The sequence below is a fragment of the Oncorhynchus clarkii genome, chromosome 18, assembly GCF_045791955.1.
Source record: "Oncorhynchus clarkii lewisi isolate Uvic-CL-2024 chromosome 18, UVic_Ocla_1.0, whole genome shotgun sequence".
Lineage (NCBI taxonomy): Eukaryota > Metazoa > Chordata > Actinopteri > Salmoniformes > Salmonidae > Oncorhynchus > Oncorhynchus clarkii.
In genome coordinates this window covers 48,334,417-48,395,364 of record NC_092164.1, presented here as the reverse complement: position 1 = coordinate 48,395,364, position 60,948 = coordinate 48,334,417, and the positions used below count along the sequence as shown (strand labels likewise).

General features: G+C 43.9%; 1 protein-coding gene across 2 annotated transcripts; it reads right to left on the bottom strand.

Annotated features, from left to right (window-relative positions):
* Window positions 1–947: 947 nt before the first annotated feature.
* LOC139373590 (septin-7) lies at window positions 948–38,716 on the bottom strand. Of its 2 annotated transcripts, XM_071114268.1 has the most exons (13): window positions 38,609–38,716; window positions 24,123–24,229; window positions 13,589–13,689; window positions 13,288–13,422; window positions 11,350–11,467; window positions 10,797–10,889; window positions 9,439–9,535; window positions 5,848–5,899; window positions 5,043–5,168; window positions 4,413–4,433; window positions 3,749–3,884; window positions 3,342–3,487; window positions 948–2,508 (listed from the first exon to the last, which is right to left on the bottom strand). In XM_071114268.1, the coding sequence occupies exons 1-13, from the start codon at window positions 38,616–38,618 to the stop codon at window positions 2,472–2,474; spliced, it is 1,179 nt and encodes a 392-aa protein (XP_070970369.1). In that variant the 5' UTR covers window positions 38,619–38,716; the 3' UTR covers window positions 948–2,471. The 2 variants fall into 2 exon arrangements, with proteins under 2 accessions (XP_070970369.1, XP_070970370.1); XM_071114269.1 differs by lacking the exon at window positions 4,413–4,433.
* Window positions 38,717–60,948: the final 22,232 nt, after the last annotated feature.

The window sequence follows — 60,948 nt, the reverse complement described above, 5'->3', positions numbered from 1 at the left end:
ATTCAGATGCCCGAGATTTAGTCCAAGTCACAACTGATTTTTATCTTGTAGGCCTATTAGTATGTGCTAAGTAAGCACTATATTTCCTCAACCAAGGAATTCTTGCTTGCCACTTACATCAGGTGAGAGCCTACCTACTTTTACCTTCAGTCTCTTTCACCTGAAGTGGGTAAAAGTCAAAGGTAATCTGCCATCTCCCTCAATGAACTCCCGAGTCCATTTGTCTATTCAGGAGGATTCAGGTCTGGAGTACACCATGACAAGATGATCAGGTCTAAAGAGCAGAATGTTGACGGGGCACAGAGAGTGTGTGTGATAAGACTGATCAATCAGCCTGTAAACTCCTGAGATATGCCCTATGACTGCATGGCAGGTTCCCCAACTGACAGCCCAGTCATTTTATTTGGCCACCCCAAGTTCTGAGCCATTATATTTTATTATTACAAAATATATACATATCGTTGTTGGAACCTAAGACTAAAAACACCAGGAAATCAGCTCCAAGTGATTTAAAATTGTGGAATTCTGTTCCAATTATTCCCACACATAATAGATACGTGATCGTATACAAAATGTAAGAAAGGTTTGAAATAATGTCAAATATCTCGTTGGGCTTCTTGTGGTCAATTTGTAGACTGCAAATGATTTGTAATTATGTTCCGGACCCCCGAATACCTGCTCAAGAAAAAACTAAAACAATTGGGTCTGTGGCTGAATGTAGTTGATGATCCCTGTTGTATGGGATATGGTGGAGTCAGTAGTTATTCACTGCCCCCTGCTGGTGAAATATAGCGTGCATCTTGGTGTGGGGGACATAACGCCGACGACAGCTCTTGGCTTGTAACTGGAATCAAAGGCGAGCTAAGCAGCACCATACCACACTAATTAACTTCCATCTCAACAAAAAGCTTATTTGATTCCGCTTATTTCAATAAAACCAACTGGGGTTGTATCATCACATGTTTATTATGACTACAATAAAAAAAATAAAAAATAAAAAATAAAGAGATGCATTACATGAACAGAGTTAAATGTAAGGGAAGGGAACCCCATCGTTGTTTATTACAGTCAATACAGACCTGTTTACAGTCATTGGTCATTGTAAGTAAACTACATCAGGGTTATGTTAACGATTGAGTTAACAACCAAACTTTCCTCCCCCACCGTCTTCTAAAACAGGGTTTCCCAGCCCTGGTCAAGGGGGCCTACTGTGTAGCAGCTGGAGTGAAATTCAGTATGCACAGTAAACCTCAAAGACCAGAATGGAGAAATGCCTACAAACACAAAATGAAAAATGTAACGATTACTGTAGCAGGGCCAATATAATAGAGAGAGAGGGAAAAAAGGACAAAATAACCAGCAATGAAACATTCTAATATGACTGAAGTTATACACAGCGGTCCATGGCTAGATGATTTAAATGACAAGAATTGGAAGAGGATAACATAACTAAAAAACTAAAATTGTTATAAAAATAAAAACGCCTGAGGTGTGTAGCTTGGTGTGTAGCTTCCTACTCCGCAGTTTGGTCATTTGGCGTTAAATAGAACACTACAACAAAGTCGTGCAGTCTCCAAGGTCATCTAACTAGAAAGAGGATAAGAAAGCAGTGCAGTCTGTCTCCAAGGTCATCTAACTAGAAAGAGAAAAGCAGTGCAGTCTATCTCCAAGGTCATCTAACTAGAAAGAGAAAAGCAGTGCAGTCTGTCTCCAAGGTCATCTAACTAGAAAGAGAAAAGCAGTGCAGTCTATCTCCAAGGTCATCTAACTAGAAAGAGGATAAGAAAGCAGTGCAGTCTGTCTCCAAGGTCATCTAACTAGAAAGAGGATAAGAAAGCAGTGCAGTCTGTCTCCAAGGTCATCTAACTAGAAAGAGGATAAGAAAGCAGTGCAGTCTGTCTCCAAGGTCATCTAACTAGAAAGAGGATAAGAAAGCAGTGCAGTCTGTCTCCAAGGTCATCTAACTAGAAAGAGGATAAGAAAGCAGTGCAGTCTGTCTCCAAGGTCATCTAACTAGAAAGAGGATAAGAAAGCAAGTCTTGTGGCATTCTGGGTTTCAAAAAGAAAAGGAAATCGTCTCTGAAATCATGAAATAGCTCATACCTGTGTGTTTTGTTGTGTGCGTGTGGGACTGCGTGTGGGACTGCGTGTGGGACTGCGTGTGCTTGAGAACTGCGAACCAAAAAACATGATTGTACAACAGTCTAACATGCCCATTTCAGGGAGAATAAAAAAGGTCTTTGGGGAGGAGAGCGAGAGAACAGAAAGGAGACACCTTCCAGGACTGAGCATGTTTGTGACAGTGGGTCTAATGTAGGACCCCAGGTAGAACCCACTTCCCCCAGACATACCACACTGCTCCTCCATGCATAAACACAGTAACAGGTTGTTGGTCGACAGACAAACTGACAGTCCAGGTTGGTAAATTGGCAACTAGTACATTGTCACACGGTGGTCTTGCCGAAATACTTTTAAAATATCTTCTTCTTTTTGTTCTTTTCCAGGGTTCTGTAGGGGCGAGAGAGAGAGGAGAAAAGAGATGGAGAGGGAAGAGAGACAGATTACTAAATTGATTATGAGGCAGAGCTCTTTATAATGAGCTGTGTATGCAGTATATGCTGCGCTGTGTACCCTTGAGACACATTTGTTTATGTACCCTTGCGCTGTGAAGCCTTGAGACACATTTGTTTATGTACCCTTGCGCTGTGTAGCCTTGAGACACATTTGTTTCTCCCAAAATAATAACCTTCCATCATATTCTATGATGGTACAGGATGAGGTGAGGAGGAAAGCCCTAGTCATAGACTGTTCTCTTTGCTACCGCACGACAAGCGGTACCAGAGCACCAAGTCTAGGACCAAAAGGCTCCTTAACAGCTTCTATCCTCAAGCCATAAGACTGCTGAACAATTAATCAAATGGCCACCGGACTATTTACATTGACCCCCGCTGTTTATTATCTACTATGCATAGTTGCTTTACCCCCACCTACATGTACAAATGACCTCTAACCTGTACCCCCTGTATACAGCCTCGTTATTGTTAAAATATTGTTACTTTTTACTGTAGTTTATTTGGTAAATATTTTCTTTACTCTTCTTGAACTGCATTGTTGGTTAAGGGCTTGTATGTAAGCATTTCACAGTAAGGTCTACTTGTTGCATTAGGCGCATGTGACAAATAAAGTTAGATTTGATTTGTGTAGAAAAACACATACTGCATTATATGACACTGAAAAAAACAGGTTGAATAATTGTTCACGGTTGACTCCATGCAATATAGTTCTATAGGAATGTACGTGTTGGCCGTCTTCTTCATGTGAGTTGTAGCAGCGTGCTGTACCTGGATGCGTCTAGTTTCTGTTGCTCCAGCACCCTCTGCTGTGCCTCCCAGTTGTGCTTCTCGTCCTCCAGCTGGCGTCTCTTCTCCTCCAGCTCCTTGTGCTGGGCCTCCAGGTTCTTCTTCATCTGCTCATGGCGCCGCTGGAGCTGCAGACAGGACAGTTTGCACCATTTGCATGGCTGGAGTCTAGTGTGTGTGTGTGTGTGTGTGTGTGTGTGTGAGATATATTCGTGTGTCTGAGTGAGTGTGTTAGATGCATCTATTTTTTATGAATACATTGTTAATTAAAACATACAAATGTAACCATTCAAACTGGTGTCTTTTTTAAGTGAGATTGCTCCATTAATAAATAAACAAGGGGTGAGTGAGTTTTAGTGGTGTGAAGGTGTTCTGTTAGGTTCCTGTACCTCTAGCTCAGAGTCTTTGAGCTTCTGGATCTTCTCCTTGACCTTCATCTCAAACACCTGCTCCATTTCCATCTCCATCTTCTCCATCTTGGTCACGTGCTCCCTCCTCTCCTCCTCCATCTGGGCCAGGGGACTCCTGCAGGGTTGAGGCACACACACATCATCCACCAGTCTGGAGGCCTTACACCCCAGCTCTAGCCCAGAGTAGTCAAACTCAGACTTTGGGCCAGGGTGGAAATTCCTGTCACGATCTCTCCTGCATACACTTATGCCTGGAGGAGGGGAGAGGAAGGCCTTGGATGTGGAAGACAGAGCAATTCAATATTAATTTCTGTTAGTAAAGCCAAGCCATTGCGTCGCTGAGTTAGTGAACGCCAAGCCGCCAAAAGCTCTATTGGTACAGTTGCTAAGTGAAGCTCACAAAAAAAGCAAGAGCCTAATCATAGGACAAAAATGACTTTCCAGGAAGACTATTCTACCAACTAGTATTCAATGAAGACTTCTGGGCAGTTTGCTAATGCTGTAGAATGATTTCATGTATATTGTGACCTGGTAGGGGCCTCCAGCCTATAATAAAGAACAGCATCTCTATACAAACACAGGGAATGTACGAGGCAGACGGAAAACAGAGAGGAAGTAGAAACGGAGCTGAAATGACACTTACATGCCTTCACTTGTGTCAAATCTAAAAAAAGAGAAACACACACACTTAGCATGCTGATATGATGACCATGCTGATATGATGACCATGCTGATATGATGACCATGCTGATATGATGACCATGCTGATATGATGACCATACTGATATGATGACCATGCTGATATGACCATGCTGATATGACCATGCTGATATGATGACCATGCGTTAGAGAGCTATTAGCTAGCTAATGAGAACGAATGCTGGTGGTTACTGTGGCATTTACGGTGCATTATTTTAGTGAGGTTCTCTGTGCTTGGCTGTGAATTAGCAGTAGTTAAGGCTCATTAGACTGTTAGATCCAGCCCAGATTCTGGGCTGTGTGGGTGGGTGACTGTTAGATCCAGCCCAGATTCTGGGCTGTGTGTGTGGGTGACTGTTAGATCCAGCCCAGATTCTGGGCTGTGTGTGTGGGTGACTGTTAGATCCAGCCCAGATTCTGGGCTGTGTGTGTGGGTGACTGTTAGTCCCTGTGATCAGGGGAGAGGATTGCAGTAGTGCAGGGCCTCGTCTCATTCCTTTCATCCACACTGATCCAGAAATTAAAAACATAACCACTTACAAACACCTTTGGTCGACTGTTGGTTAGTACTAACTTGGTCATTGGTCCCTTGTTCTTGTTGTTGTCCACTCCGTTGTATGTGACGGCTGCTAGCTTCCTGCTGCGGTAGTTCTCATAGTGGACGTTGTTAGTCACATCCTTCAGGTCCTGCATGTGGGTTCTGGATCAAATCAAATTAAAACTTTATTTAAACTGCATGTAGGTTCTGGAACAAGAAGACAGAACAACTCAAATAAAACTTTATTTAAACTAAAATTAACCACAGCAATAAACTTTACAGTAAAAAAAAAACTGTGACACTAAAAGACATTTAAACAGTCAGAGAGCAGTGAGGAACGATATGGCACTGAGAACTGGCACCATAATGTCTCTGCCGATGCTCATGCAGAGTGTAAAACAGGACACTCAGTGGTGCATGACCATCATGCAGAGTGTAAAACAGGACACTCAGTGGTGCATGACCATTATGCAGAGTGTAAAACAGGACACTCAGTGGTGCATGACCATTATGCAGAGTGTAAAACAGGACACTCAGTGGTGCATGACCATTATGCAGAGTGTAAAACAGGACACTCAGTGGTGCATGACCATTATGCAGAGTGTAAAACAGGACACTCAGTGGTGCATGACCATCATGCAGAGTGTAAAACAGGACACTCAGTGGTGCATGACCATCATGCAGAGTGTAAAACAGGACACTCAGTGGTGCATGACCATCATGCAGAGTGTAAAACAGGACACTCAGTGGTGCATGACCATCATGCAGAGTGTAAAACAGGACACTCATTGGTGCATGACCATCGTGCAGAGGAATGTGTTTGTGTGTGTTGGAACAGTACCTGATGAGCATGTTCCTCAGGATGGTGAAGTCACAGTGCTCTCCATTCTCCACTAGAGAGAGACAGAGACAGAGACAGAGAGAGATAGACAGAGACAGAGAGAGACAGAGACAGAGACAGAGAGAGACAGAGAGAGAGAGAGACAGAGAGAGAGAGACAGAGAGAGAGAGACAGAGAGAGTTGTCAGTTACCACAAGGGGGTGTGACAGTCACAGGAGGGAGATCGACGGCTAGTCACTGCTGAAGGGAAGACCTCACGTCCACGCTCCTCGTAACCCATCGGAGAAGGTCACAGGGGAGGGGCCTCTGGCTTTCTCATCCAATAAGTTTTGAGAAGGGGACGAGGAGATAGGAAGCGAGGAGTATGCAATTAAGATCTTCCCCTAGAGATTGCGTGGAGTAGACAGGAAGGAGAGTCTGGGTGTAATACTGTCAGCAGTCACAGTGTGGTGCCAGACACCATGTATACTCCCACATACACTAGTTCCCCTGAGGTCTCTGCCTGACTGCTGTGTGTAGGGAGTGGATCACATAGCTGAAGTGTGGCCTTCCCCTCTCCCTCTCTATATTTATACACTTACACGGTGCCGGAAACATTTTTGGTAGTCCAAAACTCACTCCCCATGGGCGGGTTTCATGCAACCGCCACAGAGGTACTGTAGTCGTAGTAACCACACAGTTCATCCAGTCGAAAGAACACAACTTTACTATCTTATACCAAAATTACAGCATCTCACATACACTACAGACCAAAGATGTTGACTTGTAATCTGGTCATAGACAGAGATACAGAGCTGTATCTGAATGGTAGAGTTTAGAGTAGAGCTGACTTTCCCATCTACTCTTGCAGCGGTACAAAACAGTGGGGAGCAGAGAGGGGACATTAACTCACTTCTGGGGTTGGAGTGTATTCTTGTGTGTACACATGACCTGAGCTCTGGGGTCATGAGGTTAAAGTTCAAAATAGCTAGCTAAACTTCATACAGGTCTACTCTACTAAGACAAGTGCTGTAGAGTCGAGAATCATTTAGAGGGAGTGGTGCTAAAGCAGCTTCCTGTCGGTCTGTCTGTCTAGCATCAAAGGGAACTGAACACATATCCTGTCGGTCTGTCTGTCTAGCATCAAAGAGAACTGAACACATATCCTGTCGGTCTGTCTGTCTAGCATCAAAGAGAACTGAACACATATCCTGTCGGTCTGTCTGTCTAGCATCAAAGAGAACTGAACACATATCCTGTCTGTCTGTCTAGCATCAAAGAGAACTGAACACATATGCTGTCTGTCTGTCTAGCATCAAAGAGAACTGAACACATATCCTGTCGGTCTGTCTGTCTAGCATCAAAGGGAACTGAACACATATCCTGTCGGTCTGTCTGTCTAGCATCAAAGAGAACTGAACACATATCCTGTCGGTCTGTCTGTCTAGCATCAAAGAGAACTGAACACATATCCTGTCGGTCTGTCTGTCTAGCATCAAAGGGAACTGAACACATATCCTGTCGGTCTGTCTGTCTAGCATCAAAGAGAACTGAACACATATCCTGTCGGTCTGTCTGTCTAGCATCAAAGAGAACTGAACACATATCCTGTCGGTCTGTCTGTCTAGCATCAAAGGGAACTGAACACATATCCTGTCGGTCTGTCTGTCTAGCATCAAAGAGAACTGAACACATATCCTGTCGGTCTGTCTGTCTAGCATCAAAGGGAACTGAACACATATCCTGTCGGTCTGTCTGTCTAGCATCAAAGGGAACTGAACACATATCCTGTCGGTCTGTCTGTCTAGCATCAAAGAGAAATGAACACATATCCTGTCGGTCTGTCTGTCTAGCATCAAAGGGAACTGAACACATATCCTGTCGGTCTGTCTGTCTAGCATCAAAGGGAACTGAACACATATCCTGTCGGTCTGTCTGTCTAGCATCAAAGAGAACTGAACACATATCCTGTCGGTCTGTCTGTCTAGCATCAAAGAGAACTGAACACATATCCTGTCGGTCTGTCTGTCTAGCATCAAAGAGAAATGAACACATATCCTGTCGGTCTGTCTGTCTAGCATCAAAGAGAACTGAACACATATCCTGTCGGTCTGTCTGTCTAGCATCAAAGGGAACTGAACACATATCCTGTCGGTCTGTCTGTCTAGCATCAAAGAGAACTGAACACATATCCTGTCGGTCTGTCTGTCTAGCATCAAAGAGAACTGAACACATATCCTGTCGGTCTGTCTGTCTAGCATCAAAGAGAACTGAACACATATCCTGTCGGTCTGTCTGTCTAGCATCAAAGAGAACTGAACACATATCCTGTCGGTCTGTCTGTCTAGCATCAAAGAGAACTGAACACATATCCTGTCGGTCTGTCTGTCTAGCATCAAAGAGAACTGAACACATATCCTGTCGGTCTGTCTGTCTAGCATCAAAGGGAACTGAACACATATCCTGTCGGTCTGTCTGTCTAGCATCAAAGGGAACTGAACACATATCCTGTCGGTCTGTCTGTCTAGCATCAAAGAGAAATGAACACATATCCTGTCGGTCTGTCTGTCTAGCATCAAAGAGAACTGAACACATATCCTGTCGGTCTGTCTGTCTAGCATCAAAGGGAACTGAACACATATCCTGTCGGTCTGTCTGTCTAGCATCAAAGGGAACTGAACACATATCCTGTCGGTCTGTCTGTCTAGCATCAAAGGGAACTGAACACATATCCTGTCGGTCTGTCTGGCATCAAAGAGAACTGAACACATATCCTGTTGAATAGAACACGTCTGTCTGTTACATACAGGACTCTCCTCAAAACACCCTCCATCTAAAAGGGCCTGTTATATGCCGAGTTGATACATAGCAATGGTCATTTCATCTCAAAGCTTTTCCTTTGTTAAGACATTAACAAATGTCATGTTTGTCGTATGCAAAATGACCTAAGTACTACTCTATTTGTTAAGAACATTCCATGGTCATTAAGTCACCAGTAGATAAAGCGGAGTATATACCGGACTGACGTAACTGGTCAGACAGGAACACACACATCACTCAGGGCCAGAGATAACATAGCAAGTGAATGTTTATAACACAACATAACTAAAGGTCAACTGCTGGGCAGGAGGCTACTGAACCTCCCCAGGTTCTAGTTGTATAATGTTAAGTATAGGAATAGTGTTGAATAATGTTACATTTTAATAATCTTTTTGAGCTGAAACTAGAAATGTAGATGTATTTGATTTAACCAGGCAAGTCTAGAAATGTCAGCATTTTAATTAAGATACAGAGAGGGCCTAAGATACAGAGAGGGCCTAAGATACAGAGAGGGCCTAAGATACAGAGAGGGCCTAAGGGAAAAAGCATAACGGTCATTCTAAGTCAAACATGACCTGCAGACGCACTTCCCCAACACACAGTTGCCCGGATAATATATTGACCCCCATAGTAGGGTGAGAGATTGTATTACTTCCACACGTAAACCTTTCACAGTTAAACAAATCCACGTGTGGGGAAACCTTAGTGCTAATATCAAATAACACCCAGAGGCTGTCGTGTGTGTATCCAGGCCAGTGTCTTGACTGTGACCTCTGACCCATGGCTTCTCACCTTCCGCCACGCCCCAGGGGTACTGCCTCCCTCTCACCCGCTTCTCGTTGACCACGATGATGGTGTTGCTACCAACAACAGCCAGGGGCAAGCGATCCTGCAGGGGAGGGAGATAAACATTACACAGCAGACACACAACTCATTGAAATAACCTGTTAGACAAGGCTATGCACACACATTCTGTTGCGGTGAAGTATGTTTACCAAGACTCCTTTTTTAAAATTGGATGGAAAATTGACTGGAGATAAAGTAGTGCATTGGGAACACAGCAACTCTAATGGCAGTGACAGTTGAGAACAGTGGTTTGTGTGTGTGTCTCCGTGTGTACCTTTAGTGAGTGTGTGTTTGATTGTTCGCTCCTGTGTGTGTGTGTGACAAGTGCATAGTGTGCTGGACCAGCAGAGCACATGTGACCTAATCAATACTTCCCACTCAGCGGCAGCGGTAGCCAACAACCCACTCCGCGGCAGCGGTAGCCAACTACCCACTCCGCGGCAGCGGTAGCCAACTACCCACTCCGCGGCAGCGGTAGCCAACTACCCACTCCGCGGCAGCGGTAGCCAACTACCCACTCAGCGGCAGCGGTAGCCAACTACCCACTCAGCGGCAGCGGTAGCCAACTACCCACTCAGCGGCAGCGGTAGCCAACTACCCACTCAGCGGCAGCGGTAGCCAACTACCCACTCAGCGGCAGCGGTAGCCAACTACCCACTCAGCGGCAGCGGTAGCCAACTACCCACTCAGCGGCAGCGGTAGCCAACTACCCACTCAGCGGCAGCGGTAGCCAACTACCCACTCAGCGGCAGCGGTAGCCAACTACCCACTCAGCGGCAGCGGTAGCCAACTACCCACTCAGCGGCAGCGGTAGCCAACTACCCACTCAGCGGCAGCGGTAGCCAAGTACCCACTCAGCGGCAGCGGTAGCCAACTACCCACTCAGCGGCAGCGGTAGCCAACTACCCACTCAGCGGCAGTGGTAGCCAACTACCCACTCAGTGGCAGTGGTAGCCAACTACCCACTCAGTGGCAGTGGTAGCCAACTACCCACTCAGTGGCAGTGGTAGCCAACTACCCACTCAGTGGTTTCTCTCTTATCAATCCTGGGGCTGGTGGGGCCAGTCCAGCCAAAACACTAGTAGTGGATTTTAGTGTTAGATTTATGTTATGCCTTCAGCAGGGATGTAAACACTACATTTCATGATCAGGATAAAGACAGTGTTGTGTTCATGTTTGTCAAGTTTTTTTCTCCTATTCAATTCCAGCTTTGGTGTGGAGAATACAAGCTGTGTGTGTGTGTGTGTGTGTGTGTGTGTGTGTGTGTGTGTGTGTGTGTGCGCGTGTGTGTGTGGGATCCAAACCTTGATCTTCTTGACCATCTTGTTCTCCTCCTCATCGTTGGTCTCTGGGAACTCGTAGATCTGGATTTTGTGCTCTGTGATTTCTCGCATGATCTATAAAGAAAGTGAGAGAGAGGGGGGAGAGAGAGATAAAGGTGAGAGAGAGGGGGAGAGAGAGAGAAATGTGTGAGAGAGGGGGGAGAGAGAGAGAGAAATGTGTGTGAGAGAGAGAAATGTGTGAGAGAGAGAGAGGTGAGAGAAATGGGGGAGAGTGGTAGAGTTAATGTGAGTCGTGCTTCCCTCTGGTTATGTATCCATCTAGGCCAACGAGCCACAAACATCAATACTCACTCAGGCTGAAGGGGCAGTCAATACACAGGATGAGGGAACTGTGCACAGCACGTACACACACTCGTTGAGTCACATGCAACAACTGTGCATCACTCATTTATTGCATGTGTTCTCTCCCACTGTAAAAGCTTGCATACACTACTAATATCACAGTCTACATCTGCATTCAGAGAAAGACATACACACAGGACATGGTGTGTACACAGTGCCCCCACACACACACCTGCTTCTTGAACTGTTGGCACTCCTCAGGAGTCATTGTGTCCGCTTTGGCGATGAGGGGGATGATGTTCACTTTTTCATGTAACCGCTTCATGAACTCTATATCAAGAGGCTTCAACCTGGAGAGAGAGAGAGGTTTGAGTTTCAACAAGTTCCTTTCATTTAACATGGTCAAGGTGAAGCTTGTTGGCGCTACACCGGAGGGATGGAGAGAGGGAAGGAGAGAGGGATGGAGAGAGGGAAGGAGAGAGGGAAGGAGAGAGGGATGGAGAGAGGGGTGGAGAGAGGGGTGGAGAGAGGGGTGGAGAGGGATGGAGAGAGAGAGGGGTGGAGAGAGAGAGGGGTGGAGAGAGAGAGGGATGGAGAGAGGGATGGAGAGAGAGGGATGGAGAGAGAGGGATGGAGAGAGAGGGATGGAGAGAGAGGGATGGAGAGAGAGGGATGGAGAGAGAGGGATGGAGAGAGGGATGGAGAGAGGGGTAGAAAAACTCAGATTCACAGCTTGGCTGACCTTGGGACTAAAAACAAAACAATTTCCTGTTCAGAATGAATCTCCCGCTCCATGGCAGCATCTGGCCCACAATACACTGTAAATCTACTGAGCAGCACAGCACTCTTCTGTTCTGCCTGAAAACAATTTCATTTAAACAGCCATCAAGTTGGTATTTCATACAGAGTTACAGATTCCAGTCTGTAAAAGTAGATCCTGGGATATCTAAACAACGTTGAATCCTGGCACACAGACAACATGTACAAGTCTATGCTCTGCCTTGGCTGTGGCTGGATTCAACTGTATGTTCAGAAAGTTAGATCAAGAGAGCAGCATGAATCATCGCACTTTGAAAAATGATTGTGTTTCAGTCTCCATTTTGAAAGATCAGTTTACGCAAACACACACACACCCACGGCCTGCCCCCACAACCACGACCTACCCCCACACTCCCACTCCACCACGGCCTGCCCCCACACACACACGGTCTGCCCCCAGACTCCCACCACGGCCTGCCCCCACACACACGGTCTGCCCCCACACTCCCACCACGGCCTGCACACACACAGCCTGCACACACACACAGCCTGCCACCACACACACAGCCTGCCTGCCTACACACACACAGCTTGCCTGCCTACACACACACACACACGGCCTGCCTACACACACACACACACACACACACACACACACACACACACACACACACACGGCCTGCCTACACACACACGCACACAGACACGCACACACACACACGGCATGCCCACACACACACACACACATGTTAACTGTCAATGGAGCCATATGGTGCTAGTCCTCTTGGATGACCACAGACTGCTACCAGCCAGCCAGGCACAATAGAGACCAGAACAAGGACTTGGTCAGAGATACAGGCACAGTTTGGGCCAAGACAGTGAGGAACACCGGCATCCAAATGGAAAGAGCACAGGCCTGTCAAATCACCCTTGGTTTATGGGGAGCACAGTGCAGCCCACAGAGATGCAACAGCAGGGCCAGCTGTGTGGAGCAGAGCAGAGGACAGACAGGAAATGCAGAGATGAGAAACAGCCTCCAACAAAGTGAACCCAGGAGAAGAGAGATACCTAAATGTTGTCCCAGTGAGCGTCCCAGCAGCCCCAGTAGAGGGGAGGGGCAGCTAGGCCTAAATGAAAACTGACAGCTGTACTCCTCACCTGGGGCAGGAGGGTGGATGACCTGCTAGCATTATGTAAACAGTCTTAGGCTACACGTTAGTTGTACTACTGATTTCTTCCCGTGACCAATACCCCGTCTAGTCTGCCCTGATAGGGAACAGTCAATAGCATCAAGAACATGTTCAATCTCAAATGAGTGGAGAAAAACAAATTTCTTCCCCCGTGGAGAAGAATAATTCACAGTTTGAGAAGCGGCAGGGACTAAATTTGAACTACTAGCTGCAGTACCTACCCGTGTCCAGAGGGGGCAATGAAGTAGAGGCAGCAGTGCACTCTGTTGTCAGGCATCTGCCGTCTGTTGACCCGGGACTCTGAGTTGAGGTAATCCTCAAACTTACTGTCGATGTGATCGATGACTGGCTGCCAGCTTTATAGGAGAGCAGAGCACAGACATTACTCAATTACTCTATATTTAATGTAGAATATACACATTCAGATAGAGATATAGGGCAGGCTAGGCTAGCCAGTCAGTTGGCAAGTCAGTCGGCCAACAAGCACATCAGTCAGTCAGCCAGCCACCTAGTCAGACGTACCAGTTACTGTTGTCGACAGCGTCCCCGAACCCTGGCGTGTCAACGATGGTGAGAAGCAGCTGAACTCCTCCTTCCTTTACCAGCACCTTAGACTGCTCCACCTGAGATTGTAGAGAACACTAAATAATTATAACAAAGACATGTAGAAATTCAGCACAGAATCACAGTGAACTATAAAAAAAATTAAAAAACACCAGTTTCTCTCCATTTACGGTTCTTTTGAATAGGGACATGTACAAACAGACGCATTGAAAAAATAATCACCATAGTGTGTGTATAACTTGCGCTAATTTATGCTAATCATGACAGTTTGCAGTCTCGTCACCTCCGAGCACTCCTCTGTTGAGGGGATGGGCTCAGATTCAGGGGCTTGGTTAGGGGGTCTAACATCGTCCTTTCCTTTCATCTTTATCTACAAAGTATCTCTTTGGAGAAGATAGCTAACCATCAAACTACAAAAGCCCAGGTGAAAAGAAACGTGGTTTTGCCAAATATAAATCACAGATAGAGATACACTTGTTGAGGGTTGACATCCAGGCAGACTGAGGATGAATCCATCAACAGGGTCTTAAACGATATTTGACCTTAGACCCAGAGAGAGCTCTAGTAATATCTGGCAGCCTACCTGGAGTGTCCAATACAGAGTGTACATAGCAGATTGCAGAGTGGCCTCTTAGCTGAGCAGAGAGCTTTAACCAGCAGGCGGTCCAGACCAAACCTTGTGATTAGCAGATGAGCTGCACTTCAATGATTTAATCAGGAGGAACATATGAAGGCCTGCAGTGTTCCGCTCAGATCACAATGGAAGGCATTGTGTGTGTGTGTTAAAGCAGCTCTGTGTACAGTAAGCAAGCTCTGCTTCAGCAGTTGTACACGGACCAACATAAAACACTACTATACCTCATTTGTACACACACACACAGGGATGTACTTGGTGATATAAACAGCCTTCACCATCCTTTTTTTTACTTAATGACATACTTCATTGCTGTAGGACCATTTTGAGAAGGCCAGCCCAGCCAGCAGCCCATAGTTTCTCAAAGAGCAGCACATTTGAGTTTAACCTCAGCAGCTAAACTGAGCCGTCACCTTCCACTTAGAAAGCACGTAGAATGCCTGTGGTTTAGGCCTGAGGCTGGGTTACGGCTGCTCTACCTCCAACCTACCCGCTGGGCCCCAGCTAAAGGCTTCTTCTCCCCCACACAGCCCCACTGTGGGCTGGCCACCCCCTGGCTGGCTAACAAAGAGCAACGGAAAAGTGACATTTCATCCGTGAACATAAACACCATTTTAAAAATTTCGATAACTTGGGATATCCCATCCATTGATATGGACATGAGTACAGTTCTGAACAACCCTCTGCATCTTGATGAGATAACAAAGGGTCTAAAGTTAATGCAAAGTGGCAAGGCCCCAGGCCCTGATGGCAAGGCCCCTGGCCCTGATGGCAAGGCTCCTGGCCCTGGTGGCAAGGCCCCTGGCACTGGTGGCAAGGCCCCTGGCCCTGGTGGCAAGGCCCCTGGCCCTGGTGGCTTCCCCGGTAGATTTTTACAAAACATTCTCAGATCAACTCGCCCCATTACTGTCAGATATGTTCACCGACTCGTTATCACAGGACTCCCCCCCGACGCTAACCCAAGCCTCTATCTCACTTATACTTAATTAGATAAAGATCTAACGGAATGCGGTGGATATCTGCCCATTTCAATTTTGAACGCTGATGGTAAGTAATTAGGTTCTAGCATGCCGGTTGGAACCCTGCCTTCAGGATGTCATATCTGATGAGCAAATGGGTTTCATCAAAGGGCGACAACTGTTTTCCAATGTACGACAGCTTTTGAACATTATCACCCCCAAATTGTTGTTTCTCTTGATGTGAAGTGGGATTATTTAAGATTTTGGGAAGATTTCGTTTTGGGTCCAATTTCATCTCATGGATACGTCTGCTCTACTCTGCTCCTACGGCTAGCGTACACACCAACTCTCAACCTTCAAAATACTTCCCCCTCTCCAGAGGGACCCGTCAAGAATGCCCTATGTCCCTGCCCCTTTTTGCTCTTGCAATAGAACCGCTTTCCTTGGCCTTAAAACTATCACCATCATTCACTGGAATCCACCGAGCTGGTGAAGAGCACAAAGTGTCAATGTATGCAGATGATCTACTAAACCCAGCAAAAAAAGAAACATCCCTTTTTCAGGACCCTGTCTTTCAAAGTTAATTCGTAAAAATCCAAATAACTTCACAGATCTTCATTGTAAAGGGTTTAAACAGTGTTTTCCATGCTTGTTCAATGAACCATAAACAATGAACATGCACCTGTTGAACGGTCATTAAGACACTAACAGCTTACAGACGTGCCTTAGGCATGAGGACTGCAGATGCGGTCAGGGCAATGGATTGCAATGCCCGTACTGTGAGACACCTAAGACAGCGCTACAGAGAGACAGGACGGACAGCTGATCTTCCTCGCAGTGGCAGACCACATGTAACAACACCTGCACAGGATCGGTACATCCGAACGTCACACCTGCGGGACAGGTACAGGATGGAAACAACAACTGCCCGAGTTACACCAGGAACGCACAATCCCCCCATCAATGCTCAGACTGTCCGCAATAGGCTGAACTGAGGACTTGTAGGCCTGTTGTAAAGCAGGTCCTCACCAGACATCACAACGTCGCCTATGGGCACAAACCCACCGTCGCTGGACCAGACAGGACTGGCAAAAAGTGATCTTCACTGACGAGTCACGATTTTGTCTCACCAGGGTGATGGTCGGATTTGTGTTTATCGTCGAAGGAATGAGCTTAGCACCGAGGCCTGTACTCTGGAGTGGGATCGATTTGGAGGTGGAGGGTCCGTCATGGTCTGGGGCGGTGTGTCACAGCATCATCGGACTGAGCTTGTTGTCATTGTAGGCCATTTCAATGCTGTGCATTACAGGGAAGACATCCCTCATGTGGTACCCTTCCTGCAGGCTCATCCTGACATGACCCTCCAGCATGACAATGCCACCAGCCATACTGCTCGTTCTGTGCGTGATTTCCTGCAAGACAGGAATATCCGTGTTCTTTCATGGCCAGCGAAGAGCTCGGATCTCAATCCCATTGAGCACGTCTGGGACCGGTTGGATCGGAGGGTGAGGGCTAGGGCCATTTCCCCCCAGAAATGTCCAGGAACTTTCAGGTGCATTGGTGGAAGAGTGGGGTAACATCTCACAGCAAGAACAGGCTAATCTGGTGCAGTCCATGAGGAGGAGATGCACTGCAGTACTTAATGCAGCTGGTGGCCACACCAGATACCGACTGTTACTTTTGATTTTGACCCCTCCTTTGTTCAGGGACACATTATTCTTCTTAAGTATGTTTTGAAAACACTGATGATATGCAGTACGATCATTTTTCTTTTGCATATGCGCCTAAATATTTGACTGTACGACTTGGAATGTGAATTTAGGAGCACCAGTGCGTCTAGAAAAACGTGAGGGTTAGTATCTCAAGTATGTTTATTTGCGTGCACCTACATCTGTCAACTTAGGTGCACACGTGCTCCTTGTAAAAAAGGTCAGTGTAGAGGCCTGATATGTTGCATGTGTGAACCACTGTGTGTATGTTCCAGCCAAAGAACAGCTAAACTACCAACTGCAGGGAAAATGATGGGATGAGGTAAAAAAAAAAAATATATATATTTTTTTTTAATGGTTTGAAAATATAAATGTCCAAGCAATAAATCTACAGAGGAGTCGGTTGACAAGAGTCACTCAATCGTTAGCGCTGGAATGCACACAGCTTTTTATAGGGCAGCGTGATGACACATCTGTCGACCCCACCCTAGCCAGACACTGACACCTGGAGCTGGTGGGCCAGAGGATTCTTTACAGTGTGTGAGACGTTGACCTCCTCATCCATTAAACCCTGCTAAAACGCAGCTGTTCATTCCAGTTCACACTGTGTGCGTGTGTATGTGCATGCGCGCTGCGGTCCCTGAGCTCCGTGACCTGTCACAGGAATCGAGACGGCACATTGAGATCCTCCCATCTCTTTTTTTGACCTCTGACTTCTAACCCCAGCTGCTGCTAGCTACTGGCGGAGATACATAAACCTCAAGCAGGTCCTCTAATCACCAGAGTAGGACTTTTTCCTTCCCTATTCTCTCTCGCTCTCTCACTCACACCCCTCTAGTCTGTCTTGTTGTAACTAAAACAGGTTACAAATATCTTCTTAGGCACCACCATAGCATCGACTGACAGTGGCATAAAAAATTAAAGTTTAATTCATGCTGTTCAACCGACTGCACCCTTTACAGTGTCATGAACGATGCTAGTGTGAGATGCTGAATGGATAAAACAACCGACATGGACCACTCCCTGTCTGGAATGAGTTAGAGATGGTACTAAACAGTGTAATGTTAGGAGAAGGATCAGTGCTGAGTAAACAGCTAGTAAAGAATCTGCAAACAGACTTTTAATCCCTCCCTCCTCTCTTCCTTCTCCCTACCCCCTCTCTCCCTTTCCCTCTTATCCCCCTGCTCTCTCGCTCCCCACCTCCCTCTCTCCTTAACAGTGAGTCATGCCTCTAAGCGACTGACCACAATGATCTCACAGACAGACATGGAAGAGGCCTGACCGCTTCCGCCACACTCCTCTCTGCTACGGTTGGTTGGCTCAGCTGTGTCATATGACATTAGGCTGGCACAGACAGACATTAGCATGTTAAGCGCTAGCCTCATCTGCCTAGTCTCCTCCTCCCGTACCCTCTACATCTGTTAATTACCCACACAGACGCCTGCCCTAGCCTGGTCCAGATTTGTTCAGCCAATTCCTATGACGGTCGGTGGCAATGAGCACTAAAGTTGGCTGAACAGCACGAACACATCTAGGACAAGGCTAGCCCAGTCCCTTCAACACAAACAATATAGCATAGCCCTCATCACCCCAAGGTCTTCAGGCCTCCAAACAGATCTGGATGGATCCCAGAGGGTGTGTTGTTCATTACCCAACCAATGCATTCCATTGGGTTTCATCACATCACTCTGGCTCGACTGGGAAACAAAAGACACCACAACTATGTGAAAGCTCAGTTTGTGGTTCCTGGAGAGAAGAAAAATGGAAAAAAGAAGGCGTTATTCATTCTTCCCCTCTAGGATAAACAAGCGTAGAGTTCCCACCAGCAACTCTTCCCTTCTGGGATCCTGACCCAGCCAAGTTTATCAGGAAACCTCTGGAATAATGTTCACTATTGAAGCCAAACGATGCAGAGAAAACACAGACACTCACACGCTCTAATCTCGTTTAAACTTTAAGTACTTAAGGATGTGTAATGCACAGGTAAACAAATTGGTGGGTGCTGGGCTTAGTGGAGATTTAGACTGTAGTGTTGAGAGGAATCACACGAGAGATGAAACAAGAGAAGCCCCTTAAAATGCCCAAGCTTCTGTGGGTGTAAGTTAGCTACATAGAATACCACACACACACACAGGCAGAGGAGGGATGAGGCAGAGGCGATGTTTCTATTGGCTGTGAATCACAGAAACAGGATCACTTTCATGCAACTTCAAAAAGGGAGGTACAATAGAATGTGGTTAATCCTCCATGGAGGATGTTTCTAGGAAGCAGGTCAAAGTAGATGGCTAACCATTGATCAAGTCATGTCGTCTTCATGAGATGGTAAACCACAAGTCTGGCACCTTCAGTACTACTTCCTGTTACTGCTATGACAACTTCCTCTTCTTCAACTGGCATGCTAGCATGTAGTGATGCTCAGAGATCAGATCCTCCCTCTTCCTCCCTCAACCTTCAGATCCAGAGCCCTTAGTAAGGACTTGGGACTTTTCAAACAAAGACAAAGAACTCTGGGAAGTCAACCCAGGAATAGAAAAGAGGTTGGCTGTGTCACTTCTTGTTTTTGTAAGAAATATTCATGTGTAAAAAATTCCCAAACGGTCTATTCAATCAGCTAACATACAGTTCAGACAGACAGTCGTACCCTAAGAGACGTCCAACAAGTCTCTTTCACAGTCCCAAAATCAAAAACGAGGTCAATGCAAGGCATAGTATTATATCGAGCCATGATTGCGTGGAACTTCCTGCCATCTCAAAATCACTCAAGCAAATCAGCAAAATTAGCTTTAACAAAACCTCTCCTTACTGACCAAATAATAATCAAATAAATAAATCTACTCCTCTCCATTCCGAGAACATCTGGTGTTTGGGTTAAAGATAAGATGTTTCCATGGAGCTGAACTCAAACAGGCTCTAAGAGAAACAGTGGAGAGAAAAGAACAGAGATATTAGATTTAGGTCTCGGTCTTTTTTGCCACATGACGCTAGCTAGAGGAGGCTTTAGCTGGAAGAAACTGATGTACCCGGTTCCTTTATTAATGGCCCCGCCCCGGTGTGCCTCTTCATTTTTTATGCAGCTCCACCAAGTCACACTTCACAGTTGGTGGTGACTATAACGTATAACGAAAGTCCAGTATTTTATGTACGGGACCCTTTTCATTTCATGAATAGCTCCGACTATGTTCAGCACCACTAAGTTAACTTCACTGCAACCCACTATATCTGGAGGTGAGTAAAATATAACGAAAAGTCAAGGCTGTCACGGTTGCTGAGGCAACATGTGTATGGGACTCCATTCCCTGGGTGAACGGCGCCAATCCTGTGTGACTATGTTCCTTTTTTAAAACGAACAACTCCACCAAGGTTACCATTATACCACAAGAGACCCACTGGGTGGTATTTCTAACATGTTAGATGAACTAAAGAGTCTGTACGTGCTGGCCTGTGTGTAAGGTTATTAAGAATGGACTGTTAAGTCTTACGTGTATGAAAGTGTAGGTCCTTGAGTTACGGTCCATAATGTTCTGTATTACGTCATGTTTCATGTGGACCCCAGGGAGAGTAACGGCTGCGTAAGCAGCAGCTAATGGGAATCCTAGTAAAATACTACCAATACTAAAACTGACTCACCAGTACACTGAGGATTCCACAGCTCTGAAGCAATAGGCTGGTCGGAGTACATTATCCTGGCACGCCTTACCCCTCACAGCCTCCACAGGCACGCCAGGACCAGCCCAATGACATCATTACAGCACTATTAACACATGATCCTCACCTACCTTAGCTTGGGTGCCTGTCGGTTTCTGCTCGCCTGCCAACGCCTTATGGAATTGCTGGCATGATAGAGACTGGCCCCCAGGCTACGCCACTCTGGCCTGTACACAACATTACAAACTGTCATCAATGACTAATCATTCTCCTATTGAGAAACGTTCCAGCCAGGTAGAACGTGTGACTAATCTGTCATCGGATAGGTGTGGCGTCATAATATTTGGAACTGTTTGTGTGTGTGTGTGTCTCAGAGACATGTAGTCCAGCTCTGATAAGAGACCCATGGTTTTATCACCCGTTCAATCATCACAGGAAACAGTCTGTTTGGAGCACCCCTCTGCGCTGTGTGTGCATGGCCAATCCTTTGGCACACACACAAACGAACACGCACTGCGGGCTGTTTTGGGCTTTCAACACCAGGAATTGGCCTGGAGGCCATACTTGACACATTAAATGAGATCCAACGACAGACAGAGCTCTTCAGCCAGTGTGTGTGTGGCCAGAGTTGGGTAACTCATTCAGCAGCTGCAAGCCAAACAGAATAAACCAACAGGACGGGACATTATTTGGAATCCTCTTATTAACATTTGTCTCTTTGAAACCTGGGCTCAGATCGGCAAACAGATAACAGGCAGCTCTCTCAGCAAAACAGGCCTTTACAAATAGATGTCTGCAGTGGTGTAGACATGTTGCAAAACGGATGTTTTAGAGACACTTGTTTCACAGATGTTTGAATATTCCACATCCAGAAACATGACAGTGTCAGTGATAAAACTGGACGTGAGAAGAAAGGTATTTCTCAACATGGTTGAGGAGGCCACCCCATCTAACAGGGCCGTTAGAGGGCAGTTACCCAGCCCACTGTAGTCTCTCCAGTGCTAACATTATCACTGATGGAGCTGAACTAGGGCATAAATACTGCGGTGTAGAGATGTTCCAAGGCATGAGGTGTTGGCAGGCTCAGTCTCTCTCTGTCATACTGCTGCCGTCCCCGGCCAGGGAGCCAGTCCATCACAACCTAATCCTCTGTGTGACAGAGTTCTCACACACCTGGCCCATGTACAGTATACACACACACACACACACACACACAAAAACGAATCTATGCTCACATGCCTCTCAAATAAATCACTCACACACACAGACAGACAGACTCATATGCTCACCCATTCTAAAAGGCACTCAGAAGCCCAACACATGATTCCTTAGCTAAATTGGTCTGGATTGAACGGGCTCGCGGGCTGAATCTGGCCCCCAGGGCGTAGTTTCCCCACCCCTGCTTTAGTCCCTCTCTTTTTCAAAAACAAATCAATGTGACACCTCAGCCTACATGTACAGCACAACTTCCTCTTGGAAATCAGTGTCAGCGAGTGGAGACGGCCAAGCGAGGCGAGTTGGAGAGCTGTTCTCCAACTCTGACTACGTGCCTGGTGAAATGTCAAGACTTTAAGGCTTGGTCAACACTAAGCCTGACTAAGGGCTCTTAAGGACTGAGGGATTCACAAAGGGAAACACTGAGGGAACCAAGGATTAGCTAAAAGGAGAAGGGATTGGAGTTATCCTTTATTTTACCAGCGAAGTCACACTGATTGAAATCTCTTTTTCAAGAGAGCCCTGGATGAGAGGTGGTAGTGAGACGTGGTGGTAGTGAGAGGAGGTGGTAGTGAGAGGAGGTGGTAGTGTCTCTCTCCTGGTTGGCGATTCATAGCGGTGAGAGCAGAGCAGATGGCTCAGTCACACAGCACGGCTCTGGTTGGTGTTACAGTTCACCCCCATAGCTACAACTAGATCAACCCTCTGCCATAGCAGCTTAAACCAGATACTACAGAAAGAGAATATAGAGAATATAGAGGTTAGACAAAGTAGTAGAGGGAATATCTACTGTCAAACCACTACCACCACACCAGTAGAAACACACTGGTATAGGTATAGGAAACTCCCTAATAGTATAGGAAACTCCCTAATAGCAGATGTTCTGTTATAATCTCTCTCAACCCCTCCACTGCTTCTCTTTATGAGAATGACACTGTGAGTGTGTGTCATAAATCACAGGTAGTGTGGTGTTCTGGTTGTGAACCCCTTGGTTGTCAAACGATTTCCCAGATTGACTGGGGCTCATCCATCAGCGTGGACTAATTTCCTCCTTGCAGACTAGAAAACAAATACGTCAACCCCTGGCTCTGCACCTTTACAGCTCTCTGTGTGTGTGTGTGTGTGTGCGCCTCTGGCTACAGTGTAACAGCAGCGGCCATCAGGCAGCGGAGCCCAGTTAGTGCACTTCCCCTGACCGGAACATTAACTTCTGGCTCAGTAGTCAGTACACCCACGGAGAGGAGAGGAGCATGACTCCAGTCAAGTACTAGTTCTCTATTCCAGCCAAAAACTCCCTGTTGCTATTTGTTTTGCACACAGTTGCTTTTCCCAGTCGATGAGTCAGTCGCCCACACCTGATCTTCTGTATGGTTTCAGCAGTGCTAGACATTCCTCCTAGCCTAAGTAGATAAACTGGTTGCAGGTGTCTTGCTATTCATAGACAGACGACAGGGCAGCGGTGGTAACAGGTTATCCTGTCAGTGCATCTACTCTTAAGAGTGGCCTGAAGCCTCACCAGCAGCATGTCAGAGAGCCGGGATGTAATAGAGGGAGGGCCAGGGCTGTGACATCAATAACCCAAAACAACACAAAAGGACTGGGTGGGAGCTGGCTGTGGCACACCTGTGATACCACAGCCTGGGGCACCAGCAGTTAACCAGCCCAATGTCAGGGTTAAATGATCCCAGAGAAACATCTATTACAGGGCCGTGTTCATTAGGGCACACAGTAGCAAAATGTTTTACAACGGAAAAAGAAGGAGCTTTCAGATAGTAGATCCTTGTTTCGGACCATTTTCTTCTATGTCATGGCTGAACATGACCCAGCTCTGCGTCAGACAGATTATGGCCAAACCTACTGGTATGAATTCCTTTAGGCTCCAGCATTAATAAATACGGCTGACTTGGCAGAGTGCCTCAACATCAGATAATATACCAGACTAGGAGGGCAGTTCTTCGGCCAACAGAGGGACTTATGGGTAGTCAGACAGGATGGAGACACATTACCTAGCTATCACCCTGCACCTAAAGCAACAGAATGGGGAAACAGCTTGTTTAATGTGGCGAGTGAACTGAAATATTTCACTCCTTTGGGAAAATAAAAAGGCGATTTCCTGTTAAAAAGGGAGGGGAAGGGGTGAGCCTACTCATGTGTTTAAGGTTACAAAAGGGACAGAAGTATGATAGTGTATTCCAAGAGAGAAAGAAGTAGGGTGATGACAATGAGCTCCAGCTATGATGCAACAAGCACATCAGATGATCCTATATTCATTGTGTTTCTATCTGTTCCCATTCAAATAAACCAATTCAATAGGGTATCGTAGTCTTTACCTGTACTGTCTTCTTGATTCTGTGGGAGGGTCCAGGGTATTCAGGTGAATACAAGTCTGTCAGGAAGAGGGAGTTGATCAGTGTAGACTTCCCCAAACCAGATTCACCTAGAGAAAGAGGTGGGGGGAGAGAAAGGGAGAGATTCATTTCAAGAGGTGTATTTCACACTGTACTGGTCTTTCTAATGGTCTTTCTACTGGTCTTCTTTGTTTTCACACTAGACAGTCGCAACATGGCATCTCCAGATGTAGTCCTAAGCCCTGCACAGTGTTTAGAATTCTTTAAAATGTTTCACATTCAAGCTTTTTCAAACAGGAAATCAATCCATCTGAGCTGCCTCAAGTGAAGTGACAAGCTTTAACATGAGATGGAGAGAAGGAGAGAGACAGGAGAGGACGAGTGGGGCTGAATATATTTCTTCCCAAGTCAGATTATTTTCCTGTCTGCATTTCAGGAATCTAAATCAGGGACTATGATAAGGAAAGCCTAAAAGGCTGGCATAGTCATCATACCTTTACAGCGACCGTCTCACCACAAACTAATTTAGGACATTTGTCTTGGATAAAATAACAGCTCAATAATCTCTCATGGAAAGATTCAGATTTTCAGAGAACAATCCCAGGTGGCTCTAGGTAACGCAACACCATCAAAAGTATACATAGCAACGGTTGGCGTAGGGACGGGGTGCCAATGAGAGAGGCTGAACAAAGGGAACAGTGTGATGGAACGGGGCGTGGCTGGAGACACATGCTGGGCTGGCACAGAGAACCGCAGCTCACTGCTGTGTGTGTGCGCATCGACCGTGCTGTTCAGCCCAGCATCGATCGACCACTCACTACTGCCAATTAACCAGCTACTAAACGCTTTGTGTGCACCACACAAAAGGAGAGCCCTCTTTCTCCCTCAAACCTTTTAGAAAGAGGTTCTCTACACACGGTAAATGTTTCCAGCCAGGGCTAGAGCCACACTGACCTCACAATGGAAATGTTTTAGCGGTCAGGCTGTTATGAGGAATGAGGTGGATATGATCATCCATGTGGGTATTTCTTCAGGATGCAAGACAGATTTAGGGCCTACTCCTCTTGCTGAGAGCTGGGTGGGGAAGGGGCGGGTTGTGGTCTTGTGAAAACAGCAAACTGAAATACGCCTGTCTTAAAAAAATGGCAGCTTGCATTAGGGAAACTATAAACTGACAGAATGGCAGGCTCAAGCGGATACAGTGAGTTGGGATTCAGCACTCAATGCATGTGAAGCTGGTCCAGATACAGTCCGAAGCAGCAGCAATGATGAGCAGAGGAAGCTTAGCTCTGGTCACAACATTACACATCTCTCTTCCTGGGAGTATGGAGTGAGGAATAGAGGGCAGGAAGGGAATACGAGGGATGGCGGGAGGAGAAAGAAGGATGGCGGGATGCCAGCGAACAAGTTGGCTAGTCAGACTACAGAGCCGGGTTTGCTTCTTTGCAGGAGAGGGAGAGATGAAGAAAGGACGGGGGAAAGGGTGAGGGAGGGATATAAGAGCTGATGTAGGTTATTCAGAGCTGGAGTTGCAGAATGTTAGCAGAGAGAGAGGCCTCTTAAATCCTTATGTCATGGAAATGATAATGGGGGATATCCCTATACTGGGCTATAGCTGGGGCCTGGGAAGGGATCTCCCTACACTGGTAGTACAGGCCTGTAGCTGGGGCCTGGGAAGGGATCTCCCTAAACTGGTAGTACAGGCCTATAGCTGGGGCCTGGGAAGGGATCTCCCTAAACTGGTAGTACAGGCCTGTAGCTGGGGCCTGGGAAGGGATCTCCCTAAGCTGGTAGTACAGGCCTGTAGCTGGGGCCTGGGAAGGGATCTCCCTAAACGGGTAGTACAGGCCTATAGCTGGGGCCTGGGAAGGGATCTCCCTAAGCTGGTAGTACAGGCCTATAGCTGGGGCCTGGGAAGGGATCTCCCTACACTGGTAGTACAGGCCTGTAGCTGGGACCTGGGAAGGGATTTCCCTACACTGGTAGTACAGGCCTGTAGCTGGGGCCTGGGAAGGGATCTCCCTAAGCTGGTAGTACAGGCCTGTAGCTGGGGCCTGGGAAGCGATCTCCCTAAACAGGTAGTACAGGCCTATAGCTGGAGCCTGGGAAGGGATCTCCCTAAACGGGTAGTACAGGCCTATAGCTGGGGCCTGGGTAAGGGATCTCCCTACACTGGGATGGCATCATCAGCACTGGTATGGATGTTACTGGGAATATGGAGCCAGACCAGACTTCCGTTAACAGTAGTAGGTGAAGGGTCAGTCTCAGGGTCATACAGCTAGAAACGGAAGCTAAGCTGGTTTATGTGACCCGTCCTAGAAAGTAGAATTCATAAGTTCCACCAGACCAGAGCATGACCATGGCCCTCTCTCAGTGCAGTCCTGCCTGGCCCATCCCTGCCAGTGGCCCTACTCGGTCAGTGACCAGCCCAGCCAGCAGCACACTTCCTTTAAAGGACATTTTCAGCAGCTGTGTAAACCATGGGGGCTTATTCAGAGGAGCTTTACACTGCTCTGCATGCAAGGAGATGAGGGGCTAGCTGGGGCTATAAGGGGGAAGCAGGAGAAAGTTTGTATTGGAGAGGGGAGACAGTTCATTTGACGGTGCTGCCTTCTACTGCAGTGACACGGGGCAGGAAATAGTGCACCGACTGGTGAAATGAAGAGTGGTTCTGTTCTGTTAGGAGGGGGACAGTAGCAACTGGCTGAGGTTATCATTCTGCTTTCACTGTGTTTAACGTGCAGGTAAAGTGTGTGTGCGTGTGTGTGTATTGAAAAATGGGTTATTTCCCCTTCAAATACGGAATACATTACAAAAATGACTATAAAAACATGTCTGGCTACCACGTGACAATCTTTAAATATCTTGTGGCGAACGCATCAATTTCCTTTAGAAAGTCAGAGAGCGAGTCAAAACCCTGAAATCCTACGTGTTTATGTGAGGGACATAGTTTCCAGAGAAGATAAAAACCGAAACGCATTAAAAAGTATGTGTTAACCGAGGCACAATGAGCTGAACTAGGGTTTGCTGCGGTAGTCCTTCTAGCCAAGATCAAGGTCAATCCTGGGGCAAACGTGGTAAATCATTGGCAAATATTTACTTTTATAGACGGACGCAAACGTCCGACTGCTGCAGCCCACTGTCACTAACTTGGCTGCCGACAATCAGTTCTGACCAAGAGAGCCTTTAGCCTTTCGAACGCTTTGCTTCCAAGTTGAAACAGTTTGAGCATATATTAAGACAAAGTTGAGACGTTTTTGTTAATTTAGGTGTTTGGCAGGGTTCCATTTTCATTTTTGGGCTGTCGAAGTTTGGTAGCCAAAGTACGTCCAGGGCCTAAAATAAAACACCCGCCACATGCCAAACGTGGGTAGATTTTGGCACCGGCGGGTAAGAATGTTAAATTCACCAGCCACGTTGGCGAGTGGTAACTCTCCTGGTGTGAGAATTTAATAAAAATGGTCAAATATGGGCACAAGTGAGAGCTATAATTTATCGTTGTTTTCAAAGTATTTCTGCCATTTTGTTTAATATCTGGTAATGCACAAATAAATTTGAATAAATCCCACCTTGCCCAGCAACACTGCCTGTCTGGAGGACAGTGCTGAAAAGTACTTTAGTAAAACTACTTAAGTAGTTTTTGGGGTATCTGTACTTTCCTTTTAATATTTTTGACTACTTTTACTTCAATACATTCCTAAAGAAAATGATGTACATTTTACTCCATAAATTTTCCCTGACCCCCAAAAGTATGTTACATTTTGAATAGCTAGCAGGACAGGAAAATGGGCAAATTCATGCACTTATCAAAAGAAAATCCCCGGTCATCCTTATCGCCTCCAATCTGGTGGACTCACTAAACACAAATGCTTCGTTTGTAACTTATGTCGGAGTGCTCGAGAGTGCCTCTGGCTATCCTTAAATAAATAAAAATAAATGTAGAAAATTGTGCCTTTCGCAATAAGGAATTAAGGAATTTGAAATAAGTACATTTTAGCAATTACATTTACTTTTGATACTTAAGTATATTTAAAACCAAATACTTTTTTACTCGAGTAGTATTTTACTGGGTGACTTTAACGTGAGTTATTTTCAATTAAAAAAGGTTTATCTTTACTTTTACTCAAGTATGACAATTGGGTACTTTTTCCACCACTGCTGAAAGATCAGTTTTTAGAAGCAATGCGCACAGTCATAAAAGTTGCCCTAATTTACTTGAAAGTCTACTAAAGTGAGATATTGTCCTCATGTTTCTTGGCTATTTACATTGTTTTGTTCAAAAGCTAGGTTGCTTTTCAATGTTTGAGTTGGTTCCCAATGCTAGAAAAGAGACATTGTTGGCCTCTACTATACATTCTCACAGGCACATGTGATGACTCAAGTGGCCCTGTTACCAAGGTAGTCTTAAAAAAGGGCAGTACATTTCTGGAAAAAAGTTAACAGTGAACCTTTTTTGTGTGATACACATGAGGCAATTTTAGGTCTTGTGGCATATTTTGGTTAAACTATCCCCAATTCAATGGAATTGCAACCCTCTGCATGCATTCTTCCATCACATGTACAGCTGATTCTCAAGATCTTGCTCACTAATGAGATGCTATTGAGCCCACACTACTACACTCTGAGCCAAGGACTACATGCTTTCTGGTAAATTTAGATTACAATACTGGGTGGGGTGAATAGTTTTTATATCACATGCATGATTTTTTGTTACCTAGTAAATAGTAGCCTACAGCAAAGTGTGTTTAAATCATTTCTAACTTGTTAACAATTTCTGCTAGTTAGTTTTTACTACCATGTGGGTTTTAGCTTGCTTGAGCCTGCTAACTGAGGAGTGTTAATTCACCTGTTACCATACATGTTTCATTTTAAGACATTTATCTTACAAAGGAGTTGTTTAATCTAACTGCTTAAATATTTATCTGTACATGGAATTGTATTTGTTTTTTTACACTTTTTATCAAATCTTTACAGGAAAATGCCACGGCACTATCTGACGTGTGGAGACATTTCACTGAAGCTAATGTAGGAAATGCTGTGTACATTTGCAAATACTGTGCCAAATCATATGTGAAGAATGCAACAAAGATGCAGAGTCATCTGGCAAAGTGCATAAAGTTCCCTCAGCGCACGCAACAAGCAACCTCTGAAAAAAGTCCCTCTACTTCTATTCGAGGTGAAAATGATGAATGAGACACCTTATCGATAGCAACAGCTCATGGTCCTCCTGGAATCAGAAGTTTTTTTTTACTCAATGGAGGAACGTAGTCATTGAAATCTCCACCCCTCAACCAGTATTCTTCAAGGGCACAGACAAGGGACAACAGACACACTGGTCTCTACATTGCAGATGAGCTGAAGGCAGTCAATGACCTTGGACCACAGAAGGTATTTGCACTGGTGACAGACAATGCTGAGAACATGAAGGCTGCTTGGTTTAAAGTGGAGGCGGCCTACCCTCACATCACACCCATTGGCTGTGCTGCTCATGCATTGAATCTGCTCCTCAAGGACATCAAGGCACTGAAAACAAGGGATACAGTCTACAAGAGAGCCAAGGAAATGGTTAGGTATGTGAAGGGTCATCAAGTTGTAGCAGCAATCTACCTCACCAAGCAAAGTGAGAAGAATAAGAGCACCACCTTGAAGCTGCCCAGCAAAACCCGTTGGGGTGGTGTTGTCATCATGTTTGACAGTCTCCTGGAGGGGAAGGAGTCTCTCAAAGAAATGGCCATATGACAGTCTGGTGATATGGACAGCCCCATCAAGAGGATCCTCCTGGATTTTTTATTTTGGGAGAGGAGTAAGCAGCCTGAAACTCCTGAAACCTAAACCTATGCACAGATTGAGGGAGACAATGCCATCCTGTCTGATGTTCAGACTCTGCTTTCAGATGTAAGAGAAGAAATCCGTACTGCCCTGCCCACTTCACTGTTGCTCCAAGCAGAGGAAACAGCAGTTCTGAAATGCATCAAAAAGTGTGAAGTGTGCAGAGTACATGTCGGACCCCAAGTATGCTGGCAAGAGCATCCTGTCTGGTGCAGAGATCAACAAGGCCTATACTTCATCACTACCGTGTCTCTCCCACCTTGGCCTGGATGAGGGCAAGGTTCATGGCAGTCTGGCGAAGTACACTTCCAAGCAAGGGCTTTGGGATGGAGATGCAATGTGGCAGTCGTGCCAACATATCTCATCAGCCACCTGGTGGAAGGGATTTTGTGGATCTGAAGCTCTTTCCCCTGTTGCCTCCATCAGCCTCCAAATCCCACCAACATCAGCCACCTCAGAGCGCAACTGGTCCTTGTTTGGGAACACACACACCAAAGCATGTAACAGGCTGAACAACACAAGGGTTGAAAAATCGGTGGCCATCAGGGCAAATTTTTGGCTTTTTGAGCCTGACAACAAGCCATCCCCAACAAGGTTGGAAAGTGACAGTGAAGACCATCCCATGTGAAGAGTTCTCAGGTCAATTCGTAACTAAATATATATATATATATATATTTCTATTGGAAGGATTTAATCATATTATTATTATTATTAAGGTACAAGGTTTATGTTTCTGTCCTCATATGATATGGCAAATATATCCAATGTAAAAATCTACATTTAAATGGTATTAATATGCATATTTTTCCATTAATTCCCATATACAGTTGCAAGAAAAAGTATGTGAACCCTTTGGAATGACCTGGATTTCTGCATAAATTGGTCAAGAAATGAAATCTGATCTTGATCTAAGTCACAACAATAGACAAACAGTATCCTTAAACTAATAACACACCAATAATGGTATTTGTCTATATTGAATACATAATTTAAAAACATTCACAGTGTAGGTTGGGAAAAGTATGTGAACCCTAGGCTTATGACTTCTCCAACAGTTAATTGGAGTCAGGAGTCTCCTACCCTGGAGTCCAATCAATGAGACGACATTGGAGACGTTGGTTGGAGCTGCCCTGCAATATTAAAAAACAACACTGATTTTGCTATTCACATGAAGCATTGCCTGATGTGAACCATGCCTCGAACGAAAGATCTTAGAAGACCTAAGATTAAGAATGGTTGACTTGCATAAAGCTGGAAAGGGTTACAAAAGTATCTCTAAAAGCCTTGATGTTCATCAGTCCACGGTAAGACAAATGGTCTATTATTGAGAAAGTTCAGCACTGTTGCTACTCTCCCTAGGAGTGGCCGTCCAGCAAAGTTGACTGCAAGAGCACAGCGCAGGAAGGCTCAATGAGGTTAAGAAGAATCCTCGCGTCAGCTAAAGACTTACAGAAATCTCTAGAACATGCTAACATCTCTGTTGATGAGTCTATGATACCTAAAACACTAAACAAGAATGATGTTCCTGGGAGGACACCACGGAAGTAGCCACTGCTGTCCAAAAAACAACAACATTGCTGCACGTCTGCAGTTCACAAAAGAGCAACTGGATGTTCCACAGCGCTACTGGAAAAATATTCTGTGGACAGATTAAACTAAAGTGGAGTTGTTTGGAACACACGAAACACTATGTGTGGAGAAAAATAGGAACAACACACCAACATCCAAACCTAATCCCAATTGTAAAGTATGGTGGAGTTAGCATCATGGTTTGGGCTGCTTTTGACAGAAAAATGAATTCCCATGTTTATCAAGACATTTTGCAGGAGAATGTTAGGCTATCTGTCCACCAATTGAGGCAACAGGACAACGAGCCAAAACACAGAAGTAAATCAACAGAATGGCTTCAAAAGAAGAAAATAGGCCTTCTGGGGTGGCCCAGTCAGAGTCCTGACCTCAACCCCATTGAGATGCTGTGATAAGACCTCGAGATTGGTTCACACCAGACATCCCAAGAATATTGTTAAACTGAAATAATTTTGTAAAAAGGAATGGTCCAAAATTCCTCCTGACCGTTGTGCAGGTCTGATCCGCAACTATAGAAAACATTTGGTTGAGGTTTTTGCTGACAAAAGAAGGGTCAACCAGTTATTAAATCCAAGGGTTCACAGTGTGTTCAATAATGACATAAAACGTATAATTGTTTGTGTGTTAGATTAAATCAGACTGATGGTTGTGACCAAGATGAAGATCAGATTATGACCAATTTATGCAGAAAGAGAGGTAATTCCAAAGGGTTCAAACTGTTTTTTTTGCCACTGTATTCCCGTTAATTTCCACTTAGTGTCCACTCTGAATATTCCCAAAAATTTACAACCCTAGGGCAACTAAACATTTGGTTTCTGGTATTTATTTTTAAATACTCAGGGTCACAGAATATTAAATTGAGCAATATACCACATTACTTCAAACTAGTAATACATGTGTTGTTTTAGAAAAATGATTAAGCATGCTCAGTTTGTATTTCTTTGTGTATTTACGGAACACAAAAATATTTGGGCTGGTAGATTCTTTATTTTTAATCTACCTGCCACAGTGGATGGTATACAAAAGTTTGCTTTACGCCCAGTCCACGAACATTCGTTGTGATTGGTCAACAGTGCTACTCCTTGGAGTGGGAACTACGGACGGGATTCTTCAATGAAATGTTTGTCGTCATTCAACATTTTCACTTGAGAAATTCTGCACAAAACATCTTAGTTACATTCAAAGTCGGAAGTTAGCTTGGAGTCATTAAAACTCATTTTTCAACCACTCCACAAATTTCTTGTTAACAAACTATAGTTTTGGCAAGTCGTTTAGGACATCTACTTTACATGACAAGTAATTTTTCCAACAATTGTTTATACTGGTTATTTCACTTTATCACAATTCCAGTGGGTCAGATGTTTACATACACCAAGGTGACTATGCCTTTAAACAGCTTGGAAAATTCCAGAAAATTATGTCATGGCTTTAGAAGTTTCTGACAGGCTAATTGACATCATGAGTCAATTGGAGGTGTACCTGTGGATGTATTTCAAGGCTTACCTTCAAACTCAATGCCTCTTTGCTTGACATCATGGGAAAATCAAAACAAAAATCAGCCAAGACCTCAGAACAAAAAATTGTAGACCTCCACAAGTCTGGTTCATCCTTGGGAGCAATTTCCAAAATGCCTGAAGGTACCACGTTCACAAACAATAGTACGCAAGTATAAACACCATGGACCCACGCAGCCATCATACCGCTCAGGAAGGAGACGCGTTCTGTCTCCTAGAGATGAACGTACTTTGGTGCGAAAAGTGCAAATCAATCCCAGAACAACAGCAAAGGACCTTGTGAAGATGCTGGATGAAACAGGTACAAAAGTATCTATAGGCTGCTCAGCAAGGAAGAAGCCACTTGCTCCAAAACCGCCATAAAAAAGCCAGACTACGGTTTGAAACTGCACATGGGGACAAAGCTTGTACTTTTTGGAGAAATGTTCTTTGGAGGAAAAGGGGGGGATGCTTGCAAGCCGAAGAACACCATCCCAACCGTGAAGCACGGGGGTGGCAGCATCATGTTGTGGGGGTGCTTTGCTGCAGTAGGGACTGGTGCACTTCACAAAATAGATGGCATCACGAGCGGGGGAAATTATGTGGATATATTGAAGCAACATCTCAAGACATCAGTCAGGAAGTTAAAACTTGGTCGCAAATGGGTCTTCCAAATGTACAATGCCCCAAGCATACTTCCAAAGTTGTGGCAAAATGGCTTAAGGACAACAAAGTCAAGGTATTGGAGTGGCCATCACAAAGCCCTGACCTCAATCCTATAGAGGATTTGTGGGCAGAACTGAAAAAGTGTGTGCGAGCAAGGAGGCCTACAAACCTGACTCAGTTACACCAGTTCTGTCAGGAGGAATGGGTCAAAATTCACCCAAATTATTGTGGGAAGCTTGTGAAAGGCTACCCGAAACGTTTGACCCAAGTTAAACAATTTAAATGCAATGCTACCAAATACTAATTGAGTGTATGTGAACTTCTGACCCACTAGAAATGTGATGAAAGAAAGAAATCAATCACTATTTCACATTCTTAAAATAAAGTGGTGATCCTAACTGACCTAAGACAGGGAATTTTTACTATGATAAAATGTCAGGAATTGTGAAAAACTGAGTTTAAATGTATTTGGCTAAGGTGTATGTAAACTTCCGACTTCAACTGTATATGTAAAATTGCACAACTAAGCCCTCTTCAAACGTCAAAGTTGATTCCAAATTTGTCTTAGATTAATAAGGACTATTTTGATGAAGTATATACTGGCTATGCTATTAATAAGGTATCTCAAGAGGGGCAAACAGTACTAAATGGTTCTCATTTTTCAAGTGAAGGTCTTTTAAAGAAGTATGTAAGGCACAGACGATTGTGTCGCCTAGCCGAGTTCGGCTATGAGAAAACTGAACCTAGTATGCAGGTGCCTTTGAAATACCTTGGCACACTTCACAATGCAAACAGGGACATTACATAAGTTGCCTGGTAATTAATCTTACGGATCGACGTCCGGTCGAAGGGACAGTTGTAATCATGCAGCACCTTGTGTCACGATCGCAGATTTTAGAGAATGTCGGTACATATAAGTGTCATATCGGCTGAAAGCTTAAATTCTTGCTAATATTACTACACTGTCCAATTTACAGTAGCTATTACTGCGGGGGAAAAGCCGTGCTACTGGTTGAGAGCTCCTAACACTTTTTTGTCCGCGATATGTTTGATAAATTCACCTCTGAAGGGGAAATGTGTACTTACATTCTGAAATCTTGCTCTGATTTATCATCCATAGGTTCCCAAAGATAACATGGTGTCATTTTGTTAGATAAAATCCGTTTCCATAACCTAAAAAGTAGAGGTCGACCGATTAATCAGAATGGCCGATTAATTAGGGCCGATTTCAAGTTTTCATAACAATCGGAAATCTGTATTTAAAAAAAAATGTATATACCTTTATTTAACTATGCAAGTCAGTTAAGAACACATTTTTATTTTCAATGACGGCCAAGGAACGGTGAGTTAAACTAGCATTAAGTTGCTAGCTAGCACTAAACAATAAATCATAAATCACTAGTTAACTACACATGGTTGATGATATTACTAGATATTATCTAGCGTGTCCTGCGTTGTATATAATCTGACTGAGCATACAAGTATCTAAGTATCTGACTGTGCAGTGGTAGGCAGAAGCAGGCGCGTAAACATTCTTTCAAACAGCACTTTAGTGCGTTTTGCCAGCAGCTCTTCGTTGTGCATCAAGCATTGCGCTGTTTATGACTTCAAGCCTATCAACTCCGGAGATGAGGCTGGCGTAACCAAAGTGAAATGGCTGGCTAGTTAGTGCGCGCAAATAGCATTTCAAACGTCACTCGCTCTGAGCCTGTGGTTGTTTCCCTTGCTCTGCATGGGTAACGCGGCTTCAAGGGTGGCTGTTGTCGTTGTGTTCCTGGTTCGAGCCCAGGGAGGAGTGAGGAGAGGGACGGAAGCTATACTGTTACACTGGCAATACTAAAGTGCCTATAAGAACATCCAATAGTCAAAGGTTAATTAAATACAAATGGTATAAAGGGAAATAGTCCTATAATTCCTACAACCTAAAACTTCTTACCTGGGAATATTGAAGACTCACCAGCTTTCATATGTTCTCATGTTCTGAGCAAGGAACTGAAACGTTAGCTTTCTTACTTCTCCAACACTTTGTTTTTGCATTATTTACACCAAATTAAACATGTTTCATTATTTACTTGAGGCTAAATTGATTTTATTGATGTATTATGTTAAGGTAAAATAAGTGTTCAATTCAGTATTGTTGTAATTCTCATTATTACAAATAATTTTTTTTTTAATTACAAATCGGCCGATTAATCGTTATCGGCTTTTTTGGTCCTCCAATAAAATCAGTATCAGCGTTGAAAAATCATAATCGGTCAACATAGCATGCACAATCAATTTGGTATTTCCACTCTTTCAATTTGCCAAGAAAGGAATCTGTTTAAATCTAACCCTAAAAGTAGTTTCAACCAGTCAAATCACGTTCGTATGTATTCTTCAGAGATCCTAGAACGTAACCAGAATTCATTATATCATTAGGGGTGTAGTATATCCTATAGGACACCAAATTTGGTCAGAGAGCGACTGACTTTGATCCACTAACTGTCAAATAAGCACCAAATCGGGGTCAAACAAAGCTAGCTAGATAACCAATGAGCTGGGCTTTACGGGAGTATCCGAAAACCCTGTATCTGTTGCAAAATGTAGCTGCTAACCTTGTGCAACAGCATGCCTTTTCCTTTTGGACAAAAATTATAAGAATATTCAGAGTTATGAAAACTGGTTGTTTTGAAAATGTTGAACTTAAAATAAGGCTACTACTGGAAAAGCTAAATCAAAGTCCAAGTTTACAGATTTGACGATATTCTTGCAGAAAAATAATATAATTTGTCGCCTTCACGATTTGCCCAAATGTACCTGTGTGACTTCACACGAAATGTCATGTAGTTCGCTCATACTTCAAGATATCCGTCTGAAACTGCACATACACTGCTGCCATCTTGTGGACACCATCGGAATTACAACCAGTGTGATGGCTAGAAGTGGGATCTTTGTTGCACTTCAAAGATGGTGGTAGAAAAGGAAAAAAACGGTTGGTTTTTACCAGATCTATTGAGTTATATTCTCCTACATTTAATTCACATTTCCACAAAATTCAAAGTGTTTCCTTTCAAATGGTACCAAGAATATGCATATCCTTGCTTCAGGGCCTGAGCTACAGGCAGTTAGATTTGGGTATGTCATTTTAGGTGAAAATTAAAGGGGGCTATCCCTAAGAAGTTTTAATTAAGAAAACACGCACACACTCACATTGACAGAGAAACACACCACAACTATCAGATACTGCATCTCCTGCAGCATGACAGAAGCTCAGCTTCACCAATTACTCTGCCATTCAAATTAAATGCTACATACAAAATTGCACTTATAACCATATTTTTCCTGAGAGTGCAGCAGGGGGAAAACTCCAGCAAGGGACCACTTGAATGCTGCTCAACTCTACTCAGACTGACAGCAATGGGTTGGGAATACCAGGCAGGCGTTCCCTCTCATTGTTTCTCTTGTTCCCCCTCTCCTGGCCCGGAGACATGTGGGCATGGGTTGACTCGACAGCCCGCCCGCCACAGGGAGCAGCAGAGGGTTAACATGCACGATCAGATACTGTGTATTTCCTTCCTGCAGTATGATATCAGGTCAGCTTCACCAATACCAAGTTTATCATTTTAAAAGGCTAATTGATCATTAGAAAATATTTTTGCAATTATGTTAGCACAGCTGAAATTGGTTGTGCTAATTAAAGAAGCAATAAAACTGGCCTTCTTAAGACTAGTTGAGTATCTGGAGCATCTGCATTTGTGGATTCGATTACAGGCTCAAAATGGCCAGAAACAAAGAACCTTCTTCTGAAACTCGTCAGTCTATTCTTGTTCTGAGAAATGAAGGCAATTCCATGCGAGAAATTGCCAAGAAACTGAATATCTGGTACAACGTTGTGTACGGCTTCCTTCACAGAACAGCGCAAACTGGTTTCCTGAGCCGCCTCTTTACTGTTGACATTGAGACTGGTGTTTTGCGGGTACTATTCAATGAAGCTGCCAGTTGAGGACTTGTGAGGCATCTGTTTCTCAAACTAGAACCTCTAATGTACTTGTCCTCTTGCTCAGTTGTGCACCGGGGCCTCCCACTCCTCTTTCTATTCTGGTTAGAGCCAGTTTGCACTGTACTCTGGCCAAGACTTATGGAACAGAGAACAGTGGAGTGGAGAATGGCAGGGATGTAATGGTGCCTGCATCCTCCGTCTCTCTCTTTCCCTCCATTCCTCTCTCCCTACAGCTGTTCAGTCTCCAACTCTGGCTGCATGAATGGAATTACAGGAAACCTCCCACCCACAATCCAAAAGGCACACCACACTCACACACCATGCGCACACAAACACACACCACGGAGGAAATAAACCCTGACTACCCTCCATTGCTGAAGCACATTTGTTTAAAATATGGTTTCTTTGAGTCCCGCTTTACGTGCAAGGCAAGTTATCCTAACTCAAGAGAAAGCATCGCTAATGCATTTTAACAGCCAACTGCCAGCACTGTAGCATGATAAATTTCCTGACTGAAATGTAATACTGCTGGACTGGAAGCATGAACGTCTATGGCAGACAGCCATATGTAGGCTATATTACATATCCACATACATTTCTTACACAGATGTGTCCACATCATTCAAACAGGGACTGCATCCCAAATGGCACCCTATTCCCCACATACTACACACTCTGGTCAAAAGTAGTGCAATACATAGGGAATAGGGTGCTATTTGGGACGCAGTGGAGCCTCTATAACGGCAATTTTCATGCATACTTCGCTGATTCATAAAGTAATATGCAAACAGCTTTTTACACAGCAGTAAATCCTCCATCTGTTTTCCCAGATAAATAACAGGTCATTTATTCTGTTATGTGGGGTCTTATTTAGAAAAAAGGACATAAAATGAGATGCAAATATCTCTACTCACCCACGACCATGAGAGTGAACTCGAAGCCTCTCTTGACGGACTTTCTGTACACTTGGTTTGGGAGATTGGCAAAGCCCACATAACCTTCCAGGAGCTTCTCTTGCTGTAGACAAAAACCAAACATGAATGCTCTTCCCAACTGTCCGGGGAGATAACAACGCTAAACTAAAGACTGGATATACTGTTGACTTCGCCACAACAGCTGTGATATCACTGGCCTATAAAAAAAACTGTTTAAAAGTTCATGAATTGACAGGAACAGGATATCAAAAAATAGCAACATGTTAGGGCTGAGCGATATGGACAAATTATCATATCATAGTATTTAAAATTATAATTATGGTGTGACTATTATGTTTTTTAATAATAAAAGTTGTAAATTTGCTTTAGTGGGTGACCCTATAGTGGCAACACATACACTACCGGTTAGAACACCTACTCATTCAAGGGTTTTTCTTTATTTGACTATTTTCTACATTGGAGAATAATAGAGTGATGACATCAAAACTATGAAATAACACATGAAATTATGTAGTAACCAAAAAAAGGTGTTTAACAAGTCAAAATATATTTTACATTTGAGACTCTTAAAAAGTAGCCACCTTTTGCCTTGACAGCTTTGCGCACTCATGGCATTCTCTCAAACAGTTTCATGAGGTAATCACCTGGAATGCATTTCAATTAACAGGTGTGCCTTGTTGAAAGTTCATTTGTGGAATTTCTTTCCTTCTTAATGCATTTCAGCCATCAGTTGTGTTGTGACATGGTAGAGGTGGTATACAGAAGATGGCCCTATTTGGTAAAAGACCAAGTCCATATTATGGCAAGAACAGCTCAAATAAGAAAAGAAAAATGACAGTCAATCATTACTTTAATACATGAAGGTCAGTCAATCCGGAACATTTCAACAACCTTGAAAGTTTCTTTAAGTACAGTCGCAAAAAAAATCATCAAGCGCTATAATGAAACTGGCTCTCATGAGGACCGCCACAGGAAAGGAAGACCCAGAGGTACCTCTGCTGCAGAAGATATGTTCCTTAGAGTTACATACCTCAGAAATTTAAGCCCAAATAAATGCTTCAGAGTTCAAGTAAAAGACACATCAACTGCTCAGAGGAGACTGCATGAATCAGGCCTTCATGGTCGAATTGCTGCAAAAACCCCACAACTACAGGACACCAATAAGAGACTTGCTTGTGCCAAGAAACACGAGCAATGGACATTAGACCGGTGGAAATCTGTCCTTTGGTCTGGAATCGAAATGGGGCATTTTTGGTTCCAACCACTGTGTCTTTCTGATATGTGGGTGAACAGATGATCTCTACATGTGTATTTCCCACCGTAAAGCATGGAGGAAGTGGTGTGATGGTGCTTTGCTGGTGACACGGTCTTTGCTGGTGACACGGTCACACTTAACCACAGCATTCTGTAGCGATACACCATCCCATCTGGTTTGGACTTAGTGGGACAATCATTTGTTTTTCAACAGGACAACGACCCAACACACCTCCAGGCTGTGTAAGGGCTGCTCAGATGACCTGGCCTCCACAATCACCTGACCTCAACAAAATTGAGATGGTTTGGGATGAGTCGGACTGCAGAGTGAAGGAAAAGCTGCCAACAAGTGCTCAGCGTATGTGGGAACTCCTTCAAGACTGTTGGAAAGGCATTCTAGGTGAAGCTGGTTGAGAGAATGCCAAGAGTGCGCAAAGCTGGCAAAGGGTGGGTATTTGAAGAATCTCAAATATATTTTGATTTGGTTATTACTACATGATTCCTTGTGTTATTTCATAGTTTTGAGGTCTTCACTATTATTCTACAATGTAGAAAATAGTACACATTTTTAAAAAAAACTTAAATGTGTAGGTGTTCTAAAACTTTTGACCAGTAGTGTACAGTCTAACTGATTTCAATGGGTCTTTCTCCATTCTGATTGTTTTATGCTGTTCCATTCAACCAAAAAATAATGTTTAGCATTTATCCATTTCCTGCACTCATTTGAGATAATTTCCACACTGCCAGGTAGGGCTGCACGTTACGGGCAAACAATCTAAGCCTTATTTTTAACCAAATGTGGCAATTGCGATTTGACTTGCAATTTTGAGCAACACACTTGGGTGAACTGTTGGAATAATGGAAATGGAATGATTATTATAATTCTATAGTTAGAATATAATAGTGGGCACTTTGAATACAGTGTTGTTTAACATGACAACGGATGAAAATGCCTGGGGGATGTTATTGTGACAGGGTAGGAAACAAAGTGTTGTGTTTCCTAGGGGACCTATAATCTTTGACTACATTGAATGTCCGCTCTTAGCTACTTCACCTAGCTAGCTAACATACTCATGCTTTGCGTATTCCTATTTGATTTAGAAGATACTGTTACACAAGCATGCGGATTTAGGTCTACACAAATCACTGGTATTACCAGGCTGTATAGCTAGTTACGTATGCTATGACTCAGTATGTTATTATAGCTAGCCAGCTAGCTAGCGATTAGCAGCTAACAAGATTTAGGCCCAACTTGCTAAGACAAACTAGCTGTTTGCAGATGTAAGAAACAAACTAATAGTGTAATTATAGAACGCTAGTGGATTTATATTAAGTAAAGTGAAAACAGCATCGTTGTGATCAACATTGTTGTATTGACCATGCAGATTGAACGTAAGTGTATCGTGGTTGACGAACAACAAATGCGCTCCTGGAGTGACAGGGGGCAGGGCTAGATCTGTGTGGAAAGCAGCATGGAGAGAGAAGGAGAGAGACAGAGAGAGATGAAAAAAGCTTTGACTATGTACAGACTCAGTGAGCATAACCCTGCTATTGAGAAAGGCCGCCGTAGGCAGACATGGCTCTCAAGAGAAGACAGGCTATGTACTCACTGCCCACAAAATGAGGTGGAAACTGAGCTGCACTTCCTAACCTCCGGCCAAATGTATGACCAGATTTGAGACACATATTTCCCTCAGATTACACAGATCCACAAAGAATTAGACAACAAACCCGATTTTGATAAACTCCCATATCTACTGGGTGAAATACCAGTGTGCCATCACAGCAGCAAGATGTGACCTGTTGCCACAAGAAAAGGTCAACCAGTGAAAAACAAACAACCCATATTTATGCTTATTTATTTTCCCTTTTGTACTTCAACCATTTGTACATCGTTACAAAACTGCAAATATATACATAATATGACATTTGTAATATCTTTATTATTTTGGAACTTCTGTGAGTGGAATGTTTACTGTTCATTCTTATTGTTTATTTCACTTTTGTATATTATCTACCTCACTTGCTTTGGCAATGTTAACATATGTTTCCCATACCAATAAAGCCCCTTGAATTGAGATGACTCAAGTAGCGGAGTAACCTATAAAAATGGATGTTACACACGGTGTATCACATTTAACAAACCGTTATAGAAGGTAAATTATAAACCCAAACCTGTCTGTGCATCAATACCGGTATATAGTCAAATACGGTATACCGCCCAGCCCTACAACATGGACCCAATCATTCATCAGATAATCGATTGAATTCATATGCCCAATCTAACATTCTCATCTCCTAACATCATCAAATAAGTAAATATTATAGCCTAAAGGTATGGTACAGTGGACTGACGCTAGGCCATCAGTCTCAATAATACTTACAGCTTAGTTGGAGAGTGCAGATCAGGATGGTTGATAGTGAGGTGGTGGTGGAAGAGGGGAGATGCAGAATGATTCACAGTCCGCGGTAAACAGGACGAGCACCACACCATAAAGGAAAGAAATGAGAAATACAGTAAATCAGCTAACACAGACAAATGAGTCCACCATTCATCATGTGTCAGAATAACACATTCATGCCTGCCTGCAGATAAAAGCCCAGAAGGACTAACTTTCAATGTGCAAGTGCCATCATGACCAATAAATATGCCTACTCATTTAGTAGTCAGAAAGGCATAGCTTCTGAGGTACAGTTTAACTTACTTGTGTAACTTCTAGCCTTTACAGTGTACTGATAGGAACAAATTAATAGCAAGACCTATAGCACTCAATCAGATAAGATGATTGGTGGTGGTATGCATACTTTGTTTGCTTTGTTAATGCTAGTTCCTGCATCTTTCACCAAAAATTCAATTCGATCCGCCACAGGTATGAAAAAGTATTTTCTCACTCAGTTTCTTAATTCTACTTGAAGGGATTTTACCTGTTTTATAGGGCTAGGTTATTTGTCGTCAAACCCATGCATAAACGTCTCAGATATCCTTTTGTGTGTGTGTGTGTGTGTATGCATATAGCTCTCGGAGGGTGAACAACACAGATGAACCAAGATTTACGAGCAGTCTAGTCTGGAACGGGGTTGTAGCCTCAGCTTCTTTTACAGCTCTCTGGCTGCCAGTAAAGTGCCATGAGAGCTCACATGAGTCTATCCCTAAATAGGATAGCAGCCATTACTGAGGAGGAGTGTGGAGTCAGCAGCCAAACAATGTTCTCAGTTCAGAGAAGAAAAATCATGTACTTGCCAACTGTAATGACAAACAAGTTAGGCTAAAGCAATAAGACAGCAAATGTATACTTATAATTCAGCGTTCAAATGGCCTAATCCTCAAACCTACAACTCACTTGAGCTTCAGTTTGAGGAGTTACAACTAACTCAAACTTCCTACAGCTTTTTAGATCTGTATAGGAGAGCTGTCATTGGTTAATCCAGGAGTTTAGAGGTGTTGATACATCATTTCAGAGACTGATGTGAAAATGAAATCCTATTGGCTACAAACCCAGTCGTGTAATCTCATTGGCTGACAGCCCCGCGGGCCTCTTCCCACAGCTTTCAGTGTTGGAGAGACTGAAGAACGGCAGATAATCCTGAGTCAGTAGCTAGAGTCAGTCCTCACACTGACAAACATCAGATTCCTATAATGTTGTCTCCCCAAAATCCTAAAGCCACCAATAGGGTGGCAAGAATTTAAGCATTCACTCAGGCTATCCCAGACCCTGAAAGTTATCCCAGACCCTGAAAGTTTGGCCAAAAATAGTGATTATTAAGCGGAGGAGAAATTTTTGGCGATAAAGCACAACTCATACAAGAGACTGTTCCTTCCAGCAGCTTCAGACAGAAAGTTTTTCAGCTCATTGGCTATTAACGAACCACTTCCACAGAGGATCTGCCCCACCTAGCCTTCACTCAAGCTCATCGTCTTTGAGGGTTTCAATGTTCAAATGCCAGGTGTGTGTGTGTGTGTGTGTGGGGGGGGGGGTAGAAGTAGTAGACAGATGTAGCATGCATCACCGCCCAAGCCACTTCCTCCTGATGTTATGTCTGTCAGTCTGCTCTGGAGCAGAAGCATCTGTCACGTACACAGTACGACTGTCAGTGGTGCCTGTCGCTGATCAACCACAGCACATAGCTGAGACAGCAGCATCATGATCATGACGCTCATCTCTTAGCTAGCTCCCACTGAGGAGAGAAACGTTTGATGTGCACTTCAGAGCCTTCCCTACTTTTCCACTAGTCCAAGGGTAAGGTCATAAAAGTCAACATCAGCTTATGAAACATATGCTACATCTACTGCAACTTCCCGACTCATAGCAGGCATAAGCAGCTTGTTGAAATTTACTTAAGTCAGTCAGGTATTTTTCAAGGCAACACCCATGACATATTTCTAATACCATTGTCAAGGTTGGAGAGAGGGCCCGGTGTGGTGGACATCTGTGCCTTGGATGTTCACCTCAACCTTTACACAGTGGCTTTAACAAATGCCACTACATACCGCCAGGAAAGCAGCTTTGCTTCCTCCTTTAGGCCCTACCACCACTCTTGGCCAATGCTTCGATACAGTAGGTGTCTGCTCTCATTGCTACATGCTCCCTTCAAGCAGAGTAGATGCGTTATTCTTCTTTGCTGGTGTTTGGTAAACTGCCGGAAGAGAAATGGTGGGATTGAGGCTAGTCTGCCTCAGAGAGCCTGAGGTTAGAAAGAGGAGTGTTCAGCTAACCCCAGAGCAAGGCCTAGCACAGTACAATGATGTCGTCTTGCAAATACTAGAGGAGGATACACGGTAGAGAATGTTGCTCTACTTCAGAAAGTCTGACCCCTCCCACGACCTTTCTTCATTTTCCCAGATCGTTCTTTATCAGACTAATAGTTTTGTAAACCTCTCCATCAGTCTGTCTGTGTCTGCCACCCATGCTTTAGTGTTCTAATCAGTCAATTTTTATTACTAAACTGTAATTTAGGAATAATGTTAAGTCTGTGAGTAAAACAGTCCTGAGAGTGAGGTGAAGAACAATCAGTGGTCTACATGGAAAGCTCCCTTCACTACATACCCAGTTCATCTGAGGCCAAATTCCAATTCTCTCCCACTGAGTGTCTACCGTATTTCACACACCAATCCAATGCTTTTAAATCATTGAAGGGGAGTGAACAAATAAGCTACACCAAGATGGGGAATAATCCAAAATGGGACTTTTATGGGCACCTAAACAAACTCTGCCCAGGCTATGGGCTGTCTTAGTCAGCTGTGTCAGACATCCTGGCATTCCCAGGCCACACAAAAAGTTAGTAGCAATAATGGAGAGACAGCAATTGTTCAATAACAATTGAGAGAAAGAAGGTGGAAAACAATTTATTTACTCAAACTAAAGTAATAACATTGCATGCATTCCATTGGGACTAGAGAGAACATTCACATGGTCTGTCGGTAGGTAGTCTGTTGGGTTTGAATGACTAGGGTGAGGATCAATGCCGGTCTCTATACTCACAGCAAACCATTTCATGACAGATTCTACAGCTACAGGTCACAGAGGAATAACTGACAGGCAGAGTCACTCTGTAAGAGCATCCACCATGCATTTACAACATTATTACCATAGTATTAATCCAGTCTCATGTGAACCAATACAGGACTTCGTTTTCTAAAGGAGATATTGCAATCCAATTAAAACATAGATGGGTTTTTGATTGACATTTTGACGGACAAACGAATGATGACGTATCTTGCTAGGTGTTTTTGAGGAAGTTTTGGTTCATAACAACTTTGCTCCAGGTTTCCCCCGCATTGATTCAATCCACTTTAATTAACTAATGACTAGTTATGTGATCAACACTGCCAGTTTCTGACATCTGAAACTAAGCAAGCTACGTCGACTTTTTGGAATAGCAGCCATTCACAGCTTAGCAAGCGACGTCAACTATTCCATTACAACCTACCTAGCTAGTAGTAAAAGGTTTTTATAACGTAATTGTTCTCTGCGCTAGTAGTTAACAAGGTAACGTTAGTTTTGTTAGCTAACTAGAAACGTAACTATTTATGATGCGCTTTTGTTGGGGTTGCCAACGTATCACAACTAGCATCTGACGAAGTAACTAAACTAATTTGACATTCTTCACACAACATATTATTTAGCCAGTAATGAACTGCTCTGACTGTATCTCAACATGTTAACGATAGGTAGCTAATGTTAGCTATTGTTTGCTGGTACTGTACTAGCCGCCTGTGTGCCAGGTAACAAAGCCACTCAGTCAAAAAAACAACAAAGGAAATGCCAAAGTACGTTACTCGCGGTCATTCTCCAGCGGTGTGTGAATGTATTTCAATGAGCCAACTAACTATCGTTTTTCTAGCTAGGTAACTAGTTATCTAATTCTGACAAAGTTCTTTAGTAACAACTCCGAGGACGCAAATAAACGATAGCAAACGTTCCGGAATGAATTAAAATGGACAGAGTAAGAGAACTCACCCATAATATTGCCGTTCCGATGCACCTCACTAACCGATCTTGCACCGTTCGACATTCCCTTTCACGTACTCACTGGAGACCACAAAACTGTAACGGTCGTACCCAACTTATTTCGCGTAATGTCAAAAATGTCCACTGTCTGCTGCATGTGGTGGAGACATAGAAATAGATAGAGGACTCTAGTCCCCAAAAGACTTCGTCTTCGCTGAGGTTTTATGGTGAACTACACGCAAGTGTCTTGTCGCCACCAACTGGACAAGGGTGAAAATAAATCACAAAATGCAACTAAATTCCATACAGGGAAGGGAAAAATAACATTTATCCACACAAACTACAAAATAAAATATATTCCCACTCAAATCAAATGTTATTGGTTGCATACACATATATCAGGTTTTATTGCTTGTGTTCCTAGCTCCAACAGTGCAGTAATATCGAGCAATAAGTCCGAAGTGTGTGTGTGTGTATATATATATATATACACATACACATACATATACATATACACACACACACACACACACACACACACTACAGTTCAAAAGTTAGGGGTCACTTAGAAATGTCCTTGTTTTTGAAAGAAAATCAAAAAAAAATGTGTATTAAAAAAAATCATATTGATCAGAAATACAAAAGGCCAGCAGCCAGTTGACGACTTGTGAGGCGTCTGTTTCTCAAACTAGACACTCTAATGCACTTCTTCTCTTACTCAGTTGTGCATCATGGCCTCCCACTCCTCTTGCTATTCTGGTTAGAGACCGTTTGCTCTGTTCTGTGAAGGGAGCAGTACACATCGTTGTATGAGATCTTCAGTTTCTTGGCAATTTCTCGCATGGAATAGCCTTAATTTCTCAGAACAAGAATAGACTGACGAGTTTCAAAAGAAAGTTATTTGTTTCTGGCCATTTTGAGCCTGTAATTGAACCCACAAATTCTGACGTTCCAGATACTCAACTAGTCTTAAGAAGGCAAGTTTTGTTACTTCTTTAATCAGCACAACAGTTTTCAGCTGTGCTAACATAATTGCAAAAGGGTTTCCTAATGATAAATTAGCCTTTTTTCTCTCTACTATTATTCTGACATTTCACATTCTTAAAATAAAGGGGTGATCCTAACTGACGTAAGACAGGGACTTTTTACTAGGATTAAATGTCATGAATTGTGAAACTGAGTTTAAATGTATTTGGCTAAGGTGTATGTAAACTTCTGACTTCAACTGTATGTATAGCAATAGTAACCGGGTGGTATCCGGCTAGTGACGGTGACTAAGTTCAGAGCAGTGTGCTGGGTGGAGGCCGGCAAGTGATGGCTATTTAACAGTCTGATGACCTTGAGATAGAAGCTGTTTCAGTCTCTCGGTCCCAGCTTTGAAGCACTTGTACTGACCTCGCCTTCTGGATGATAGCGGTGTGAACCGGTTGTGGCTTGGTTGGCTGAGGACCTTGATGATCTTCTTGTCCTTCCTTTGACACCGGGGGCTGTAGAAATCCTGGAGGGCAGGCAGTGTGCCCCCGGTGATGCATTGGGCAGAAAGCACCACCCTCTGGAAAGCCCTGTGTTTGTGGATGGTGCAGTTGCCATACCAGGTAGTGATACAGTCCGACAGGATGCTCTCAATGGTGCATCTGTAAAAGTTTGTGAGGGTCTTAGGTGCCAAGCCAAATTTCTTCAGCCTCCTGAGGTAGAAGAGGCTCTGTTAGATGTTCTTCACCACGCTGTCTGCGTGGGTGGACCATTTCAGATTGTCAGAGATGTGTACGCCAAGGAACTTGAAGCTTTTCACCATCTCCACTGCAGCCCTGTCGATGTGGATGGAGGCATACTCCCTCTGCTGTCTCCTGAAGTCCACGATCATCTCCTTCATTTTGTTGACATTGAGGGAGAGGTTATTTTCCTGGCACCCCTTTGCCAGGGCTCTCACCTCCTCCCTGTTGGCTGTCTTGTCATTGTTGGCAATCAGGCCTTCCACTGTTGTGTCATCTGCAAACTTGATGATGGAGTTGGAGGCGTGCGTGGCCACGCCGTCATGGGTGAACGGGGAGTACAGGAGGGAGCTGAGCACACACCCTTGCGAGGACCCTGTGTTGAGGATCTGCGTAGTGGAGGTGTATATAATATAAAATATTTGAATCCCAGAAAGAGTTCAGCTGCATAAACAGTGGTGTCGATCTTTCTCGACTTATTTTCAGCTTGTTCAATGCTGTTTACCACCATTGCTATAAATGACACAAAGTCCACTTTCTTCATGTGAAGAATTATTGGGTACTACTGGTATGTAGGCCTACCGGTATTCACTACCACCGGTCCTTCAGAGATTCTTGACCTTTTTTACCCTTTTGACAGCCTCCACCTAGCAGACTCTCTTAACTGCCCTGATTTTGGCAGCCTCAGTCACTTTCACCTTAATCGGGCATTCAAAGGATTTCGGTTCAGGTTCTCCACCACAGTTACAGCACTTTGCTCCTTGGCCACTCTTTCTACTAAACATTCGACATCTCCTTCACAGTCATCTTTCCCACATGTCCCACATCTCGACTTCTCCCGTCCAAACATTTTACTGCAAGAACATTGGTAAGGTGGGTATACGAAAGCTCGGAAAGGATAGTACACATATCCCATCTGCACTGCCCAAAAGCCTGGGCAGCAACATTGAGAACTTTCAGAGACAGATAAGGAAGCGAGACATCTCACTCGCTCCTTTTTTCTGGTTCATATACAGTCAATGAACTAAGCAGACCAGACCCAGTTGCTAATGTATTGGTGCCTATGGGAGAGCCAATCCTTAAGCAGACTGGAACTGTGACCATTTTTCAAAATGATGGAATGATTTGTTCATGGATTGATCATATGACCTATGGTGCCACCTAGCGGTTACAGTATGAAAGTTAAACCATAATCAGGAGGCAAACTGGCCCATCTTTATTGAAAGGACGTTGCGATAAACACATCAGGATCTTCGTCCAAGAGATCTTGACATCTATGGCACACGAGATAGCATGCCTTCCCTATCACCATAGTGTCACTGGATCAAACATCTTGCCTACTTCCTTCTAAGTCCCACACATTATCTACATTGGTGGCAGCCTTGGGATGATGCCACAGTCCCTCAGGCTTTTGTTAAAATCATAACTAACACAGAGGAGGAAAGTTGGACTGTAACATTGAGCCCTAAACAGCCTTGAAACCCTGAATACACCAACTAACCACATGACAACCTCTGTGTTGAGATGAAATGGGATGAGGGAATGAGAATGTCGCTTCACATATCTGATATGAAAGAGATGATCGGCTGAATGACTGACTTTGCTCCACCTGCGTGTGTGTTATTATTGTGGCATGGAAATGAACAAATACTCTGACCAATTATAGAAAAGTCTGAGTCTATTACTGTGAGAAAACGGACAAATGACAGGGCTGCCCAATGATGTAATTGAGCAATGACTTGTTAAAGGTTACACATGACGTGACGTTGACAAATGTATTGGGTTAGTTACACAGTATTTTTCTTTTGCATTATCACACATTATAATTTGCCTCGAGAGACATACCCTGTCATTTGCATATTACATATTCTCAATGAATATAGCACTCAATTAAACAGTATTAGTTATGGCATGAAACGACCACAAGGTGTCAGTGTTGGTGATATCAAATGCAACCATACGGCCATGTGATTCAGTATGTATTCTCATAGCAGTGAACAGCAGTGGGATTGTCTCTATAATCAGATCTAGGCCCTGGGAATGGGCTCTCCTGTAGAGGACTGTTTATGTCTGAGTCATAAAGAGAATCACCATTCATTCACAGTTGATCTAAGTGCAGTAATGACTGTAATGACTCAGACTCTTCTGAAACCCTTTACAGCATCTCATAGCAGAGCTCAGTCAATATCCTCCACTCACATAGTAGTTCTAAAACATCGGAATGCTAACTACAGTGTGTGTGTGTGTGTGTGTGTAGTATGTTTATATGGATATGATTTCCATAAGCTTTATATTCCCTCATTGGGGCGGCAGCATAGCCTAATAACCGAAAGGCTAATAACCGAAAGGTTGCAAGTACGAATCCCCGAGCTGACAAGGTACAAATCTGTGGTTATGCCCCAGAACAAGGCAGTTAACCCACTGTTCCTAGGCCGTCATTGAAAATAAGAATGTGTTCTTAACTGACTTGCCTAGTTAAATCAAGGTAGAAAAATTCAAAGAAAGAGAACTGAGAGGTGATTGCTCATTCATTCATTCTTTCACATGGACCCTTTCATTTATTTAGTTTCAAGTTTATTGCAAGTTGTAAATGTATGCTACATTCCTATGTTATTTAAACTGACTTTGAGATTTAAGTTAACGAAGTACAGAATTTTGGTAGTCAGTGAAATAATGATATTCAGAGCATGCATGTCCTTCATGTCATGTGTGTACCTGCCCTTGCAAAACTGTCTTAGTCTATAATTATTTTACTGTATACCCTCCTTTGTCACAAACCAATGTCACTATTGCCAGTGTAGTGATGGTTTGAGCAGTTGCCTTCCGAGTGAACATGTACAATATCTGTTGCCGGGTGTGACATGTTTATGTATTTTCAATTGTCAAATCAAATCAGGAAACATGTATCCTCTTCTGAATATGGATTTATGTGGTGGGCGTTAGCGTGGGCGTGTATATCGGTGTAATGCATGCATGAACATGGGGTGTGTGTGCGTGCAAGTGCTTGTGTGTATTATAATACAAGCCATTTGTCACACTATGACCTTAGAGAGCTTTTTTATTTCTCTATTTGGTTAGGTCAGGGTGTGATTTGGGGTGGGCATTCAAGTTTTCTACTTCTTTGTTGGCCGGGTATGGTTCCCAATCAGAGGCAGCTGTCTATCGTTGTCTCTGATTGGGAATCATACTTAGGCAGCCTGTTTTCCACCTTTGTGTTGTGGGATCTTGTCTTTGTATAGTTGCTGTACACCTACCACGCTGCACCTTGGTCTCCTTCTAACGACAGACGTAGCACCATGAGATTCACTGCTTGTCATCTTTAGCCATAGAAGCCATAGCTCATTAGGGAGCCTAAAGAAAGAAAGCTCAAGATAAAGAAAAGAGAGAGAAAGAAAGTGGGTGTCTTTGCCCAGGAGCGAACTGGTACTTTGGTAGCTATGATGTGTGTGGTCTGTGTGTCCATCCTACAGAGTGTTTTAATGTATGGAAATGCTACAGATAGACCATGACTAAGGAAGCTATGGAGCCTGCCAGTAGTCCTGTTGACGAGATATACATAGCCCTGCTTATTATACCAGGAGAAAGGGCTGTATGGGAATCAAACCCCACTATGCCTTCTGAGAAGCTTCATTTGAATAAGCTGCTGCCCGAGGACTGGGCACTGGGAGTGATAGGCCTACAGTACACTATTAATTCCAACACGTGTCCTTGTGTGTGTCTGTGTGTTTGTCTGTCATCCTCCATAATAACAAAGCAAGATCCTCCTGGATCTCTCAGAAGTGTCAACTTGAAAAGCTGCATGAGAAAACTAATCAAGCTTTAAAAAATGAGTCTTAATCGAGAGAGAACAAGCATTGTTTTGGGGCCTGCAGGTGTTTTTCCACGTAGACATTGGTTTTTCTGGAAGAAATATGCACTCTGTTTTGTTCCCATCACATGTGACACCACTTTGTCTATATGTGAATACATTTGTCTCTGTCACTGCAGCAGCTTGTTGGCTTCTGTATACCTGGTTCCAGCATCCTCGCTGGCTTTGAAGTTTCCCTTGAGTCGGACATAAAACAATCCTGTGGTCATTATTGATTTTCATCAGTGGGAGTTTTGGTGCTTCATACACTGTTAAGACGTTGATCCCCCCAAGGCTGAGGCTTCTTTTATGTGCCATCTTCCAGGCGACAGTAGGCTGGCACATGACTGAGGAGCATTCGGTGACAACAGTAACATACAGTTATACTCCACTACTTCCATGGACTTCAAATAGCATACAGTCACAACCACAACATAGTTATCCTGTCAACATGTTCTCATTAGAATACTGTATCTCATAATAGTGACATTTAACCATTGTAGTTACAGTAAGCTGAGATGTGTCTGATCCTGTACTCTGTGCTCCAATACCTTCCATGGACTAACTTAACAATGGGAGTCATGAGACCCAGGCAGCGTTCACATGAAAAGCTCCAGGAAAGACATGGATCCTAGATGCCCAGTGGTGTTCCAGGAAAGACATGGATCCTAGATACCTGAGGGTGTTCCAGGAAAGACATGAATCCTAGATACTACCTGAGGGTGTTGCAGGAAAAACATGAATCCTAGATGCCCGGGGGTGTTGCAGGAAAGACATGAATCCTAGATACTACCTGAGGGTGTTGCAGGAAAGACATGAATCCTAGATACCTGAGGGTGTTCCAGGAAAGACATGAATCCTAGATACCTGAGGGTGTTGCAGGAAAGACATGAATCCTAGATACCTGAGGGTGTTGCAGGAAAGACATGAATCATAGATACCTGAGGGTGTTGCAGGAAAAACATGAATCCTAGATACCTGAGGGTGTTGCAGGAAAGACATGAATCCTAGATACCTGAGGGTGTTGCAGGAAAGACATGAATCCTAGATACCTGAGGGTGTTGCAGGAAAGACATGAATCCTAGATACCTGAGGGTGTTGCAGGAAAGACATGAATCCTAGATACCTGAGGGTGTTGCAGGAAAGACATGAATCCTAGATACCTGAGGGTGTTGCAGGAAAGACATGAATCCTAGATACCTGAGGGTGTTGCAGGAAAGACATGAATCCTAGATACCTGAGGGTGTTGCAGGAAAGACATGAATCCTAGATACCTGAGGGTGTTGCAGGAAAGACATGAATCCTAGATACCTGAGGGTGTTGCAGGAAAGACATGAATCCTAGATACCTGAGGGTGTTGCAGGAAAGACATGAATCCTAGATACCTGAGGGTGTTGCAGGAAAGACATGAATCCTAGATACCTGAGGGTGTTGCAGGAAAGACATGAATCCTAGATACCTGAGGGTGTTGCAGGAAAGACATGAATCCTAGATACCTGAGGGTGTTGCAGGAAAGACATGAATCCTAGATGCCTGGGGGTGTTCCAGGAAAGACATGAATTCTAGATACCCGGAGGTGTTGCAGGAAAGACATAGTTCCTAGATGCCCAGGGGTATTCCACATTCTTCAGTATGATTAAAGTCCCAGAGGTGTCCTGGGAAAACCATTAGCATATTCAGATCTTCTTTAAAGAACAATCGCATATAACCATTCTTCATCTGAATTAAATACCTTTTTAGACGCTTTGCAATATAGGGGAGGGGGTGCAGTGGGTAGGGAGAGAGGGTCTGTAAGCCATCGATGGGCATGGATCCTGGAAAGTTAGGGTTATAGGCCATCCAAGTGAAAAAGTAACTATTTTCTTTGCATTACTAAGGCCCTCTTCATATCCAACACCAAATTAGTTGTGATTCCCTGGCACCAATAGCTACACATGTTTAAGACAACTTAACATATAACGATGTTTTTTGCCATGCTATCCCTCCACAAAGAGTAAGTAAGCATTGCCTGTGTTTTTAAGTCTTATTTTCTTCCGTTCGTCTTTATCCCTTGTATGAGCAAACAGGACATTGGTTTAGTCACTCTCTCTCTGTCTCTCTGGAGAACTGACTATCTTCATGCAGCCTAGCCTATGCTCCCTCCCCTTGCCTCTATCCTACATGGGAGAGGAGAGATAGCATCAGGGCATGAGCTCCATGCTGAAACATGGATAAACACAGCTTACCATGATCCTTTTTTATAGGAAACATAGGCAACACATGTCTCATTTGGCCCTATGAGAGGAAGTCATGTGAGTATGGTAATGAGGAGTGCAATCAGTTTGTTCACACAAACTGAACACAGGGTTCTTCTAACCTTTATTTTACTAGGTAAGTTGGTAACACTTTATTTGGATAGTCTGTCGAGCATCTACAGATGAACTATCTACAGACAATCAGTAACATTTCAACTAACTATCTACTAACCCTAACCTTAACCCTTATCCTAACCTAACAAAGAAGATAATTCTCATGTGCATCAACAGAGAGAGTTGCAGGCCAGGGGAGAGGGGTATGCTCCTATAGGATACATGTTTCTGGATGTTAGTCTGCTATGTGCTACTACAGTAATATTTGTCAATTGTTTGGATCCCCATTAGTTGATACAGTCGCAATATCTACACAATATCTACACAATACTGTGTTCATTGTGTTGAGTTGTATTTTCTTTGCTGTCTATACATCCTTGAAAAACATACCAATGGATTAGATTAGAGACATCAAATGATGAGAAAAAAACCAAATAGATGACATTGCCAACATGTCAATAGGCAGTATGCTAATATCAATATCGACAGTGTCACACATGTAAAGCCTGCATATGGAGGTAGACAGCTAATTGAATTTATTCCATGTCTTCACATCTAACATTGTTGTACCCTTGTTCTCTGCTCTCTTGTCACCCTGACGTCGTGTTATACATGACAAACTCCCAAATGTTTTACATTTACCTTCCTAATGAGGCTGACATCTACTTGTCATTGAGAAATAACTAACCGTAGGCTTCCTCTCCAAACAAGAGACAGCAAAGAAGATACAACTCAACACAATAAACCCAGTATTGGTGAAAATGATCAGAATGAGAATTCCGTTCCTAAGCAAAAAGCCCTTGTATTGTCAGAGAGACCTCTTTGCCAACTGCCTGCCAAAGTTTAATTTTGTGATGTGTACGCTCTACTCTGCTAACAAGCCCAAATCACACATAAAAGCAAACAGACAGACCATGGCCCTAGCTAGCTGGCTGCATTTACATATTCCAGCCTCTCTGGATGAGAGGAGACCCTAAAGTCTGTCGAGAAACTAATGATCAACACACTGAAACGAGACCACGAAAACTACAAAGAAGAATATCTGAGTCTTGTCCACATGTTGAGGAGGACAGCGTTCAGCTGTCAGAAACATTATCAGAGCCAGTAATGGGAAATGCGTCTTATATGTTGCTTTCAAATAGGAGAGGAATTGGCATTTTCCACATCACTATAACTTTGTAAGAAGCTGAACCTTGTTAATGTTATTCAGGGAGAGAAAGACTGAGACTGAGGCTTCTACTGACTTTGCCACCACCTGTTCCATGCTTTAAAATAGCATTATCTGATATAAATGACTTCACAGGGAAGTAATGGTGTTTGACGGAATGGTGTTTGGTTTGAAAATGTGAAACTAAATAAAACTTAATAGATGGTGCTTTGAGGCATTCATTAGCACTAAAAACCTCAACTCAGAATATGTTCCAGAAGATCAAGTCTAAATACCCCATAATAGATCTGCTGACGAGTTTCCCGAAGGATACAAGATCCCAGAAGTCAGTGAGAGAGAGGTAGCACCATACATTGAGAATACAAAACATTAAGAACACCTGCTCTTTCCATGACATAGACTGACTAGGTGAATCCAGGTGAAAGCTATGATCCCTTATTGATGTCAAAGTGCCTTTGAATGGGGTATGGTAGCAGGTGCCAGGCGCATTGATTTGTGTCAAGAACTACAACGCTGCTGGGTTTTTCACTGCTTAACTGTATGTATCAAGGATGGTCCACTACCCAAAGGACACACATGTGGGAAGCATTGGAGTCAACATGGGCCAGCAACCCTGTGGAACACTATCAAAACCTTGTAGAGTCCATTCCCTGATGAATTGAGGCTGTTCTGAGGGAAAAAAGGGGGGTGCAACTCAATATTAGGAAGGTGTTCCTGATGTTTGGTATAATCAGTGTATATCATCAGAACAGTCCGAAAACAGAGCCTCGAGGAACTCCAAAACTTACCTTAGACTCTCCTCTTTGCCAAATTCACCATACACATCTCTTTTCCATATAAATCACTTACCTTATAGTTGTCAGCATCTCTACATACAGCAAGGACCATCATATGGTTGTGAATGGTCATTCGCTTTCTCATGTTTGCTTTCTCTTATAGCACAGCATCACCTTGAGAGTACCATCTCCGTCATGCTAAATTGAGCTGATTATTGTAATGAGGTTTCACACCTTTGATTTCCTCCAGAGCCTTGGGGAGAGGTTGTGAAGATGAACATGGGAGGGTGAAAGAAACCAGGAGAGATGGAGGGAGGGAGGGAGGGGACATGGTGTGAGAGAAGACTAAAAACAGCCTCCCTGCACAGGCGGGCCATTCTGAGGTTATTCCAAGTCAGCTGTGATACAGTAATGTACAGTTAGTAAGATTTAAAATATTTATTTTTATTTTTGGTGAACCATAAGAAAGATTAAAAGATGTACTCCCTGAAAAGCAGGCAAGGCCTTCACCTTACAAGTAGCCTGCAAGAGATTTATGCAATTTGCAGCATTAGTGGTGAGCTGGGGATTTTAGGGTAAGTGACAGTTACAATAACTGGAGGGAAGGAAGGAAGGAACATGGTGTGAGAGAAGACAATAACTCCAGTACGAATTTCTGAGTATCCAGACAACAAAAAAAACTCTTCAAAAGCAGTCTGGTATTTAAGCAGAAAAGAGAGTCTGGGCCTTTGTGATATTTCTATAGCGGTGGACAAAGAAGCATATACAATTGTGTATATCCAGTCCTGTGGAGAGGGAATATGTTGCTACGCATACATGACTGTCATTTTAACTGCTCCTGTAAGGTTTATTTCTGTGTATAGGGGTGTCTGACCCTAGAACTGGATCGTGGTATGAATTTGGAGTTTCAGGGGTCTGGTTTGATATGATTAAAGTTATCAAGAATCCCAGGAACTCCCAGCTAAATGTTTATTGATTCCTGATTAATATAAAACTCACTCACAAACTGTAGTATTTAGCATTGGGTAGGTCTGTCTGACCATGCCAGGAAAATCATTGGTACGAGGCTACATTTGCAACCAGAATGAGGCTTCATGTAAAACACCCAGGTTTCCGAACCTAGCTAGGTACAGTAAAACCTAGTTCAAGCTGGTTTACAGGGCTACCCAAAGCAGGTTTGTAATCACCTACACTACACCTGTCTTCAAACACGTACAGGTTCATGTGACGTCTCTTCTAGGCTGGCTTAGCAAAACTGAGCCTTTGCTGCTTCACTCCGATAAGGTGGAGAAGAGAGCTGTCCTGACCACACACACACACACACACAGAGAGCGGTCCTGTCGACGTATTACACTGTGGCTTTCATCTCCTTGCCATTTGAAGGGATTACAGTTGAAGTCTGAAGTTTACATACACTTGGAGTCATTAAAACTAATTTTTCAACCACTCCACAAATTTCTTGTTAGCAAACTACAGTTCTGGCATCTACTTTGTGCATGACACAAACAATTGTTTACAGACTGATTATTTCATTTAAAATTCCCTGTATCACAATTCCAGTGGGCCAGAAGTTTACATACACTTAGTTGACACTGCCTTTAAACAGCTTGAAAATGTCAAAAAAATGATGTCAAGGCTTTAGAAGCTTCTGATAGGCTAATTAACATCATGAGTCAATTGGAGGTCTACATGTGGATGTATTTCAAGGCCTACCTTCAAACTCAGTTCCACTTTGCTTGACATCATGGGAAAATCAAAAGAAATCAGTCAAGACCTCAGGAAAAAAATTGTGGGGTACCACAAGTCTTGTTCTTCCTTGGGAGCAATTTCCAAACGCCTGAAGGTACCACGTTCATCTGTACAAACAATAGTACATAAGTATAAACACCATGGGACCACGCAGCCGTCATACCGCTCAGGAACTTTGGTGCGAAAAGTGCAAATCAATCCCAGAAGTACAGCAAAGGACCTTGCAAAGTATCTATATCCATAGTAAAACGAGTCCTATATCGACATAACCTGAAAGGTCGCTCAGCAAGGAAGAAGCCACTGCTCCAAAACCGCCATAAAAAGCCAGCCTACGGTTTGCAACTGCACATTTGGAGAAATGTCCTCTGGTCTGTTGAAACAAAAATAGAACTGTTTGGCCATAATGGCCATCATTATGTTGGGAGGAAAAAGGGGGATGCTTGCAAGCTGAAGAATACCATCCCAATCGTGAAGCAAGTGGGTGGCAGCATCATGTTGTGGAGTGCTTTGCTGCAAGAGGGACTGGTGCACTTCACAAAATAGATGGCTTCATGAGGGAGGAACATTATGTGGATATATTGAAGCAACATTTCAAGATATCAAAAAGTTCAAGCTTGGTCGCAAATGGGTCTTCCAAATGGACAATGACCCCAAACATACTTCCAAAGTTGTGGCAAAATGGCTTAAGGACAACAAAGTCAAGGTATTGGAGCTGCCATCACAAAGCCCTGACCTCAATCCCATAGAAAATTTGTGGACAGCACTGAAAAGCGTGTGCGAGCAAGGAGGCCTACAACCCTGACTCAGTTACACCAGTTCTGTGAGGAGGAATGGGCCAAAATTCACCCAACTTATTGTGGGAAGCTTGTGGAAGGCTACCCAAAACGTTTGACCCAAGTTAAACAATTTAATTGTAATGCTACCAAATACTAATTGAGTGTATATCAACTTCTGACTCACTGGGAATGTGATGAAAGAAATAAAAGCTGAAATAAATAATTCTCTACTATTATTCTGACATTACACATTCTTAAAATAAAGTGGTGATCCTAACGGACCTAAGACAGGTACATTTTTACTAGGAATAAGTGTCAGGAATTGTGAAACTGAGTTTAAATGTATTTGGCTAAGGTGTATGTAAACATCCGACTTCAACTGTATTAACGCCAATTAATAGTCTGTTGCTTTCTCCTCCTAATTCCACCCACCAACTTCCCCTGCAGTCAGTGGAGGCTCCTCAGAGGAGGAAGGGGAGGACTATCTTCCTCAGTTAATTTAATAAAAATAAAAATAGTGAAACATTTTTAAAAACTATAATTTTTTTTGATAAAACAATACTAATAACAATATTAATGTCACCAAATAATTGATTAAAACATTTTGCAATGAAGGTCTACAATAGTCTCAACATCACTCTGTAGGGTAACACAATGGTGTAGCCGGAGGACAGTTAGCTTCCATCCTCCTGTAACGGCTCTCATTGGTGGTAGGAAGAGTAGACCTAAGCGCAGCGTGGAAAGTGTTCATGATTCTTTTATTCAAAAAACACTCAAACAAAATAACAAAAGCAAAAACGAAAGCGCACAGTTCTGTCAGGCTAAACAGAAAACAAGATCCCACAACCTAATGGTAGGAAAAAGGGCTGCCTAAGTATGATCCCCAATCAGAGACAACAAAAGACAGCTGGGAACCACACTCTGCCCAAAACAAAGAAACAGAAGACATAGAATATCCCACCCGAGTCACACCCTGACCTAACCAAACATAGAGAATAATAAGGATCTCTAAGATCAGGGCGTGACAGTACCTCCCCAAAGGTGCAGACCCCGGCCACAAACCTGAACCTATAGGGGAGGGTCCGGGTGGGCATCTACTCTCGGTGGCGCCTCTGGTGAAGGGATCGTCGCCGGGGCCTCCGGTCTGGGGACCGTTGCTGCAGGCTCCGGACTGGGGACCGTCTCTGAAGGCTCCGGACTGGAGATCGTTGTTGCAGACTGGGGACCGTCACTGGAGGCTCCGGACTGGGGACCGTAGATGGAGGCTTCGTGCCATGGAACATCACTGCAGGCTTCGTGCCATGGATCACCACTGCAGGCTTCGTGCCATGGATCATCACTGGAGTCTTCGTGCCATGGATCATCACTGGAGTCTTTGTGCCATGGATCATCACTGGAGTCTGTGTGCCATGGATCATCACTGGAGTCTTTGTGCCATGGATCATCACTGGAGTCTTTGTGCCATGGATCATCACTGGAGTCTTTGTGCCATGGATCATCACTGGAGTCTTTGTGCCATGGATCATCACTGGAGTCTTTGTGCCATGGATCATCACTGGAGTCTTTGTGCCATGGATCATCACTGGAGGCTTCGTGCCATGGATCATCACTGGAGGCTTCGTGCCATGGATCATCACTGGAGGCTTCGTGCCATGGATCATCACTGGAGGCTTCGGGCCATGGATCATCACTGGAGGCTTCGGGCCATGGATCATCACTGGAGGCTTCGGGCCATGGATCATCACTGGAGGCTTCGTGCCATGGATCATCACTGGAGGCTTCGTGCCATGGATCATCACTGGAGGCTTCGTGCCATGGATCATCACTGGAGGCTTCGGGCCATGGATCATCACTGGAGGCTTCGGGCCATGGATCATCACTGGAGGCTTTGGGCCATGGATCATCACTGGAGGCTTCGTACGTGGAGCCGGAACAGGTCTCACCGGACTGAGGAGACGGACTAGAAGCCTGGTGCGAGGAGCTGCCACAACACGTCCTGGCTGGATACCCACTTTAGCTCGGTGAATGTGGAAAGCTGGCACAGGACACATTGGGCTATGAAGGCGCACTGGAGGCATAGTGCGTAGAGCCAGCGCAGGATATACTGGGCCATGGAGGCACACTGGAGGTCTGGAGCGTAGAGCTGGCACAACGCGTCCTGGCTGAATAACCCCTGTAGCACGACAATTGCGGGGAGCTGTAAACAGGCCGCACTGGGTTGTGCTGGCAAACTGGGGATA

What these genes read in the sequence shown, in the direction of transcription:
- LOC139373590 (XM_071114268.1), bottom strand. An exon ending in GAATCAAGAAGACAGTACAG is followed by an intron (nt 13,690 to 24,122) that starts GTAAAGACTACG and finishes CTACAATCTCAG; the next exon opens with GTGGAGCAGTCTAAGGTGCT. An exon ending in ATTGCCCCCTCTGGACACGG is followed by an intron (nt 11,468 to 13,287) that starts GTAGGTACTGCA and finishes CTCTCTCTCCAG; the next exon opens with GTTGAAGCCTCTTGATATAG.